The sequence below is a fragment of the Pinus tabuliformis genome, chromosome 8 (genome assembly GCF_031772625.1).
Source record: "Pinus tabuliformis cultivar Carrire ecotype Pingquan chromosome 8, CPIR1, whole genome shotgun sequence".
In the NCBI taxonomy this organism is placed as follows: domain Eukaryota; kingdom Viridiplantae; phylum Streptophyta; class Pinopsida; order Pinales; family Pinaceae; genus Pinus; species Pinus tabuliformis.
Genome location: NC_142294.1, coordinates 457,203,713 through 457,275,801, shown reverse-complemented (window position 1 = coordinate 457,275,801; position 72,089 = coordinate 457,203,713). Strand labels below are relative to the sequence as shown.

Genomic DNA, 72,089 nt, shown 5'->3' with positions numbered 1-72,089 from the left:
TCTTTTTCCTTTAAATTAAATTGATTAATTAAAAAAGACGTAGTATAACTTACAACGAAATAGCCTTTTTCACCAGAATACAATTTCAATATTTTTTGTTGTTTAAAATACATTCTTGAATGCATAAATGGATTCAACGCCCTTGAAAACCTTGTAGCACTCAAATTCTGTAGATTAAACAATTTAAACTCAAGTTTTTTAAAATATCTATCAGATTTTGATTAAAATTAATGAGAAAAATGACCGTGAAAAGTGTCATTTCATCTATAAGTTAGACTTCTACAGATTAAATAATTTAAACTCAAGTTTTTAAAAATCTCTATTAGATTTTGATTAAAATTAATGAGAAAAATGGTCATGAAAAATGTCATTTCATCTATAAATTAGACTATATCATTAAAAAATGGCTATATGAACAAGTCTCATATTAAATGAGTTATGGTTTCTTGCACATATAGTATTGATAAACTATGGTATTGGTTTATGGTATTCTGACAAAACCTATTGACAAATGATTATATAAATAAGTGTCATATCAAATGAGTTATAGTTTCTTGCACATATGGTATTGATAAGCCCTAATATTGGTCTATGGTATTTTGACAAAACCTATTTCTAAATTAATAGTGTGAATAAATATCCATAATTAATAATATTATATATATATTAAATTCATATATTATTTCTTTTATAATAATAATTATTATTATTTAAAATAAAGTTATAATTTATTTAATTTTATAATTTTTAAAATTTCCATAACATGTTTGGATGTTTGTTTTAATAACTATTATTAATTTATTCTTATTAATATTTAGATATTTAATTTATGTAATAACACTATTATAAATGAGAAGTTATTAGCCTCTTTTTCAAACAATAGTAAATTAAAAGATTTCAAATGTTTTTTTAAACCTAAATATCAATTCAAATAATTTATGTAACTCTTACCAAAACATTGTTGGTAATCTAGCCTGCCATGTACCTGGTCCTTAATTTAAGATATTTGACTCCCATGTACGAAAGAATCAAGTTATTTAATTTTTGTTTGACTCATGTGGTCGATCATGACATCGTCTCTAAAGACTATGCATTTTTATTTAGCTTTATATTTTGGATTTATAAAATATATAATTATCATATAAAGATGATAGGCCCGTTTCTTTTGGAATAGGTTATTTTTAGAGCTTTAATTTAATTTTCCGTAGATATTATAGATTTAATTATTATAGAATACTTTAAAATATTATTAATAATAGTTACAAGTCAAAAATTAAAATTTATTTTAAAAGTAATTATGTTTTTTTTCCTTTTCAATTAACTTAAAAAAGAAATGTGTTATATGAATATGTCTCATTTAAACATTAATTATGGGTTTTTTGGCATGTGGTATCAGTTAGCATATGATATTGACTCATAATATTGTAACAAAGCCTATTTACAAGTTGGATATCTTTATGGGGTAAAGAAAAAGCAAATCCTACAATTAAAAATCTTGATACATGAGAGATTAACTCATCTATTTATTCTTTTCATAATTAATAATAACAATATTCTAATTATAACCAAAATCCTTGGATTTTAAAAAACTTGATTTTAAGTTGTCTAATATGTACAATCCAAGTTCCCTAGGGGCTTTCCACGGTGCTGAATCCATTTAAGCAATCAAAAATATATTTTAAACAAAAAAATATCACATTCTTGCTTAACATTGTATCACCAAATTCTAATGAAAAAGAATATTTCATTTATAAATTAGACTAGACCTACAAATAAATTTTATATTAATATAATTCCCATTAATACTAGAATAACATCCAAAAACAATAACATTAATCCCATGTTGTTGGTTTGGTTATCTTAATTTAACTTCTGTGACTTAGTCATTTGAAGATCCATTTACCTCGTCATAATTTTCTTTAAATAATTATTAAAACGAATTTGTCAAATATGTCAAGATATGAGATATCTTGGCATTTGTGAGTTATCCTTGTTTCTTCTATGTTCTAAGGCATACATAGTTTTCCCTAGCATCGGACCATAAGACATGTAGAGACCAAACCTGTCCACCTGACTGTTGGACCACATCCTCATCCCTTCCATGCTTACAACCTGGAAAAGATGAACATCTTGATTCCTAAGCATTGTATAAAAATGTTTTGAAAGCTTTTTGGAAGAAATTTTTTGGTGAAGAAATTTCTTGGTAAAACTTATTTAGAATTCATGGAATTTGTTAAAATGGAAAATTTGATATGCCAACTTATCTAATTTTAGTGTTAAAAAACCAAATCAATTTATATATTTAAAAATAAAATTTAATAATGTAATAATGCCCTAAATTCAAATCCATACCAGCATATATCCATTTTAACCATGGATCTAACATGAGCAGAGAGGGATGACATTTCTTTAGGTGCAAACTTATTTTAGAGTGCAAACAATAATGTGTAATTTTTTATTGTTTAAATTGCATTTTTGAATGTTATAAAGATTACATTAAATTTGTATTAATCCATTTTATTAGCACACATTAAACTGATATTTTTGTTATTAATATATTTCTAAGTATACTTAAATATTAATTCATATTAAAATATTTTATTTATAACCCACATTGGATATTATATTCTATACAACATTAAAATATTTTCTTTTAACATTTTTTTTATATATAGATATATATGAAGTTGATATCACGTGTGTTAAATTCTAATTAGGGAATCTAATCTATTATTGCTTGCCCACATTCATGGTGAAGAGCTCCACATCTTTATTCTCATGCAATTTCACACCATGCATCCTACTTTCATGGTCAACAATGGATGAATGCTTTCTTCTTCACTATAGCACTGAAGGTATTTTTAAAATCATCTGGATCATAATAGTGTTAAGATCCTTGTGTAGGGAATCCTAATTCCCTCTCCATATGTTCAAATCATAGTTGTCTTTGTTGAATTCCATAATATATGGGGTGGACATGAGTAAATCAATGGAAGAAAAGTTTATATATATATATATATATATATATATATATATCTATATATATATATATATATATATATATATATATATTTTCTTGTGACAGTGATGTAGATGTAAGATGGATTTGATCATAAAGTCTTCCGAACCGTTGAGTATTCATGCAACTATTGCATGTTTATGAGATGGAGTGTATTGAAGACAAAGGGATGTGTGGTCTGCAGTAGCTCCATTTGGCTGAAGGATAGTGACATGGCAACACACCTCCATGATAGTTTGAATGGCATTATGCTAGATCATGTCATCCATTATTTATCTTAACATGTAGACAACCCTTTGTGGCACTCTAATTGCTTCAATGGTCATTCACTGGTTCGCTCGTGCCATCAAATATAGACAACATGTATCCATGGCCTCAAGGCTTGTTGTTTGGGTTATTTTTAGCTATATTATGCTAAGGAAGGATTGCAAATCGACCTAGGAAATACCCAAGACCTGTAACAATGCCGACAAACTATCTGCGCTTTCTTCTTTGATGTCTGGGATTGGGAAAAATCATCCTCCTTAGCTAGCATTTCACTATAGCCCAAAAGTATTTCGACATCAGCTTCAATTACTGCTCACTATAGATGGTATCTTTCCTCCACATAGTCTTTTACCTTTCTAAAATTATCTTTCGTATGCAGGTTGATACTATTCCAAGCTGCTCTTGTGCATGGTTTTTTCTGTCCTTTGTGGCCTCATCTAAGTCCTAGTAAGCGACATCCGAAAATTGCTTCACTTTCCACCTCTTGGCATCTTTCCCCCTTTGAAGTTTTTGTGTTCTTGTCATCCTCTAGGCTCTATTTAAACTATATCCTTGCCCTTTTCTTGCACCTCCTATCCATGTTTGGGTGCCACTACTGATTCCTTCCCAAACCCCTTGCAATTGGTCATTGGCACACCCCAAAAATTAATCTCCTTCCACTAGTGATCACAATTGGAAGTTCCCCGTGGTAGCTATTCACTTGGTTGTGCCACCATTCCCCATGTTCTCATGATATGGCATCTCTTTAGTACTACTAGAGCCTTCTTCTCCCCATCTCTAGTGTCAGACTCTATTCCCCTTTGTGCTCCTTTTCCTATGCCTCAACAAAGAGCATGGGTGTGAATAGGTGCAACTTATTATCAAGATATGGCTCATAGGAGCATCACATGTACACATCATTTATTGGAGGAAGTAGTCACTTGTTACTGTGACCTCACTTAAGGGCCCATCAAAGAAGAACTCTCCAACATTGAAGGAGAAGGTTCTTCTCATCGATTTCATCTCTTGGACATGGAGGTTTAAGCAGAGTTGCTAGATTGGGTTCTCGATATAGGTCACACTTGGGGAAAGTATAATTAGTACATGCAAAAGGTTGACCTCTATTATCATATGAAGTTCTTACTCAGTAGAGTTCTCTTGGATTATCATGAGAATCAAGTCGACATTCTCCACTCTCACAAGAACCTGCATTGGCATATGGATGACCTTGTAATGTCCCTAGTCATTCTTTGGCATGCCCACCTCTACACGATGGCATCCCATCATAATCGAGTGCTTCAAATGTTAGTGCAGACCCACTGAGATGAACCAAGGTAGAATTCGTGTACAAATGGACCAGGATGTGGCTATAGGATTGGTGCATGAGATAGGAAAGACTTAGCGAATGAATGAGACATGTTACCAAGCAAGGGCGTGTGGGTGAGGGCACACAAATAGAACAAATTGGCTCAGGCACACGGTGAAGTAAGTTGAGCCGGGTGCTCGAGTGGAATGACCTCGACCCATGTGAATGAAGTGGAACAATTGGCGAGCTGGGGTCATGTGAGGTTGGCTTGACCAAACTGACAGATCAATTGGACCAACGTGTCCCTTTGTATGACCACACGATATGTATAAAAGGATGGACAACTGTAATGATTGAGGCACAACCAAACTAGACAGAATGAATACAACTAAGAATGATTGCAGTTGATCTCAATGTAGCACTGAAGGTGCACAATATGAGGGCAAGTTGACCATTGGATGAATAAAGAGTCATACGAGGTTCCTTGGAATGAGTTTGTATGTAGTAGGGTAGAATGATCATAGGGCCATGTGAGAAAGTTAAGGAAGATTATGGCACGAATGTATGAGTTTGTTTGGTGGAAGTAAATGGTGGTTGAAGATTGGGAATAACCAAAGGATGTTAATGGTGTGAGAGTCTTCCATAGAATGGCTAACTACCATAGGATATTTGTTGAGGGCTACTCCAATATTACAACACCACTAACCAACTTGTTGAAGAATGATAAGCCATGGAGATGGATTGAGAAGTGCACTAAGGTGTTTGAAGAGTTAAAGTGCAAGATGGTGACAACTCCAATATTGAAGTTGCCAAATATTGAGCAATATTTTGAGGTACAGAAAAGTGCTTTATATTTTTCCATTGGAGGTTCCCTCATGCAATATAGACATCCGATGGCCTATGGGTGTGAGAAGATATAGGACAAGGAGAGGAGGTACCCCATCCATGAGAAAGAGATGGTAGTAATTTTCCGTTATCTTTAGGTTTGTAGGAATTATTTGATTGGGAGGCCATTTTAGGTTATAAAAGATAATGTTGTACCAACTTACTTTTCATCTCAACCTAGATTGTTAGTTAAGTAGGCTTGTTGACAGGGCTTTTTAGCAGAGATTGACATGACGATTGAGTATAGGCTGGGGAGACTCAATGTTGTAGTGGATGCCTTGTGTAGGAAGAAACAATTAGCTATGATTGAGGAGGTTGATGATCCCAGTGGATATTGGTGGCCACCTTCCTATTCCACCAAGATCCCCCAGTCAGTTTCATCTTTTTCCTTGTTCATTTCAGGATTTACTATTTTTAGCAGTTTTTCGGGTCTTGAACTTTCAGAGCAGTTGTGACCCCCTAAACAACATTTTTGGGGTCTGCAGAAGGTCCATAGCCATAGGAAAGGGCTTCTGTCCAAACCTGTAGTACTCGGTGAGACCTTTCTGACAAGGTATTGTATGCGTCAAACGGTGATAATATGACTATGTTACGACCCCGTGAAGTTGGTTTCCCAACTAACCCCAACGGGGCCCACAAACTCTCGGTGTTACATCTCCTGGGCTTAGGGTTTTCTCATGTTTTCCAATAATAAATAGGTCCTTAAGCCTCATTGTAACATAGTTCAAAGGCATGTAGCCACCACATCTCTTCTCAGAAATAAGCTACCATTGCCCAATTTTCTTATTTCCATTTTGTTTGTAAGCATAGTTCAGTATTTTTCTATTAATGAAATGAAGTTTTTTTTCTGTTGCATTTATGTGTTTATGATTATATATGTAAGTTTTTGCATTCATGTTTAAGTTCGGATCACTAGTATCAAAGTGATCTTCTCTTTCTCTCTCTTTCTTTGCATGTCCCCAACAAGGTCAGGTTATAAGGAGTTAGGTCTTGATCTAGTTGAACTACTGCAATATCAACCTCACAAAACCTGATGAACTCCCATGGTGGAAGAAAAGAAAGGCAAGGGGGTAGGAGATCCTTCCAAAATGTTACTCTAGGAATCCCTCGAGTGACTGAGGGACGTGTTGATGGATAACTTTGCCTAAATCCTTCGACAAATACCGACAGGTGATGCATCTTCATCCAGCAACCACTCTGGAGGTGCCACTCCTTCTAAGGTACAAGCTAACTTCGATATTCCCATATTCGAAGTCCTGATAGATGAAGATTCCATAGATAAATGGTTAAATATGTTGGAAGGATATTTTTCAGTTCATGAATTTTCCAATCAGGAAAAGATTACTTTTTCACTTCCTGATGCAGGAGCATGAGACTTTAGCATAGAGATAGAATCTAGGAATAAATCATGTTGTAATAAATGTTAATAGTTAGGCTATAGTGGAGGTTCTCGAGGAGAATACCTCGCTGAACTGATAGGATTAGTTAAGCATAGTGGAGGTTCTCAAGGAGGATGTCTCGTAGAACTGATAGTTGCATTAAATTAAGCCTCTGATTTAGGGATCTGGTTGTTAATACGAACCAGTATAAATGTAATTTGGATGCTATTGTAATAGGATTTGGACCGCATGCTTTTATCGCATATTTCTCAAAGGAAGAGGGATTTTCTCTATGTATTGGTTGATCTTGGAGGCGTGGTGACCTCCGAAAGCCTTTCTGTGCATCAGAACTGTGTTTGCCTGTTAACTGGTATTTGTATGTGTATTTGGTTTCGTTGCTTTTCTTCTGAGTCTTAATATCAGTGATTTGGCCTTATTTTCCAATTAACACTTCGGTTGAAGCCTTTGGACTGTGTTTCCTTCATATCGGCAAGCCCTGGCTTCTTTATTTGCATTATAGAGTTCCGCAGGAAAAACTCTGTTTTACACAGGAAAACCGTGAAAAGACTTAGCCGAAATGGAGTTCCGGACCTAAAATCTTATTGTGTCTGGCTCATACCCATATCGGGTCCAAACCAATATCACATCGCCGAACTATAGTGGAGAGGAACTAACCCTTTAAAGCGCTGAAGTCCAACTTCCAGATCTGAAACCTTATAAGGGTGGTTTTCTAATACATCGGGTCTGCACCTTATCGGATTGCAAGACCCAAGCAGAAAGAGTTTGGCAAGGAGGCTTTGGAATCGCCGATTGTGATTTCTGATAGCATTACGTGTTATTGCATCGGGGAAGGAGCATTGGAAGGGCTAAGAGTTAAAGCATTGATAGTGTTTTTAAGGACTCTGGACACCACATATCTCCACAATGGTATGATATTGTCCACTTTCGGCCTAAGCCCTCATGGATTTGTTTTTGGGCTTTACCCCAAAAGGCCTCATACCAATGGATATATTTGTCCCTCCTTATATACCCATGATCCTCCCCACTTCTAGTCAATGTAGGACTTTGGTCGTATACCCAACAATCCTGCCCTCAAACAAAGGACCATTGACCCTCCCCTCAAACGATTATCCATCCGTCCACTCTCTACCAACCAGGATTCTCTGCTCCAATGCGTTGGAAGCACACGCCTTACCAACCAAGATTCTCCGCTCCAATGCGTTGGAAGCACACGCCTTACATGGAAGCACCACCTGCCTCGAGAGCTTGCTCTATCCCAGGTCAACTCCTCTTCACCGTGTATCCCAGGTCAACTCCTCTTCACCGTGTTGGGACCAAGTGTTATAGACATTTTTGTGCCTCGCGTCAAGGAGCAGGGAATGTCGATAATTACAGGGATCCTCAGTCCCTAAACATGTTGTTCTTACCCCTAAAAGAACAAGGTCATCAATCAACAGCACTTCCAATCAGTTCTCCACCTGAAAACACTTCAGAACAGGCTTATTTTGGATCATGTCAGCTGCTTAACTAAGCTTCTGCGCTGTATTGCAACTGTCCCACTCTGTACCTGCGCTGGAAGTCAAAAACAATGAAGGCTACCTGCGCTGGGCGAGATTGGCCAAGTGGCACAGTCATCCTGCAAGGTGTCAGTTGCCCAGGAAGCTTCCAAACTGACACTTGGGTCATGAGATTCGCCCTGTGATGAGTAAGAGGTACTTGATCACCATGTGTAAGCAAGGATCTCCAAGTGGACACAGGAACTGAAGATTAACTGAAGATGGAGAGGACACTAGTCAGCTATATGCCAGCCTCCAGCTGACTCATCCTTTCCTCTTCCCTCCTATATATAGAGCTCTTCTATGAGGTCTAAGGAGGCTGGAATTTTGTATAAGCAAGGAGGTGTTGTTGGTATACTGCCAGGATTATTGAGTGATTGTTTTACTAGAGGTAAAGAAGAGAGTTCTTGCTGCCGAGGAGGTGCTGCTGGATTGGAGCCAACATCATTGGTTGTAACTTCCTCTGGAACCCTGTTACTTTCTATCAATAAATTTTGCATGTTCTCCTATATACTTGTTTTACATAGATGTTTTTGTGTTTACATGTATATTTGATGCAACCTAATCCATGCTTCAATTATGATTGCTTGTATCTCGTAGTTTGCTCTCTTTTGTTGTGCAGATTCTGTGTGTAGCTGGATCGGCTTGGAGAGCAAAGAGCTGGGAATCGGATACAAAGAGAGAAGGACAAGGATCGACTAAGCGCAAGACACCAGGTTGGTTGACCCTATTTCCATTCTCTCTGTGCTTTCATAAAGATGAACATGAAAACTTTGTCATTCAGTTGTTGCTAAAGTCTGTCACCTTTAGAAAGGGTTAGTGTCATCCGCATCGGATACTTTTCCCCACAACAAACTGGCGACTCCGCTGGGGAGATCCTAGTATCTTGTTGTTGTAGTATTCTGCTGTTCATTTCTTGAAGAAAGGAGTACCGAATCGAAAAGCTTTTGACTCTATCAAAAGCGAAGTAGAGGGTTTTGCTACTCTTGCTCCTTTGCTGAGCAAATTCAAGATTTAAAGAGCTAATCTACAGATGAATCCTTACTTTTAGTGATAGATCTTTATCCTCTTGATCATCCCTTAGCCTGTACTTAACCCATAGCATTTTATTTCAGTCAAAAAAGTACATTTTTGAGCTTTTTATGACCCGGAATTCTTAGCAGACGTAACTCTCGTAAGTCAGTGCAGGCTGTCCACAGGCAGTCTGCATTACAGCGCAGGTGCTCCCTTCGGGAACTGCGCTGAGAGTGAAACTGGCAGACCAGTGCCTGCGCTGGTCCAGTTAGCCTTAGTCTAGCTTAGCTCTTCCTTTGTGTCTTGGCCCTGTTTGCACTTGTTTTTTGGCTGATTGCTTGCTGGTTAGTGTATTTGCTGTAGACCACTTCTCCTTGACATTATTCCGCTTCAGTTGTGTGATGAAATTGTAAACGTTCTTTCAGTATTTCTTGTTTCAGTTACAATTTCCCATTGTGAAAAGCGAACCTAGTAGCTATGGCCTCTTAGATCCTGAATTGTAAAAGCATTTTTGTGGTCTTATGAGTTAGTGTTATTACTGTTCATAGCTGTTTAAGTTGGTTTGTTTTCACTTTATGGTTTGAATTCATATATTTTTGGTGTAAAACAAGTACCTGTAAAGCGTCTTTTCATTTAGACAATACTTGTTTGTTTACGCTTCAAATTGAATTCGAAAGTCATACAACAGTTTTCCTTTTGTTAGCATCAACATTAAAGGAAAAGAAAAGAAATACATGCATCTTGCATTTGCATTTTTGATAAGTTTGGGTGTCTGATCTAGGAGAAAGTGCATTAGTTTGTGCTTTGTGCTCTGTGTGGAAAGATATTGTTTTTCTCTCCCCTCAGTAGTTAGGATTTTCAAAGCTAAAAGGATTGGGAAAGCTTGCTTATCATTTTAGCTGCATTTAGGAATTTGTACCAATACATCACGTGGTGATCCTGAAAGACAAACTGATAAAAAGATCAACTTAAAATATATTGAATGAATCTAAAAACGCATTGTAACATAACGCTCACAATAGAGGTCTAGGTAGAGACGTGTTCCGGCGTCGTTAAACGTAGTGACTGTCGATCTCTACGAAGGTGGGTGATTCCTCCTGAGGGACGATAGCACTAATACGGACTTGAGCTCCCGCGTACCGTCGCGTATATTGGGAGACCCCTATAGGCAATTATCCTTTATCCTTAGGAAGCCGTGTCGACCGCCCTACTGATCGCGATGCAGTGAACACAGCATTCACGAAGATCGACCACCCGTACCGTAAAACGTATTCTGTGGTTTCGCGAAAGGTTTGGCACACCCTCTGCCTAGATCTCCAGAGCAGTTTCTTTTGGCCCTTTTCAAACTCTATAACTGACAAGGTCCAACCGAGCATTTGTCACTTCGGGCTCGTTAATACATCGAAGGCGACTAGAGTCATCTTTAGCTTTTTCTCGACTCTTAAAACATGAAAAAGCAAAGTTGTGTCTAAAAGCGTCTAATAAAATTCATTCAATACGGAAACATAATTCCCCTTTTTGTATTTTAGTTGATCAAGTAATCCGCAACCGTGGAGGAAAGTCAATTAAAACCCCGTCATTCAGGGAGACTTGCGGGTCGACCGTCTTTGTCTCCGGAACTGAAAGTAGTACGAGCAAAGCGATCTCGCTGGACCAGATCAAAATCTCCTCTTAAAGTTAGAACAGAAGTTCCAACAACATCTGAGATTCTGGTCACTCCCGATATTTCTGGAATCTTTGCCTCTATTGAAGAAGTTCAACAGCAACAGAAGGACAATTGTATTGATCCTAGTCTGAAAACAAGTACTTGTTTAACTGAACCAGTTCCATCTGAAACCGGTCCACAGAGTCTTGTTGTTCAAACAACTGTCGCTGTTGAGGCAACCCCTTCTTCGGCACCAGAAATCTATTACGGACCTGACGGTCTGCCTCTTCCTCCTGGTCTGATTGCAATAGAGGAAATCGTAGAGGACCAGCAAGCAAATACTCCAATTCATTCTGGAGTAGGTACCACTCTTTTTCCTTCTGCATCAGAAGTTTGTCTATCGCCATCAGAAGTTCCTGAAGAATCGTTAGGAAGTTTATTGGATAGACTTAAAATGTCTGAACAACCGTCAACATCTAGGACTGTGCCAAATGGCACAGCGACAGCAGAAGCTCCTGCTGCCACTCCAACGATGTTTGCCGGCATACCATCTGTCCCAACTAGTTCTCATCAACTAGAAGGAGTCCGCCCAGGGACTATTATGACAACTTGGTCTGTTCCAGTTTGTTCTACCGGTATAATACCCGGTAATTCTTATGTTGAAACTAGACAAATTGATCCCTTTGGGAATCAGTTTAGACCATCCAGTCCTCAAAGGCAATCTATACCCTTGAGTTCCGGATTGTTACCATATGGGGGGCAATATGCCCTTTCACTTCCTCTTCCGGGGGGATACCCATACGGCAGTTTTCAACCAAATTCAGGTTTGACTGAAGTAACGACGGGTAGTTGGGTACCTATGTTACCCCAACAACCAAGAGTTGTATATTCTATGCAACAAAGTGTACCTATGTCTAGTATCCCGACGACGCCAGTAATTGTAACCGTGTCGCAAGTTCAATCGATGCCTGTTGTATGTCAACCACAAGTTGTAATGCAACAGCCAATTGACCCTGCAACACATCCACAATCGCCAACTGCCGGGACGACACAGATACAAACGGGGACCATAACCCCGCATCTTGGGCCGTCGGTTAGTGTTGCACAACAAAACATGGCTTCACAACCATGGATGGTGCAATACCAACAACCTCAGTTTCAACAGGTATACCAGGGATCTGAGCAACAGATCTTTGCGAATAGTGGGCAACCCTATATTCAGAACGGGTTAAATCAACCACTTTACAGTGGCCAAGCCCACCAACCATATCAGTCATATCAACATCAGTTGCATTATACTGGTATGCAAAGACCTACTGCTCAGGCGATTCCATCGTACCCTGGGTACGCCTCGACAAACCTGAATCAGCAGTTGCCATTCGTGGCGACCTTAGAATTACCAGATTTACATCGCTTGACGAACGATCCAATCGCCTACGCCCATTGGTGGCCAGCGATTCCTCACAAACTTCCTTCGGACATTCCTAAATTCAATGGAAATCCGGGCGAAGACCCGTCGAATCATGTGATGACATTCCATCTGTGGTGTTCGTCGAATACCTTGAATGATGATTCGATAAGGCTTCACCTTTTCCAGAGGACATTGACTGGTCCGGCGGCCAAATGGTATATTGAATTACCTAGAGCCTCTTTCGACAATTTCAGTTCCCTAGCCACGACTTTCTTAACCCACTTTCAGTTACCTATAAGGTACGAAACTGGAACAGAGATCTTAACCAATTTCAAGCAGACAACGGCCACACATATATCTGATCATATACATGAGTGGCGTCGTCGTCGCAGAATGGTAAAGACTTACGTTCCAGATCAGCTATTAGCTGAGTGGTTTATAAAGTCACTTCTTCCTGCTATAACAGAAGATGTGGCCAAGGGAGGTGTCGTAACAGAGGAGCAAGTTATTGCTCGTGCTCAATATTTGGACTTAGTGTATACTCAGTCTGGCACGCTCTATGACAAGATACCTGACGCCCCTAGACCGGAATTTTCAATTCCTCCCCCTCCTGGATCAAATAGTGACTCTCATGCCGGCGATGGTGTGATTGGCACTGCAAACGCAAAGTCAACACGGGATTCGTCTAAGAAAACCCGTAAGACTTCGAATCAAAATGCAAATGAAGAACTTCTTGCCTCGGAAGTAAGTGCCGTGTCGGACGACAAGGGCAAACAACTGAAGCAACCAGGGGGCAAGAAGAAAAAGAAAGGGAAACCCCCTTCGGGGTGTCATATATGCGATGAGGATCATTGGACAGCAGATTGTCCATACAAAGCTGAGCTTAAAAGATTCTTTAAGAGTCCGAAAACATCAGCTGTGTTGAATGATCCGTTTCCTAATCCTGGTCAAAATCTGGTTGCCAATCAAAATTCTTCCCGATCCCAAGTGCTTATGTTGTCCACCTCAAAGCAGCAGAATAATGCTTTGACAAGGGATAAAGGTTACCGGAATCCACAGCGGTCGAATAACAAGGCTGATAAACAACCTAGTAGTTCGACAACAACTTTGAATGAAGTTGTGCCACCCATCGTTCCTAAGCCAATAATAAACTCGCCAAAGGGAGTAGTACACAAATCGACATTTAATCCTCGTGCAAAAGTAACACAGGATTATAATATAATAGAGGACCTGGCTCAATCATCGTCCGCTATGTCGACACCTGAGGTAGTGCAAAATTGCACCTCCCAAGAGCAAGCTTTATTATCAGCCATAGGTGAGATTGGCCCAATGGATTCCAATTTTGTGGCCTTTGATCATAAAGGATATGACCCTAAGTTACCAGCTCAACAAGCTTTCCTTGTTAAAGTGAACGCCCTCAACAAAACTGTTCATCGAACAATTATTGATGAGGGGGCATCTACATGTCTTATGTCGATGAGTTGCTGGAAAGATTTAGGCTCACCACCCTTGTCGAAATCGTCAACGACGTTAAAAGCATTTGATGGACGATCATACACTCCATACGGGATTTTAAGTAACTTGCAAGTTGAACTAGGGGGAAAAACAGTAGGAATTGATGTTGAAGTAATTGATGGAAACCTCGATTACAACATCCTACTAGGAAGGCCCTGGATATATGCCATGGCCGCAGTTGTGTCGACCTACTTCAGGAGGATTGTATTTCCTTTTCAAGGAAAAATTACAATCGTCGACCAACAAACATTTCTCCCCAACAGTTCTCAAGTTACGGGAAGCAGCACAATGATCCATGAGAGTAATCAATCGCTCCAAAATATTGGAGTAGGTCTCCTAAAAGACCCAACCTTAATGGGTACTTTTGCCCTACCACCGGCAGGTAATCTGGCAGAAGTAGCCACAGTGGAAACCTACAATATAAAATCTTCCATATCCAACGGATTCAGAAGATTCCTAAATATTTTGTCAGCATGGATCGTCGCCCTAATGGAAATACTGTAAATACAGTGGGCCCCGAGGACAGTTCTTATCTCGTGTCAACCTCGTTAAAAAATGAAACAAGGAGTTATGAGGATAGTTCTTTTACTATGTCAACCTCATTAAAAAATGAAACAAATACCCTTTTCAAAATTCAAAGGTAAACCTTCATTCCAATCACCGAGTTGATTGCAATGAAGCTTGGGGGGCACCCTCCTTTGACATGCGTCATTATGATGCTGGGGGCATGCAAAGATCCGAGCAGTTTTAGCATCATAGTTCATGCTCGTTAAAAAATAAACATAAGCTTTTGAGCAGTGTTTTGGCGCATTCAAGCTCTTTAAAAAATGAACCCAGTACCGGTAAATAACCTTTTGAGATCGTAAATTCATCAGCCATAAGAACCTTGATCGTGTTTTCATCCATCATCTCCACTGTTCATTTGGCCGATCATTCACTTCCATTTGTGTATTTACCTCTTTTGAGAAACAGCTGCGAAGAGTGATTTCACTTAGCCATCCTTGTGACACTGCCGTGATTGGAAAATTCCAACCTGTACCTGGAATCTGTAGCTATCCCTGTTTATCACTCGTTCCTCAAAAGACGAGTCTTCTTTCAGCTCTTTTCACTGACTCGTAAAATATGAAAAGTTTGCCGAGTTTTGGCCTTCCAGCTCGTTAAATGATCGGAACGCTATCCCTCCTCTAAATTTTAATCTTTTTGGACTTGAGGGATTATTGCACAAAAGGATCGAGTGCTTGCCTGTTTCAGCTCGTTAAAAGTACCGAACAGCCATCCCTTCTGTATTGTTTTATACTTTTTCGGACTTAAGGGATTAGCTGACGAAAAAGGAATTATGGAGTTGACTTTCTGTACCTTTTTAGACTCTCTAAAAATGAAAAGGACCGAGTTTTCCTTGTCGTTAGACTCGTTAAAATGATTAATAGCGACAAACTTGTCTTTAGACGAGAACGAGTTTCCCTATCGCTAGGCTCGTTAAATCTTAGCGATGGGCTTGCCCGAAGGGCAGGTTATAGAACAAGCATATGTTATCCTCCTCAAGCTTGACAAAAATAAAGAGGTACTGGTCAGAAATGACTGGGGAAAAATTGGGAGAACATCAAAGTTTAGAGGTAGCAAGTCACTCTTGAACATGACACTTTTCTTCCGTATCGCATCGGGTTGGGTTGTCTCATTCACCGGTTTCATCACCATGGTCCTCGCCACACCATCCATTTGGGGTAATGCTACCGATCCATCACATCAGTGTCGTTATATGTTCAAGAGGGGTCATTCAGAAAGTGTCAACCGTGTCCCATCCACTACCATACATTATCCTTCATCCATTTCATGATCGCCACCCTGAATCATATGTCACAGTTTGTTTCCACCTCCACTAAATCATTAGCTCCGTTCCGTGTCATTGATGTGGGATTCATTAAGGCCCTCCTTTGACGGATCGCTTCTTGTCGACTTCAGCTCATTATCCAAGAAGTCGATCTAGGAACACCCCCATCGGTACTTTGAAGCTTGCATGCCTCAATGGCAAGTTTCTCACTTCCGGCGACAGGTATACATCAATGACCTTCGACCAGAAGATTTTGCGTGGCGTTCGACGCCAAGTCCTTTATTCACGCCACGTGAATTGTACTGCCGTACCTTGAGGGTCATCATCATTATTGGTGATTCCTCTCGCGCTTGTTAACGGTTTCCATTATTGACCGGTAATCAAGCGATGTCTTTCCATGTTCGACTTCAGCGTAATTCTCACATGGATCGACTTGTACTTAGAGTGAAGATCGAACGAGTTTGAAGACCCCGGATCTAGTTTCATCCATCCGGGCTGCGATATATATTCAGGAAATATAAAAGCATTTGCCATGTACATCATTGCAGCAGATGATCATCCTCCTCAAAGGATGATAATTTTAGCGGAAGATTATCAGTCTGTCTTCAGACGATCGTCTGTCATATGTACCAAAATGTATTTATAGAAAGCTGAGCATGGGAATACCCGCCTCAGCTAGATCATGAGAATAATGATGAATGAAAGATAATGTATTGTATTGTATTGTATTACAGGGCACTCTCCTCAGCACTGGAACGAACTTCGGACCCTCTAGCTAAAGCATTTCACCCGATTAACGGCCTCATACTTTAGGGGGCAACTGTTATAGACATTTTTGTGCCTCGCGTCAAGGAGCAGGGAATGTCGATAATTACAGGGATCCTCAGTCCCTAAACATGTTGTTCTTACCCCTAAAAGAACAAGGTCATCAATCAACAGCACTTCTAATCAGTTCTCCACCTGAAAACACTTCAGAACAGGCTTATTTTGGATCATGTCAGCTGCTTAACTAAGCTTCTGCGCTGTATTGCAACTGTCCCACTCTGTACCTGCGCTGGAAGTCAAAAACAATGAAGGCTACCTGCGCTGGGCGAGATTGGCCAAGTGGCACAGTCATCCTGCAAGGTGTCAGTTGCCCAGGAAGCTTCCAAACTGACACTTGGGTCATGAGATTCGCCCTGTGATGAGTAAGAGGTACTTGATCACCATGTGTAAGCAAGGATCTCCAAGTGGACACAGGAACTGAAGATTAACTGAAGATGGAGAGGACACTAGTCAGCTATATGCCAGCCTCCAGCTGACTCATCGTTTCCTCTTCCCTCCTATATATAGAGCTCTTCTATGAGGTCTAAGGAGGCTGGAATTTTGTATAAGCAAGGAGGTGCTGTTGGTATACTGCCAGGATTATTGAGTGATTGTTTTACTAGAGGTAAAGAAGAGAGTTCTTGCTGCCGAGGAGGTGCTGCTGGATTGGAGCCAACATCATTGGTTGTAACTTCCTTTGGAACCCTGTTACTTTCTATCAATAAAGTTTGCATGTTCTCCTATATACTTGTTTTACATAGATGTTTTTGTGTTTACATGTATATTTGATGCAACCTAATCCATGCTTCAATTATGATTGCTTGTATCTCGTAGTTTGCTCTCTTTTGTTGTGCAGATTCTGTGTGTAGCTGGATCGGCTTGGAGAGCAAAGAGCTGGGAATCGGATACAAAGAGAGAAGGACAAGGATCGACTAAGCGCAAGACACCAGGTTGGTTGACCCTATTTCCATTCTCTCTGTGCTTTCATAAAGATGAACATGAAAACTTTGTCATTCAGTTGTTGCTAAAGTCTGTCACCTTTAGAAAGGGTTAGTGTCATCCGCATCGGATACTTTTCCCCACAACACCAAGACACGTCCATGAAGAATCCGGAGCACACCGCCCGTTTAACTGAGCTCATCCATGGATCCCATCATGATATTACCGGGGCCCACCACCTTCGTTCGGCACATGCCTTACATGGAAGCACCACCTACCTCGAGAGCTTGCTCTATCCTAGGTCAACTCCTCTTCACCGTGTTGGGACCAGGACACGTCCATGAAGAATCCAGAGCACACCGCCTGTTTAACCGAGCTCATCCACGGACCCCATCGTGATATTACCGGGGCCCACCACCTTCATTCGGCATTCCGAGGATTCATCCACTTGGCTAACTTTGAACCTTGACTCTGATACCGCTTGTAAGGACTCTGGACACCACATATCTCCACAATGGTATGATATTGTCCACTTTCGGCCTAAGCCCTCATGGATTTGTTTTTGGACTTTACCCCAAAAGGCCTCATACCAATGGATATATTTGTCCCTCCTTATATACCCATGATCCTCCCCACTTCTAGTCAATGTGGGACTTTGGTCGTATACCCAACAGTGTTATTTGCGTAGAGTGCATTCCTTTGAAAAATTGCACTAATAGTGTATTTTTGTATTAATGTTTCCCTTTGTAAAAACCCCCCGATAGTGTAATTTCTTGGGAAATAGCAATACGACCATTTATAACTGCCAATAGTGTATTTTATACACAATAGTGTTAATTCCATTCAAAAACCCCTCCGATAGTGTATTTTATAATTCCTAAGGAATTGTAATCTCGATAGAGGAAAAGAGGCTCTATGATATAAATTGTGCCGGATACTAAGGGTTGGAGAGATTAAGGGGGAAAGAGTGGCGATTTTGAAAAAAAAGGGAAATTTATGAATAGTCTGTCTAGAAATAGATGACTAATACTCCAGTGCAGGAAGCAAAAGGAACTCCACCAGAAATATAAGAAATTATATTAGGATTTGGGCGTTTGTCTATATCACCTACACCCAGGCCACCATTAGTGGTATCAGAGCCCCCTTTTGACACTGAATTGAATCTCAGAAGTGGAAGAAGGAAAGTTAATATGGCTTTTAGAGTTGAACAAGGACGTGGTAGAAGAAGACGACTAGTTGCAAACACTGAAGTGATGGAAGCTGTGCAGCAGATGCAAGAAAGATTAGAGGCATTAACAATAGGGAGAAATATAGATGATGGGAATGTTAGTGAGCCTAAGGTTGAAGTTGAAGGAGAGGAGGAAGCTGTAGTAGTTACTCTTGAGATGATATTCTTCTATTCAATGTTGAGATCCATAGCTAGGCCGAAGGCTGAGGTTTCAATATATGAGGGAGGACTGAATCCAGAAGAATTGGTAGACTGGATTAATGGCATGGAGAAATTATTTTATTATGAAGAAACAGAAGATAAGAAGAAAGAAAATTCTGTTGTCACCAAGCTGAAAGGCCATGCAGCGCTTTGGTGGGATAGTGTGCAGGCAGAAAGAAAGAGACTTGGCAAGCAACCTATCAAAAATTGGAGTAGGATGGTAGCAAAGCTAAGAGGTAAGTTTCTACCAAGTAATTATCCACAAAACTTGTTCAGGCAGATGCAGAATCTGAGACAGAGGCCTATGACAGTAAAAGAATACACAGAGGAATTCTATAAGGTAAGCATAAGAGCTGGACAAACTCAGGATACAGATGAGAAGGTGGCTAGATATGTGAATGGTCTTAAGATGGACATTCAAGATGAAATAAGCATACTGTCTCCTAAAACAGTAGAGGAAGCTTATCAGATGGTACTGAAATCTGAAGAAAAACTCACGAGGAAGCAGTCTTCCAGAGGGAGAGGTACTTTCTGAGGAAGGAGAAGCCAAGGTGGTAGAGAAAGACCTACAACACCTAAAGTTGGAGCTAGTAGCAACTCAACCCAGCATGGTGATGCAAGTGGCAGAGGGAGTTTTTCTAGAGGAAGAGGAGGCAGAGGAAGAGGAAACGAAGTAAGATGTCACAGATGTAACAAACTAAGACAGATATTTTGAGTGCCTAGAGAATGTAGGAACAAGCCAGAGGAATGCAATTGTTGCTCTAGTTGAGGGAGAAGCACTAGCAACAGCAGTGGCAGAAGAAGAAAATATACCAGAGAGAGGAGAATCTTTGGTAATCAATAAAGTTTTGCTCAAGCCAGCAAAGGAGATAGTTGAACCATCACAAAGAAAGACTTTGTTCAGAACAGTGTGTAAGGTTCAAGGGAAATGTTGTCAGATGATCATTGATAGTGGTAGCACTGATAATTTGGTCTCTACATAAGTGGTGGAGAAATTGAAGCTGAAGACAATGAAACATCCAACACCTTACAAGGTGTCATGGTTACAAAAGGGACATCAGCTGTTAGTGAATGAACAGTGTGAAGTGGAGTTGTAGTTGGGCAAATATAAGGACAAAATTGTATGTGATGTGATGCCAATGGATGTGTGTCACATATTGCTTGGAAGACCTTGGCAATATGACAGAAGAGCTATGCATGATGGGAAAATAAACACTTACAAGTTTGGTAAAGATGGTATCAATCATACGTTGTTGCCTATGGAAGAAGAAGACGCATCAGGAAAGAAGACTGATCCAAAAACTCTGTTATTCGGAGGAAAGGAATACTTGTAGTAGATTGGAGAGAATGAGGTAAATTTTGTTGTAATATGAAAGCTGAGGGTAATAATGACTTCCACTAAAGTTTCTGATTTACCCATTGAAATTCAAGAAATGTTGGACAACTATTGTGATATCATTGTTGATGATTTTCCTAATGAGTTGCCACCCATTAGAAGAATTAGCCATCATATAGATTTGATTCCAGAGCAAGTCTACCTAACAAAGCAACTTACAGAATGACTCCTACAGAAAATGAAGAGGTTAGGATAGGAATCAGGTGCAGGAACTGCCTGACAAAGGGCTGATCAGAGAAAACTTGAGTCCTTGTGCAGTACCAACAGTGTTGAGTCCAAAGAAAGATGGAGGCTAGAGAATGTGTACAGATTCAAAAGCCATTAATAAAATCACAATCAGGTACAGATTTCCTTTACCTAGAATTGAAGATTTAATGGATTTCTTGAGTGGAGCAAAGTATTTTACAAAACTAGATCTTAAAAGTGGGTATCATCAGATAAGGATAAGAGAAGGGGATGAGTGGAAAACCGCTTTTTAGAAAAATGAGGGATTGTATGAGTGGAGAGTAATGCCTTTTGGGTTTTCAAATGCACCAAGTACATTTATGAGACTCATGAATGAAGTTCTTAAGGAATTTATTGGTAAATTTGTAATAGTATATATGGACAATATATTAGTTTACAACAGGTCTAAAGAGGAGCACATGAGACATCTAAATTATGTCTTACAAAGGGTACAACAAGAGAAATTATTGTTGAATTTGAAGAAGTGTTCATTCATGAAAGAAGAGCTAGTGTACTTGGGTTTTGTTATTTCTGCTGAAGGGCTGAAGATGGATCCAAAAAAGATCAAGGCAATCATGGAGTGGACTTCACCTAAAAGTGTTTTTGAGGTAAGAATTTTTCATGGTCTTGCTAGTTTTTACAGAAAATTCATAAAGAATTTTAGTAAGATAAATGCACCTATTATTGAGACCATAAAGAAGGATAAACAACATTTAGATGGATTGCTGAAGTAGAAAAGAATTTTCAGCTGTTGTAGAATAAAATCACTTAAAAGCCTATTTTGGTTCTACCTGATTTTAATAAACCTTTCCAAGTGAAGTGTGATGCCAGCGGAGAAGCTATTGGAGGTGTTTTAAGTCAGGAAGATAGACCTGTAGCTTATTTTAGTGAAAAGTTGAATGAGTCCAAAAAGAAGTATTCTTCTTATGATAAAGAGTTCTATGTAGTTGTGCAGTCATTGAAGAAGTGGAGACATTATCTAATGTCAAAGGAGTTCATACTTTATTCAGATAACCATGCACTATAGTATATTATGTAGCAGCCAAAACTTAGCCATAAACATGCTAAATGGGTAGAGTATCTTCAAGGTTTTAATTTTGTCTTGAAACATATAAATGGCCAATCAAATAAAGTTGCAGATGCCTTAAGTAGGAGAAATATATTACTTCAAGAAAGTCAAATTCAAGTGTTAGGTTTTGATTTTCTTAAAGAATTATATGAGACAGATTCAGATTTTAAAGAGGCATTTGAAACTTGTAAGAATCCTATTTTGATGGATAGGAGTAAATGGTTGGATTTTTTCTTACAAGATGGACTGTTGTTTAAGAGAAATCAGTTGCGCATACCAACTTGTTCTATGAGAGAGAATTTAATCAAAGAGAAACATAGTGGATGACTTGTAGGACATTTTGGCAAAGAGAAGACATATGAACAGTTGAACAAATTTTATTTCTGGCCAGAAATGAGATCTGATGTGGAAAAGTATGTGAGAACTTGTAAAATTTGTCAATATGCAAAGTGAAGAAGCCAAAACATAGGTTTGTATGTTCCATTACCAATTCCAGATAGGCCTTGGGATATGGTAAGTATGGATTTTGTTTTGGGCTTACCAAAGACTCAAAGGGGTAATGATTCAATTTTTGTTGTAGTGGATAGATTTTAAAAAATGGCACATTTTATTCCGTGCTATAAAACTAGTGATGCTACTCACATTGCTAATTTGTTTGTCAAGGAGATAGTAAGATTGCATGGGTTGCCTAAGAGTATTGTCTCAGACAGAGATTCCAAATTTGTTGGACATTTTTGGAGAACACTATGGAAGAAATTGGTAACTAAACTGAGTTTTAGTTCTGTCTATCATCCACAAACTGATGGTCAGACTAAAGTTGTGAACAAGAGTCTAGGCAATCTTTTGAGAAGTCTTACTGCAGAACATCCAAAACAGTGGGATCAAGTGTTGGCACAAGTTGAATATGCATATAATTACTTATCTAACAGGAGTAAAGGACAAAGTCCATTCCATAGTGTTTATGGAATGCACCCAAGAGGAGTATCTGAGTTGAGAAACTTGGGAAAAGATGAGATAAGAAGTGTAGAGGGAGAATATTTTGCTTCAAAAATGCAAGAAATACATGAAGAGGTGAAACAACAGCTGTAGGATAGAGACATCAAGTACAACACCAGAGCAGACATGAGAAGAAGAGAGGTGAACTTTGAAGTTGGAGATTTGGTATTAGCACACCTCAGAAAGGAAAGATTTCCAAAAAGGGAGTATAATAAATTAAAGTTCAATAAAATTGGACCATGCAGAGTTTTAAGAAAGTTTTTTGCAAATGCATATGAGATTGAATTACCCCATGATGTTGGAATATACCCAATTTTTAATGTTGCCGACCTGTACAAGTATGAAGGTGAAACTGTAGATGATACAACACAAGATCAAGAGATACAAGAGATTGACTGGGTAAAACAGTTACCTACAGCAAAAGAGTTACAGCCAGAAAGGATTTTGGAAAAGAAGGTGTTCAAGAAGACTAGAGGATAGGAGTACTTTCAGTATTTGGTAAAATGGAAGGATCAGCCAACTGTTGAAGCTACTTGGGTAAAAGAAAGTATGCTATAGAAGCTGGACAATTCTGTAGAAGAGCTCATGGACAGGAGCCCATGAAGAATTTTGTCCTCAGGAGTCTGATGCAGGAGAATGAGATTTGGAGGGAAAAACTTCAAACTTATTCCAAAGACACAAAAAAATCTACAAGCAAAGGAGTGGGATCCTTTAGCCATCAATTTCCATGTTTTTTTAGTTTAGCATAGAGATAGAATCTAGGAATAAATCATGTTGTAATAAATGTAAATAGTTAGGCTATAGTGGAGGTTCTTGAGGAGAATACCTCGCTGAACTAATAAGATTAGCTAAGCATAGTGGAGGTTCTTGAGGTGGATGTCTCGCAGAACTGATAGTTGCATTAAATTAAGCCTCTGATTTAGGGATCTGGTTGTTAATATGAACCAGTATAAATGTAATTTGGCTGCTATTGTAATTGGATTTGGACCGCATGATTTTATCGCATATTTCTAAAAGGAAGAGGGATTTTCTCTATGTATTGGTTAATCCCATAGGCGTGGTGACCTTCGAAATCCTTTCTGTGCATCAGAACTGTGTTTTCCTATTAACTGGTATTTGTATGTGTATTTGGTTTCGTTGCTTTTCTTCTGAATCTTAATATCAATGATTTGGCTTTATTTTCCAATTAACACTTCGGTTGAACCCTTTGGACTGTGATTCCTTCATATCGGCGAGCCCTGGCTTCTTTATTTTCATTATAGAGTTCCGTAGGAAAAACTCTGTTTTACACAGGAAAACCATGAAAAGACTTAGCTGGAATGGAGTTCCAGACCTGAAATCTTATTGTATCTGGCTCATACCCATATCGGGTCCGAACCAATATCGCATCACAGAACTATAGTGGAGAGGAACTAACCCTTTAAAGCACTGAAGTCTGACTTCTGGATCCGAAACCTTATAAGGGTGGTTTTCTAATACATCGGGTCCGTACCTTATCGGATCGCAAGACCCAAGCGGAAAGAGTTTGGCAAGGAGGCTTTGGAATCGCTGATTGCGATTTCCGATAGCACTATGTGTTATCGCATCGGGGAAGGAGCATTGAAATGGCCAATAGTTAAAGCACTGATAGTGTTAATGGGTATAACACATTCCTTTGAAAAACTGCACTGATAGTGTATTTCTGTATTAATGTTTCCCTTTGTAAAAACCTGCCGACAGTGTAATTTCTTGGGAAATAGCACTACGACCATTTATAACCGCCGATAGTGTATTTTATACACAATAGTGTTAATTCCATTCAAAAACCCCTCTGATAGTGTATTTTATAATTCCTATGGAATTGTAAACCCAATAGAGGAAAAGAGGCTCTATGATATAAATTGTGCCTGATAACAAGGGTTGGAGCAATTAAGGGGGAAAGAGTGGTGATTTTGGAAAAAAAGGGAAATTTATGAATAGTCTGTCTAGAAATAGATGACTGATACTCTAGTGCAGGAAGCAGAAGGAACTCCACCAGAATTAGAGGAAATTATATCAAGATTTGGGCCTTTGTCTATATCGCCTTCACCCAGGCCACCACTTCTGAAAGCCACTGCACATGTCAAGGACTGGTGGGAAACCTACTGTGAACAAAAGGACGAGAGTGAACCTTCATTATTTTCAGCTGCATCCACTTGGAATTCTTTATGATATGCCATAAAGGAACAATATTACCCTATCAGGGGCTATGAATACAAATACATAAAGTGAACCATGCTACGATAGGGAAGGGACCAAGATCTGCCAGAGTTCACAAATATTTTCCATACCCTTCGCACACAGCTGGGTATCAAGGATACTTAACAGCATTTGGTGCTCAAGTATTGTGGCTATCTACATAAGTACATCCAAGATGAGATGGAGTTCCTGGACATTTCCTCGCTTGGCATGGCATATTAATACATTTTTAAGATTGAGAAGAAGTTTAAACAAGAAGCGGGACTTTGGATCTGCAAATCGAAAGCAAGGAAAGGGCACCCCTAAACCATAGAACAAAGGACCAATCCAAGGTGGGGCTACCCAGAATAGCCCGCTGAAGCCGCAAGAAAATAACAACACCATGAAGACAAAGAAGGACATGGGAAAATGGTGTGAGTTCCATAAGAGCTCCACTCGCAATACAAGTGAGTGTCGGGCGAAGCATTCACTAGTGACCGAGATGAAGGCTACCGAATCAAATGTAGGTTCTGACTTTGAATCATAACCCAATAAAGGAACTGACAAAGGGAAGAAGATCATTCATGTGGAGAGCAGTTCCACCATAGCCACCACCAAGATCCATAAGATTGAGCCTGAAGATCCAGAGGGGTGGAACAACTCTTCCACTAACAGATGTGACTGAAGGCTTCTCTGCTGCAATTCAGTGTCGACAGTGTGAGCCAAAAGAAACTCATTTCAACAGACATCACGAAGTGGCTAGGCGTAAATACTACAAGACATCCACAACCATACACCATTTGGTGGCTTCACCAAGGACGAGATCTTCGTGTCACCCAGGAGTGTCGCCTTCCCTACAACATCAAGCCCTTCACGGATGAGGTACTGTGTGATGTTGCTCCTCTTGAAGTTTCTAATGTCTTGCTAGGAAAACCATACTTGTGGAAGCGACATGTTGTATATGAGTCTAGACTTCACTCTATGATTATTACTTTGACTAATAAGTTGTATAGGATATCGGAGGTAGCCCCGTCTACCACCATCTCTTTGATCACTACAAAGCAATGCAGTAAGATCATTTCCTAGACAAGGAAATTTGTTTTCCTTATAATTCACCTCTAGGGCAAGAAGAGGGTTGTGGCCATGGATTCCAGGTAGGGCTCCTCTGCATAGCAACAATGTAGAAATTTCTGTTTTCCCACCCCGGTTTTCAGTTTCTCCTTATTTCTCCCATATAGTTAAATGCCCTTTCCCATAACCATACATTTAACAAGCTGAAAAAAATAAATTTGCTGAAAACACAAATTCTAGAAATTTTACAGAATGCTGGAAATTGCAGAAATAAAAATCAGCAGTAATAAACAGCCATTAAAACACATTTAAACACTGAGATTTTTGGTCAATGTGACCCTGGGAAAACCCCCTGCAACTCTTGGGGAAAACCAGTTTGAGAGCTCTTCTTTATTTCTGAAAATTGCCTTTTACAGTGAGAAATTTTCAGCAAAAAATCAGCAAGCAAATTTACAACTTATCTCTTTTCCCATGCTTCACAGCAAACTAGAAATTACAGCAAACATGACAGCAATAAATGTTGTATGGCCTCCTCGATTTTTGTGCCCAATTTCAACATTAAATTCTGTTGTACGACCAGCATTAAATGCGTTGTACGAATTGCAATAAATTTGTTGTACGACCCTTGTTTTGCGTGCAGAAAAATCAACAAACTGTTCTTAGATTTTTGTGCAAACCACTCCTCGAAAATCATGCCAAAATCTGCCTTTCACTGTGTGCTGAATCAGCTGTACAAATCTGCTCAACTGCTGCCTTGGAATGTGTGCCAAGTTGCTGTCTTCTTCTCCTCCCTGCTCAGAAATCTCTCTTGCTCTCTTGCTCTCCTTCTCCCAATCTGCTCATGAAAGAATTGAATCGAATGTGATCTTTTCCTCCTTTTCCTCCCTTAATATAACTCCAAATGACTTTTGGGTGACCCAAGTGACTTTTGGGTGATCTCTAAATCTAATGGCTGAAATAGATTTAGATCAATGGCTGAGATTAAATGCTCATTTAAATCTCACTTTTTATTTTTTAATTCATCCCACTTTAATAAAGACCCACTTAGTCATTTATTTCCAAAGTCACTTTTCCTTTCTAATTTTTCATTGACTTTATAAAAGTCACTTTAAAATTAGACTTAGTAACTTTATCACTTAAAGTCACTTTTAAATTAGATTTAACTTTATAAAATTATAAAGTCACTTTAGGAGAAAAATTAAATTCTTTTGGACACTTTTCCCTAGGCCAAAGATCAAAGCCTAAGGGAACCACCTGTCCTCCGGTACCAAATTTCAACACTCCCTCTTACCGAGGAAGGTGTTCCTCACCACACCCATATTGTCTCTGAAGTAGACATGCTTGCCCCGTGGTAAGGCTTTGGTAAGGATATCTGCAACCTGCTCATCAGTGGAAATATACTCAAGCTTCACAACTCCCTTCTGAACATAGTCTCTGATGAAATGATATCTGATCCCGATATGCTTTGACTTGTCATGAAATACTGGATTCTCCGTGAGTTTAATGCAACTCTGATTATCACAGTAAATCACTGAAGGTCTCAACGGCTGACCAAATAAGCCAAACAACATCTTGCGACGCCAGATAGCCTCACAACTAGCTAGACTGGCTGCCATATACTCTGCTTTCGCTGAACTCAGTGCTACTAACTGCTGCTTCCGGTTGAACCATGACACTACTACTGAACCCAACCCAAAACAACACCCTGAAGTGCTCTTCCTATCAGAAGCACAACCTGCCCAATCAGAATCAGTGTATCCTGCCAATCTCACTCCATCTCCCTACCTGTAGTCCAGACCATAATCCACTGTCCCTTGCAAGTACCGCAAAATTTGTTTTGCAGCCACCCAGTGAACATTCCTAGCCTCACACATAAACTGGCTCATCGTGTTGACTGCAAAACAGATATCTGGTATAGTGTTGACCAAATACATCAAGGAACCAATCAGCTACCTGTACAATGTGGGATCCACCAACTCGGAATCCGAAGCATGAAGCTTCTTCCAGTTGGTGATCATCGGTGTCGACATGGGTCTACAATCCTCCATGTGGAATCTGCTAAGGATGTCCACAGTATACTTCCCCTGCCCCAGGAAGAAATGCCCCTCCTCCTGCCACACCTCCAAACCCAAAAAGTAATGCATCAAGCCGATGTCCTTCATCTCAAACTCCGTCGCAAGATCTCTCTTGCAGTGCTCTATGAGTCTCTCTGCACCTGTAATGACCAAGTCATCCACATACAACACCAGAATGAGAGGCTCCTCACCAATCACAATAAAGTAAAGGTTCAGATCTGCCTCAGTATTTGTGAAACCCATCCCCTACAAATATGTATCTATCCTGGAGTACCAAGCTATGGGAGCTTGCTTCAGGCCATAAAGGGCCTTCTTCAGTCTGCGCACATGGGACTCCTTCCCATGCACCTCAAAACCTTGTGGCTGCTCAATGTACACCTCCTCCTGTATGAAGCCATTGAGAAATGCGGTCTTCACATCCATTTGGTGGATCTTCCAACCCATCTCTACTGCTATCGATATAATGTAGTGGATCGAACTATATCAAGCCACGGGAGCGAAGGTCTCTTCATAATCAACTCCCTCTACCTGGGAGAACCCTCTAGCCACAAACCTCACTTTGAATTTCTCAATGCTGCCATCTGCAGCATGCTTTACCTTGTAAAGCCATCTGGAAGTAACCACGGATTTGCCCTCAGGCCTCGGCACCACCTCCCAAACATCATTCTTCATGATAGAAGAATAATCCTCCTGCATGGCCTCTCTCTAGACCTGCTGGCTAGCTGCCTCCTCATAGCTAGAAGGCTCAGAGTCAAGGGTGCTAGTAACCATCGCCATATAGCTACAAAACCTCTCAAGTGGTCTACTCTCTCTGACCGGCCTCTTCGGCTCAACAACAGATGTGGCATCTCTCAAGGTGTCCTGAAGCCACTTGGGCTTTCTCTTCCCTGAGCATGCTTCTCCCATAGGAGAATGAAACTCCTCCTCCTCATCACCATCAGTAGCCTGAACTCCTGACTGTCTGTCTTCTGTCCTCCTGCCTGCACCTGAACCTGTAGAAGCTGAGGCACCGTGTGGACTGTCCATTAATGGACTCCCTAGTGAACTGCTCAGTGAACTGCTCTGCATGCTGCCCGGAGCACCACCCCTCTGGCTCGGTGAGCCACTGCTCACTGACGGACCTGACATCCTCATAGATGTACCTCCTGATCCTCTTGATCCCTGCCCACTGGATCCCTGCGACTGACTCAACTGCTGCTGAGGGTCTGGCTGATCTAGATACTCTAACTCCCGTGACCTCCTAAAGGCCCTATCCTCCTCGAATTTCACATCTCATCTGACAACAACTCTCCTCTGTGCAGGAATGTAAATCCGAAAGGCCTTTGAGGTCTCACTGTAGCCCACAAAGATACCCTTCTCTGCGGTGGGCTCTAGTTTGGTCCTCTTCTCCTTGGGTATATAGGAGTATGTAATGCATCCAAAGATATGAATATGAGCAATATCAGGCTTCTTCCCAGAGAAAGCCTCCTCCAGAGTCATGTGCCCCAAGGCATGATGCGGACTCCTGTTCTGCAAGTAAATAGCTGTGTTGCAGGCCTCTGCCCACAAGAACAATGGCAACGCTTGATCATGTAACATGGCTTTGGTAGCCCCTATGATGGATCTGTTCTTCCTCTCCTCAACCGCGTTCTGCTGGGGGTTGTAAGGAATAGTGAACTCCCTCCTAATGCCTGCCTCCGCACAATAATCAACAAACTCTCCAAGGGTGTACTCTCCTCCATTGCCCGACCTCAAGGACTTGATCTTTCGACCTGTCTGAGTCTCCACAAGAGCTCTGAACTCCAGAAACCGCTTGAAGACCTCACTCTTGGTCTTCAAAAAATAAATCCAAGTCTTCCTGGAGTGATCATCAATGAATAAAACATAGTACCCATATCCACTCAAGGAAACATGAGACATCCGACCGCTCACATCGGAATGAATCAAATCAAGTATCCCCGTCGCTCTACTGTGACTGCTGGGAAAAGGGGATTTGGAAAATTTGCCCATCGCACAACCTCTGCAAGTATCAAAGTGATCAGTACTGAAATTTGGCACACTTGTAGTGATCTCCCGCAATGTCCTCAAGGCTCCATAATACATATGTCCCATCCTGCGGTGCTAAATCTCACACAGCTCAGAATTGCTAGCTCTGCTGTCGGTACTACTGCTCAATGCCAAAAGGGGCTGGAATGCAAACTTGTACACCTTTGCATGGCGTACACCTATCACTCTAGCTGAATCAGCTGGAGTGCCCCTGGGATACATCAACACCTGTCCTCCCCTGAATAGTACCTCATATCCTCTGTCCTCCAAAGCTGAGATGGATATGAGGTTCTTCCTCATCCCTGGCACATAAAAAACCTCTGACACCTTCAAGGGAGGTTTGGACTACCTCTGAAATGTCACTGTCCCCACCCCGACTGCTCTAACAACTCTATCATCACCGAGTACTACCTCAATATCAGTGCCACTCTCTGAAAGCTCTGAGAAGTACTCACGGACTCCTGTCATATGATGTGAAGCCCCACTGTCCACATACCAGATACCTGAAGATGCTCCGCTAATCGAGGGAAAAGCATGCTCCCTCTGAACCTGTGTGGCAGGTGATCTTGCACTAGAGGACTCACACGTAGTGAACGCAAACTCTTGGTCAAAACGACCAGCAAAGTCCTCAATCTCTGCTGAAGGTGCAACGTCCTGGTTCTTCCCCTTCTTCTTCTTCTTCTCCGGACACACAACTGCATAGTGTCCCATCTTTTGACAATTCCAACAATTCACCTTGGAATAGTCCTTCTGTGTGTTCCACTATTTACCTTTACCTTTGCCTTTGCCCCCACCACTGCTTGTGGAAGCTTGCTTCTTCCCTTTGCCTTTCTTGCCTCCTGCCACCAGTGCTACATCCTCATCCTGCTCAACTGGCTTGGCTGCCCCAAGCTGACCTTTCCTGAACTCTGTCTGAATGCAATCATCCCAAAACCTCTCCCATGTGGGAAGGGTCTCACGTGCACAAACCCCATCAGCAAAGTTCAACCATGAACGGGGGAGGCCATTCACTGCAATCTGCACAACTCAGTGGGTGGAATGGCCTCTCCAATCGCTTCCAACTCATCTCTCAGATTAGTAATCTTTGTGAGATATCCAGCTGCACTATCATTACCCAACTTAATGTTCTTCAGCTTCTCCTTCAGGACCATCTTCCGGTTCTCATTCGTACTCTGGTAGAGATTGGACAATGCTGTCCACATCTCATGGGCATTGCTCTTTCCTCTCACATGAGGAATGCAATGGTCTTTGATTCCGTCTAGAATCAGCCTCTTACCCTTGTTGTTCTTTTTATTATAAGCTGTCAACTGAGTAGCATCAGTAGGCACAACAACAGGGTTCTGTGTGGTATGCACCATGATATCCCAGACTTCTGCCTCCTCAAAGATACTCTGCATTCTCTCCTTCCAAACACTGTAATTTATATGCCCATCCAGCCTGTCCTCCACCCTCAATCCCAATGATATATTGTTGTCCTAAAACTGAAAAATAGCACTGTTGTAGTAAAGATAAAACTGTTGTTTATGAAAAAATCAGCTTGCTCGAATTTTCTAAGTGAAAAATCAGCAACTGTAATTTTTCCTTTTGCTGTCTCAAACTGCCCTTCAGCACTCAAGCTCCGATACCATGTAGAAATTTCTGTTTTCCCACCCCAGTTTTCAGTTTCTCCTTATTTCTCCCATATAGTAAAATGCCCTTTCCCATAACCATACAATTAACAAGCTGAAAAAAATAAATTTGCTGAAAACACAAATTCTGGAAATTTTACAGAATGCTGGAAATTGCAGAAATAAAAATCAGCAGTAATAAATAGCCATTAAAACACATTTAAACACTGAGATTTTTTGTCAATGTGACCCTGGAAAAACCCCCTACAACTCTTGGGGAAAACCAGTTTGAGAGCTCTTCTTTATTTCTAAAAATTGCCTTTTACAGTGAGAAATTTTCAGCAAAAAATCAGCAGGCAAATTTACAACTTATCTCTTTTCCCATGCTTCACAGCAAACTAGAAATTACAGCAAACAGGACAGCAATAAATGCTGTATGGCCTCCTCGATTTTCGTGCCCAATTTCAACATTAAATGCTGCTGTACGGCCAGCATTAAATGCGTTGTACGGACTACAATAAATGTGCTGTATGACCCTCGTTTTGCGTGCAAAAAAATCAGCAAACTATTCTTAGATATTTGTGCAAACCACTCCTCGAAAATCGTGCCAAAATCTGCCCTTCACTGTGTGCTGAATCAACTGTACAAATCTGCTCAACTGCTGCCTTGGAATGTGTGCCAAGCTGCTGTCTTCTTCTCCTCCCTGCTCAGAAATCTCTCTTGCTCTCTTGCTCTCCTTCTCTCAATCTGCTCATGAAAGAATTGAATCGAATGTGATCTTTTCCTCCTTTTCCTCCCTTAATATAACTCCAAATGACTTTTGGGTGACCCAAGTGACTTTTGGGTGACCTCTAAATCCAATGGCTGAAATAGATTTAGATCAATGGCTGAGATTAAATGCTCATTTAAAGCTCACTTTTTATTTTTTAATTCACCCCTTTAATAAAGACCCACTTAGTCATTTATTTCCAAAGTCACTTTTCCTTTCTAATTTTTCATTGACTTTATAAAAGTCACTTTAAAATTAGACTTAGTAACTTTATCACTTAAAGTCACTTTTAAATTAGATTTAACTTTATAAAATTATAAAATCACTTTAGGGGAAAAATTAAATTCTTTTGGACACTTTTCCCTAGGCCAAAGATCAAAGCCTAAGGGAACCACCTGTCCTCCGGTACCAAATTTCAACAAACAACAGATGGACAAGGTCATGGAGGTGTACAGAGATATTTTTGCCTCACCCATAAGGGCACCTTTGCACTATCAGGTCAAGCACTCCATAGATCTGACCCCGGGTGCACCACTACCCAATGGACCGATCTATTGATGCTTTGTTCGAGAGAACGATGAGATCAAGAGGTAGATTCAGGAACTATTGTAGAAAGGGCACATCAAGCCAAGATCATCACCTTGTGGGAGCTAGATTGTATTGGTACAACAGAAGGATGGGAACTGGAGGCTTTGTATTGACTATCAGGTGTTAAACAAGATCACTGTCTCAAATAGGTACCTAATCCTATTTATTGATGACTTTCTAGACCAGCTCAAAGGGGCCAAATATTTCAAAAATATTGACTTGAAGTCAGGTTATCACTAGGTTCCTATTGAAACCTTTGATGTGTGGAAGATTGCCTTCAAATCCAAGGAGGGCCTTCTCAAATGGTTGGTCATGTCGTTTGGATTGAAAAATGCCCCTACAACCTTCATGAGACTGATGGACGACATCTTGTGACCCTTCACCAATGCATTCATGGTGGTATATTTAGATGACATCTTGATCTTCATCCAGAGTTGGGAAGAGCACCCCCACCATATTCTACATGTCCTTCAAACCCTGCGACAACACAAGTTGTGTTCTAACTTGGATAAATGCACCTTTGGCCTGACCTAGGTTCAATATCGGGGATACATCATTAATGAGTAGGGTGTACATGTGGACCCATCCAAGATATAAATCATTCGGGATTGGCCAACCCCAACCACTCTAACAGAACTCCGCAGCCTTTTGGGTCTTGCTAATTTCTACTATAGGTTCGTGTCAGGGTTCTCTCATATCACTTGCCCTTTAAGTCAAGTCACCAAGGGTGAAGCGAAAGACAATTTTTTCTTGTTAGAAACCCAACAAAAAGCATTCTCCGAGTTGAAGAATCACCTCTACTCTGCACCAATGCTCACATTACTAGACTTGAAACAACCATTTGAGATTGAGACAGATGCCTTTGACTATGCCATTGGTGTGGTTCTTACTCAGCATGGGCATCCAGTGGCTTACCACAGTGAAACACTTTCAGACACAGGCTGAAATTACCCCACTTGCAACAAAGAAATGTATTCCATTGTGCAGACCTGCCATCAATGGAAGCATTACATTCTGGGGAAGGAAATGCTCATCCCCACAAACCACTGACCTCTACAATTCATACAGACACAAGGGAAGTTGCAGAATGATCGCCATCATAAATGGTCTACCTATCTGCAACAATTTCATTTGAACATTAAGTATAAGAACGTAAGCACCAATAATGTCGTTGATTGCCTCAGCCAACCATTGTCATGGTGCTGATCATTATGCTTGACTCTTACGGGCATGAGACATTGGGGTGACTGCATCTTTACAAGAGTGATCCAGAATTCAGAAGCATATACCAGACACTCTTGGAAAGGAAGCAAGTTCCAAATTTTCATCTTTAGGACGCACTATTATGCCACCTGGGACACATCTGTGTTCCTTCAAGTGAGTGTGCCAAGTTGATTTGGGAGGCACACTACAGTCGGGTTGCTGAACATTTCAGAGTAGAGAAAATAGTGGTGGTATTGCAAACATATTTTTGTTGGTCGAAACTTCGTCAAGATGTTGGGAAGTACATTTCATCCTACACTGCTTGCGCCATTTCCAAACCAACCATCATGGAGCAAGAGATGTATTCTCCTCTACCTACTCCTAGCTTGCCTTGGTAATCTGTCTCCATGGATTACATGTTGGGCCTTCCTTCTACTAAGCATGACAACGATTATGTTTTCATGGTCATCGGCATATTCTCTAAGATGGCCATCATGGTGGCCTGCAAGAAGAGTATCATAGCAGACGCCACTGCTAAGCTCTTCTTTGAGCGAGTGTGGGTACACTTTGGGATCCCACAGTCCATTGTCCCAGATTAGGACAGAATATTCCTAAGTGCATTTTGGTTAAGTCTCTAGTCGATGCTGGATACAAAAATTACTAAGTCCATGTCTTTCCATCCCCAAACTGATGGCCAAGCAGAGGTTGTCAATAAGATGATTGTACACATTCTGCACATGTACAACTCGAAGCATCCATTCATGTGGGATGAAAGTCTCCCCTATGTATAATACAACTACAACAAAGCTCTCCACAACTCAGCTGGCCACAACCCCTTTCAGTTAGGGCTAGGATTTCGACCATTATGCCCCATTGATGTGGCCATACCATTTGTAGCCACTCAGGTAGATTCGGCTTACGTTCAATCTGAAGCTTAAAGGGCTAATAGCTTCATTGAGCGCATTCACACATCTCCCAACAAGTCCATGATATATTGGACAAATCCAATGCTAAGTACAAGTAACGCCATGATCAACATCGAGTGTTGCACAAGTTCCAGGTGGGCAGAAAGGTTTCACTACATTTGCAGAAGGAGCACCTTGTTGGACCCCACCGCATGGTTCGCTCGCTCCGATATGGGCCATACACCATCACCAAGGCCATCGGTGATAATGCCATCGAGCTCAGCATCCCACCGTTCCTTGGTCTGCACCTAGTGTTCAATGTAGATCACCTTTGGCCATACTTTCCACCATTGTTGGACACATCTCACATTGCAGAACAACTCACACCAACAAAGCTCAACCCAAACTGCATGGAACAAGCCACAACTGATCAGATCATGTACACCGAGATCAAGAACACTTGCTAATAGAGGATATAGTTATATCGAGTTGTTAAAGCAGACCAACTCCTTCACCAGGGCAAGTGGTTCACTAGGGACCAAGTTCAACAGAAATTTCCTCACCTCATGGAGGCTTTGCACACAATGGGGACCATTGCTTCCTAAGGGGGGATGAGTGATCTAGGTGGATATTGGTGGCCACCACCTATTCCACCTAGACCCCCTAGTCAGTTTCATTTGTTTCCTTGTTCATTTCATCATTTACTATTTTTAGCTGTTTTTTGGGTCCTGAAATTCTAGAGTAGTTTGGACCCCCTAAACGACTCTTTTGGAGTCCGCAGCAAGCCCATAGCCAAGTGCAAGGGCTTGTAGAGAAACTTGTAGTACTCGGTGAGAACTTTCAAACAAGGTATCGTACGCGCAAAATAGAGATAATATGACCAAGTTACGACCCCAGGAAGTTGGTTTCCCAACTAACCCCAACGGGGCCCACAAAGTCTCAGTGTTACATCTCCCGGGGTTAGAGTTTTTATTTCTTAGGGTTTTCTCATGTTTTCCAATAATAAATACGCCCTTGAACCTCATTTTAACATAGTTCATAGGCATGTAGCTACCACATCTCTTCTCATAGATAAGCTAGCATCACCCAAGCTATCTTATTTCCATTCTGTTTGTAAGCATAGTTCAATATTTTTCTGTTAATGAAATGGAGTGTTTTTCTGTTGCATGTCTATGTTTATGATTATATATGTAAGTTGTTGTGTTCCTATTTAAGTTCAGATCAGATGAGTACTGTGATATACTATAGGAGAGTTAAGTTCAAATGATACATGAGTTGCCGAGGAGGATTCATGTAGGTTTGGAGATAGACCCTACAACAAAGAATATTGTGAAGCAAGTGAAGGAAGGGAAGACTTAGAAATTTTTCATTTGTGATGGACTCATGTTTTATTGTTACTGCATCTATGTTACTAGCACACATGGATTTCAAAAGTAGCTTTTGAAGGAATGCGATGATTCTCCATGGGATGGCCACCTAGGGAAGCATCGAACTTTGGCATTACTAGAGAGAGGATACTTCTGGGAGATTATGAGGACAGATGCGGAAGAGTATGTATAGAATCACATCATTTTTTAGTAGGACAAAATATGATATCAAAGAATAGGGTAGAATATTGAAATTTTTATTGATTACAGAGAGGCCGTTGATGATTACCTTGATGGACTCCATATCTAAGTTATTAATGGTTTAACAATGTAACAAGGTTATGACTATTTTTTATCATTTATCCAAGTATGCCATCTTCATTACAAAGAATATACTATGTGGAGATAAGGAGATGAAAAATAAATTCTTCAAGAATGTGGTGAAGTATTAGGGTCTACCATTTAAGCATTGTTTTATATAGGGATATGAGATTCATAGAGAAGTTTCTGACCTTGTTGTTTAAACTTGTGGGGATAGAGTCGTTATTCATTTCTAGCTTTCATTCATAGATAGATGGATATAAGGAATGTATTAACTCATTGTTAGAGGACTACTCGAGACAATATATGAAGTTTATCAAGGGTATTTTCCAGATCTCTTGGATGCAACATAGTTTAGCTACAACTTGCAAAAGAGTTTTGCAACAAGTTATAGTCTATTTGAGCTAGTCAATGGGAGGATTCCTATTACCCCACATATGGGGATGCTTGGACACTATGGTAGAAGTCTAGCACCATTGAGATTCTCGGAGGATTATAAGGAAAACATAGAGTTAGCTCGAGTGAACCTGAGAGAGGCAACAAACACGATGAAGTGGGAAGATAATGATAGACATGACTTGCATTTTGATGTTGGGGATATGGTCTTTGTGAGGATGATGAAAGAGAAATTTCTACAACTGAGAGGGATTTGAAAGTCTTTGATCAAGAAGTTCAAGGGTCCATATCAAGTGAAGAAGAGGATTGGGGAAGTTACTTATAAACTGAGCTACCACCTCATATGCATCACAAACAACTAGTGTTCCACATTAGTCCATTGAAGGGAGGTCAGTCAGACATGGATGACCCTGAGAGAGTGGAGACCAACTATTATTTGTGACCATCTACATTTGGAGCTTGAGGAGATTATTACTTATAAGAGCACCAGGGTTGGAAGCTACAAAAGGCTAGAGTATCTAGTGCATTCGAATAATGCATCAAATGAAGGATGGGAGATGAGAGAGTCGTTGTGGAGATAAATGAAGGAGAATGAGCTGTTTAAGCATAGTCTTGGGGAACCATGATTGTCAAGGATGATAATAACTCAAGGTGGAGAACTATGTAATAACCCTAGGTTTTCTGGAATGTGCTCACCTCTACACGACAACATCCCATCACAATTGAGTGCTTTGGTCATTGGTATAGACCCACCGACATGAACCAAGGTGGAAGTTAGGGACAAATGGAATGAAACATGGTCATGGGAGTGGCGCACAAGATGGACGAGATGTGGTAACCAAATGAGATGGGCGACTAAGCGAGGGCATTTTCTACAAGAGATCAAATGAGGGCTTGTCAGAAAAGATGCATGAACGAAATGAGTCAACCCGAGTGCATGGCATAATGAGTTGGCATGGGTGTCTGAGTGGAATGATGTTAGTCTAGATGAAACGAAGTGGAATGGTTGGTGATACAACGTTGTGCAAGGTCATCCCAATTGAATTAATGCAACGGTTAGGACCGAAATTCCCCTCCACTCAACCAAACGACATATATAAGAAAACAAACAGTTGGAACGATTGAGGCACAAAAAAACTAGATTTAGAAAATAAAATTTATAATAATTGTGACTGATCTCGAGGGAAAACTGAAGGAAAATAAGATGAGGGTGCATTGTCTTCTAGGAAAAGGAATATTCATACATGGTTTCTTGGAATGGGTTTCACTGCGGTAGGGTGGAACAACTACAAGGCCATGAGGGAAAGTTAAGTAAGACTGTAGCACAACTCTATAAGTTGTTTGGTGGAAGTAAATGATGGTTGTAACCATGTTATTATAACACCGTGACACTATAGTTTTGATAAAATAAAAGAGATGAAATATCACGTGGTTTCCCTCCCATTTATGTTGTTGTATGACTTAATCTTGAATTTGTTATGGTTTTTGGTTGATATTCATATGTTGATTTTTATGTTGAAGTGACGTGGCAGTATACGTGTGATGTTGAATAAATGTTAATTTCGTAAATCTAATAATTCACACATGTAGTAGAAGTAGATGGGTTCTAGACATAATATAGAAGTAATTAGCCATAAGTTGGTCAAGCCATTATGATATACCTTGTTGGTTTTTCTTGGCTAAGGGACTCAATGCACCTTGACTTGAATGGATTCCCTGAGCATATGATAGACTTGGACCAATGAATGGAGCACATCAAGCAACATCTTGGGATTCCTGCCCCAACTGGGGGCACAACCAGAGATGGCAATGATCCCATCTAGGTCTTAGCCATCAAATCAGACCCATCTACTTGATTGTATGTCATGGTATCACTATGTTGGTTTATTGTTCCATCTATTTACTATTGACCAATCCATCCTCATACTCTCTTTTATATGATCTTGGACCACTCCATCACACAGTTATCTTGCATCGAGTCTCTACAAGAAGCTCATTTTTGGCTTTGGCTGAGTCTACCCTGTAGGAGATCGACCTAAGACTTTTAGTACTTTTAAGTTATTTCCAATTTTGAAAGTAATACAATTCAACACACACACACACACACACACACACACACACACACACACATACTATATATATATATATATAGAGAGAGAGAGAGAGAGAGAGAGAGAGAGAGAGAGAGAGAGAGAGAGAGAGAGAGAGAGAGAGAGAGAGATTAAGTATTACTATTTTCATAGGGTATTTTTAGATTTTAAAAATATAATTTAAAAAAAAATCAATTATTCAAATTCACCTTTTGTCGAATCTTTATAATATTCCAAAATGCGCATTTTAATCCTAGTTTGAAATCATTCTTTCCACTCTGAAGGCTCTCCCTTATTAAGGATTGTAATGTGATAATGATAGTATCTATATTTTTTTTTCATAAAGAAAAAAAACATTCATTCACTAATAATAATAAAAAGTAGTTACATTGACCTTGGAACCTTTTTTCTTTACCGAAAAACATTAACAATTTAAATATATGTCTATAGAGGCCTATCTACTATTTTCTCCAGCCGTAACTGTGGTCTTTAACAATATCCATATCATGTTTTCTGAACTCTTACAAGTCCTCAGTACTTTCATAAAAGTGAGATAACATTAGAAAACGTAAATTGTTCTAGATCATTATACATAAAATAACATTCAAAAAATCAAAAAAGAGAGAAAATACAAAGAGTCCTTCATATCTCAATGTCTCTACACTGTTGAATGAATCCATTCTTGTACTCAATGAAATTGATCTTCCATGGCTCCATACTACATATTTCCTTTGATAGACCATTTGCTATTTGATTTTGCTCTCTATAAATGTGAGAGAAAATGATCCTCTTGAAAGTTAAGATCAACAATCTAATCCCACTCATTTAGAATGAAAGAGATGGTTGTACAAAGTATGATCTACTCAAGACCGAGTCAATCATGACTTTAGAATCTACCAGGATATCAATCTCCTTTATTTCGAGCAACTTGGCACAAAAGATGACTTCCCACAAAGCCAAGGCCTCCGCTCTATTATTAGATCCAAATCTTCTTGACCAACAAAAGTGTATAAAGTGACCATTCATAAAAACTATAACCGCCCCACTACTACATACCTTGAAGGATGACACTACATCAAATAGCCCCACAGAAAAATTAGACCAAATATCCTTAAATCGGCAACTCCTCCTTGTGATATTTACCCTTGTAGTCCCATTCTACAAATAATAGGCCACCACCTTGTTACACGTTCTCCTAATGTATGGCATGACCATATAAAAAAATCCAAACGTTTTTGGCCCTCCATATGCGTTACATAATGAAAAATGGTAGCCCCCTATTCTCCTTATAATCCTTAAACCAAATAGTGAGACAACCACCTATCGAATACCTATCCCAAGTGGAAAAAAGCTATAATGTATGTAAAACCCCAAACCAAACAGAGGTCCCAAATGTGAAAGTGAGATAAATATGTCTAGAATATTCAGTGTGAACCCTAGATAGAACGCAATGCCCAAGGCCCTGGAAACCTCCTCTCAATAAATTATCCCATGTTAGCATTCTATTATGGACTTCCAAGAAAATAAAATATTTCAATTTGAGTGGGATCTCCCATTTCCAAACCTTTTGAAACCATAATGCTCTATAATTTATATTCTAAACCTTAGAAATCTGAGAATATACATCTTTCACTATGATTTTGCCTTTATATATTTTACCTTTCTAGCTCAACATATCCTCTCGTTCTGACAAGTAGATACTAGCAAGTGTCGGTTGTATCTTGTGTTGGCCCCATTCCTCTCTCAGTGGACCTAATAGTCCAATCTCTCTTGCCCCTCAGCATACATTTGAGACCAGGATAGGATTGCACTCCTCATAAATTTGATTAAGAATAAAAAGACCATTATTGTCTAAAAAAATTGACAATTGAACAGATAAAGGATTTTCGAAAGCCATTCCTTTTATGGATGCCAATCCTATCTCCATCCTTATCCTTGAGCCTACCTCCCACCTCAAACTTTCCAATAGCCAATGCTTTACCTTCGTCATACTCCTCTATTTATGTGTAGATTCCTTCTTTTCTAAAGCCCCTACATTGAGACATCTAATCACTTGATCATTTTTTAGATATTTGGCTTTAATAATCTCTTGCAAGATTCCTTTACCATTTAAAGCCCTCCATAGATTTTTCACTAGTAGAGACACATTGAAATGATCAAGGTGTTTGATATTGCAACCTCCATCTTGTATATCTCTTATCAACTCCTCAAAATAGACCAAGTGAAATTTTTTAGTACTACCATGGCCAACCCATAAAAATTTGGCTATTATTGACTTAATATTTTTGATAATATTTTCGAGCAACTTGAATAAATGCATCTAGTATATGGATATGTTTTGTGTGATTGATTTAATCAATATCAGTGTCCCATCCATTAACAACCACTTGTGAGACCAATGATATATCTTCTTCTTGAATTTCATGGTAATCCATAACCAATATTTTACCTCATAATTGTTCAGCTTCAAAGAGAAGCCCATATAACGAAATCCTTCATCGATATTGATCAATTTTACCCCGAATATTTCAGAAATCTTCAACAACATTTCATCCTCATTCTTCATGTAAATTAAAACGCATTTTTCCTTGCTTAATAATCAACTTGATACTTCCCTAAAACTACTTATAATATAATAAAAGACTCACCATTAAAATGGTTTAGCCACCCAAGCAACAAGTATGCCATCAATGAACATAATGTGAGATAAAGTGGCATTCCAAGATAATATGAATCCTGAAATGTTACCCTTGGAGCATGCCTCCAAGATCCTTTTGCTCAAACTGTCAATAACAAGCCAAACTAAAAGGGGGAAGTGCACATCCTTTTCTGAAGCCTCTAGAAGCCTTAAAAAATTCAATAGGAATCCCATTAATCATTACTATGAAGTTCACTGAAGTCATTCAAGGCATGATCCAATCCACAAGATTGACACCAAAACCTATCTTGTGTAAGATCATCCACAATAGTTCCCAATCAACACTGTTGTAGGCTTTGATCAATTAATGCTAGTGTAGGTTTTGATAAAGTTGATCTTCATGATGCATGCCTCTCATTGACAGGATTTCATGTGCATACACTCTTGAGTGATTACAACCACATCATGAATCTACCTGTTGTACAAAAAGCCAAATTGTTCTAGTGTCACATACCTTGACAAAGTTGTTTTGAGCCCACTGACAATGGTTTTAGAAATCATTTTGTACGCCATGTTACATAAAGATATGGGACGATAGTCAGCAAAGGTTGAAGGTTTCTCAGTCTTCGGGATGAGGGTTATGAATGTAGCATTGGTTGTCTCTGATATCTCACATTTTGATCGAGATTCCTCTGCCAATTCTATGAGCTCCGCTAACATAATGTTCCAAAAATGTAACAAGAGATCCACCGACCAATGATTTGGTCCTATACTCTTCTTCTTTTCCATCGATTTTAGAGTGCCCAACACCACTTGGTTTGCATAGCATTTGGTCCCATTAGGAAGTTGATAACCATGGGACCTTGGGCTTAGGAGCATAGTTTCAATCATTATTAATTATAAGCCATAATTTAACCGTTTTATCCTTTTGAGTTTTTCTATTATATTTTTTAAATTAATTTTGATTAATTTAATTAGAAATTTGATAGAGATTTAGTGAAAAATTTACATGATTCAAATAGTTGAGAAATATTTTAAAATGTTGAATTTATTAATAGTGATAAATACATTTTAAATAATCAAATATAACAATCTCACCCAGAATTATATTATTACATTCTCACCCAATAAATCAAAACTTAAAATAATTAGTAAAAATATACATGAGCAGACTCATCACCAACACTAAGTCTGTTCTACAACAAATCTCGTTGGGCATATTACTCAATGTTAAACTGTTTAAACCAATTCTATATTGAACGAATCTAGGTACGCTATCCTTCTCTTTGTCCCAACAAATCTCGCTGGGCATATTACTCAATGTTAAACTATTTAAACCAATTCTATATTGAATGAATCTAGGTACGCTATCCTTCTCTTTGTCCCTCCCCATTGATGTCACAACAAAAGCCGAATAGAAATAATGTCATAAACTCTAGATTTCCATCATTAAAGCCGAATAGAAATAATGTCATAAATTCTAGATCTCCATCATTAAGCCCATAACAACATTGAATTAAAATTCATGTCAAAGTGGAAGCTGAACGTGTTATCAGAAAATGAATTATTTACGTTTGATGCAATTAGTCCCCTCAAGCCTATGGACGAACCGTCTCCTAGCATTATGCAGGAGCTTCCCAAAACTTTGGGTGACGTGAGTACAGAAGTGAAAAAATAAGTCGGTTGTATACAATAATACAAAATCCTCTGGTCCCAATGAATTAGACTCACTGTACATAGTTACCGTATCCTTCGTAACTTCAACGTAAGACTTTCTCAAATTTCTGACCTTATAAAAAACCAGAATCATAAATTGAACATAACATACCACCTTACAATCTCTCGTCTTGCAAAAAAACAGAAGTCATAACTTGAACAAAACAAGGTACAATAAAAAGCTTATGTCGTTTGTCAATACTTCCACAAACTGCACTGCTTATGACCATTCCCTTCATTTGTATTGTGTGTTTAAAACCTCCAATTTGACATCCTAACAAATTGTTTTCTCATATTGAAGAATGTTAGTTCATTAAATCTTTTATTTATATTCTAAACCCTGCTTGACATGGATATATTAGGTCTAGTGTATAGTTATATTCTAACTTAAATATATTTACTCTTTTATAAATGAAAATTTCATTACTAAATTACATATAATTACATTGTATAGTGTTCCCTAATATAATAGATTCCTTCCTTGATGTCAGCTCAATTATATTGTAATTAGAAATCGACATTGTATGCAACCATCCAACCTACCCCAATCCAATTTGTAGACTCTGTTGGGTCTAAGATATACTAACATAGATTACGAGTTCCATTAGCGTTCACCATATCTAGAGGTCGCATCGCAAAAACCGAGACCCCTTTCGTTGGTACTTCATTAATAGCAGGGTTTCATGCATCCATAACAACTGTACCCTGTAGTTTTATACAACATTTTGTGTATAATAAAGTTTAGTTTTATGGATTATCTTTATATTAATTACAAATTTGAAAGAAGATTTTTTAACTCCACTCTTGTTTATTAAAAGTGGGTAGAACCTTTAGGTGTTGGACATTAAAGTCATTTTCAAATTTTCGTGTTTGATTTGAATATTTTAAAAGTGGGTAGAACCTTTAGGTGTTGGACATCAAAGTCATGTTTTAAGTTTTGGTGTTTGATTGGAATATTTTTTTATTATTATTATTTTTTTCCTGAGAGATTTGATAACAAAAAAATATCTTAATTGGTTTTCTTCAATCTTGATCGTTCATGAATTATGTTAATATATTAGTTGTTTTCAAGAATGAAAAAATGTAGTTAATTATTATGATGGCTTTTAGAGAGAGAAATAGTTAATTATTATGACATATACACATATATGAATTTTAATATATGCATATGAAGTATGTTACATCTTTTTCCCTTTGCTTTTGGTTAGCAAGAATTATTCATACATGAAATAAGGGGATATGTCAAAAACTAGTCTTTATTTTTTTTACCCAATAAAAAATTGGTGTGGAATTTAGGATTTGTGAGGAAATTCATTTATTTCCTTCCTTTTTTAAGAAATGATATTTATGTATAAATATATTTCACCATGATTTGAGTTATATAATGATGACATATGGTGACAATTTAATATCTCAAACACAATAATATTAAAATAACCAATCAGTATATGCATTTCATGACAACATGCACTAGTATAAGATGAGAAATTAGTGACTAGGTGACTAAAAAGGTTAGACACTATAGCTTTTCCAAGTGAAATGATACTAAAAATGAACAATCTGAACTTACCCAACTAAAAATGACTAACCTAAACGAATATTTTAATCCCACGTTAAAATATATGATTAGCTAATAAGTAATACAACTAAAAATGACTAACTTGAATGATTAATTTAGTGTAGGAACAAAAATATGGTTGCTTAACAAGTACTACAATAATATGAATCAATGATTTATGTTATTCATTTTTATTATCACTTCAACAATCTAAAATTAAATGCTTACTTAGTGATAGAAATTCGATAGTCTCTATTTTGACAATTCTTAAAGATGAATTAGGTGCCCAAATGTATTGTACCTCAAAAATACACTATTTTTTTCCATACCCTATAATAGAGAATATTACTCCACATCATGTGCACAAGATTCCTACTTGTTCTTGGTTCCAATTACATATACAATGATATTGGTTATTCATTTATGATTTTCTCAACACACCATACTTCTCCCTTTAGGAGATTTATTCTAGCTATAAAAAATAGTTAGCTTATAATGAATTTGGATATTTTACCATGAATTGTTTCTCATAACTTATATGAAACTCATAACTATCTCTAGTTTAATGTAGAACTATTTATATCTTCTTACATAAATATGTTCTATTCACACCGTAGGGAAAAGGGTTTTCATTGGCACATCATTACTCAATTCTTGTCCAAATGGTGATCTTGGTTCACATGTATATGGTTATAGCTTTGGAAATGGTAACTATGATGGTCATACTTTCATTTTAAAATGCATACAAAGCAGAGATCGAGAACATACCTCTTTTCATCATTTATTTCCTACTAAATTTGTGATCCATTTTCCATCGATTCTAGTTTTTTGCACTTACACAAAATGGTGACCATAGATCCCACCAGCAAAGATGTTGCAGATCGGAGAAGCCCCATGAAATAGAGTGTCTACGGAGAAAATTCATAGGGCTTAAAAAAATTCAGAAAACCTGCAATATAAGGGGGTGTCGAGAGAGCTCAAGAAAGGAGCATAAGCAGAGGGTCATTTGGATTGCGGACCTGGAGGTCGAAGGGTGGGAGACTACTAGTGAAGGTGGAAATGAAGAGGAAGCCCCCTCGGTCTCTGCACATATCGAAGATCGCTATGATGACGCCATAACAGACAAAAAAACATTAAAAAACAGTATTGCTACATTATCATCATTAGGGTATTGAGACCTCTTATTTCTATTTTCAGTGTTATTTTTATGTTCTCTTTATCATTCACCCACAGGATTCTAAGTTTTTAATTTCAAGCTTTAAATTTCATTACTTGATTATTGGTGATCTCTTTTTTTAGATTTACCAATCCATAATATGTATATTTGTCACTAGTGCCTCATTATTTCTTACTATAAAATTATTGCTTTATAAAAATCGATTATGTAATTATTGTTCTATGGCTTTGGAAGGAACTAATTTCATTGTCTTTGTATAGAAGAATGAAAAGATGGCTCCAGGAAGGAATAAACTTAAGTTGAGGGTTCAAGGGGTTAAATGCAGTCAATTTCTATCTAGACATGCCTGTAGAGACCAGTTTGAACTGATCGCTTATTTAGTTTTGAGAGTAGAAACCATGATGATTGAAAATTTGTAAGTGGCTGGTGGTGGACCTCTCAATCCATGACAAGAGTGTGTGTTCCTAATAATAGCACTTATGTTTGAGTCCAACTCAAAACAAATTAAAATCTATTGAATTAGGCTACAACTTTGGCTAAATATTGGCAATTTTTCAAAAGTAGTTTAACTGGCCAATAAAGTTGGAATAGTACATGGAAGATCAGCATGCCCTACTACACAAGCGATGCAATTTATAGATCAAGAACTAGGCAAAAATTTCACTTCCTCCTTGAGATGTATATTTTGGATAATTTTCTCGGTGCGATAACCTACAAATGGATATCAAAATTTGTAGATATCCCATGGCAGTGAGAACATGGGTGCCTAATAAGTGTGGAGTTATGCTTGAGCCCTAAACATTGGTAGCTCAAATTTTTAAAAATAATATTATATATGACAACACCCATTTTCCTTTTCCTCTTTTGCTGTGCGATGAACAATAAAGCGCATAACATTAATAAATTTTGTTGGTTGAGAAAGGTGACTTGATGGAACATAATACATAGGTTACCACTATTTTGTTGGGTATGTGAATGTACCACTGCAACAATGATACAAATAGTGTGTACCACTATTCCTACTTGGTATTTTAAATTGAATTAGCACTTACAAAAAATGAAAATGGGTGTTATGTAATGATATTTGATAGTCTTGACAATATTTTTTGTTAAAATCAATTAACTAAACCATTTATGATTTAGCTTCTGTGAGATATGCCACAAAACCTTGCAGCCTCACAATAGGTTGGCTACAGATGTTGCCAATTTTTTTAACCTGGAGTCAAATTGTCAGCTAATAATCCTAAAAATATATTGAGAAAATAATTGATTCAAAAATTATTTGCATAAGATATTTAATGTAGTTAAAACTTTTAAGTACAACCAATAAACACAATAGGAGGTAACTTATCATTTCACATTACCTCACTTCCAACGTGGGAATGGAATTTCAAGTTTTTGAGGAAATAATCTAGAAGAGTACATCCTTGTGGTGAAACTTTTTTCTTTATTGTAACAAAGCACTTGCAATATAACAATGGTCAATGTCAACAACTTCGATGACTAATAATACTCCATTTCTGAAAGAAAACTAGATATGATATTAGACAACAGTGCCCTCAATTGTGAAATTGAACATTATAGTATATTTTATGATGGTAAGCTATTGGCAAGACTAATAACATATATTTTCAACAGGTGAAAGTGTCTTAAATAAAATTTGTAAAATTGTAACACCAAGTGTTTCTAATAGAAACTTAACATGCTTCTAACATGTTTTTTTGTATGTCATTTGATATATTTGTAAAAAAATTTAATTTTCTTCTGATTTAGCACATGTTTCACATAGATTGACTCGTATTTTATGATTTTTTTACTGTGTAGATGCTTATAAGATATCAGTGTTGAAATATGTTACTAATTATAGAGTTGGTTTTTTTTTAAATATGGCTCCCCACATGATGTTGTTGTTTACACCTGTTTGAGAAATGGTTATGACAACAAGAAGAAGTTGGATAAGGCTTATGGGTTGTTACAGGAAATGAAAGAGAAAGGGATTCATCATGACTGTTGGAATTACAATGTTCTAATCAAAGTGATGATGGTTCTGCACAAACCAGGTGAAGCCACTAAACATTTTGAGGAAATGAGCCAATGTGGGTTTCAACCTACCATTCACACCTACAACATGGTGATGAAATTGTATTTCCATTCAAGAAAACTTGAGATGGGTTTCACTATATGGGATCAAATGGCTCGGAAAAATTGTTACCCTCATGTTAATTCTTACACTGTGTTCATTGGAGGGCTGATTAGGGAAGGAAGATCTGAGGAGGCTTGTGCCTATATAGAAAGCATGATTGACAATGGTACGGAGGCTCTTCATTTTGATTATGAAAAATTACTCACTAATTTTTCAAGAGTAGGTAGACTTGATATATTTGAAGAACTTGCAACAAAAATGAAGTGTAGCAAACCTCCCCTTTACAATTCTGGATAATTCTGGACTAATACTACTACTACTACTACTACTACTATTATGTATCAGTTCCATAAAGTACTAGCATGTAGATGAGATTTATTCCACTTGAATAACACAAGCACAAGTAAAATATAGAACATACAGGGGAATCAAGGATTGACTAATCTATGGTTCCTTCCATGAAAACTGGTTCGAGATAACTAAGAATTGTATATGTTTACAAGGTGTCTTCCAAAACTTAACGAGATCATCATGAAGATTGTTTCATGATTTCTTCTATAGTATGCCATGAATCTAACCCTAGCAAGATTGTAGCCTAGTAGTTAATAAAGCTTCACACTAATCTATCTCAACTAAGCTCTGTTACACAGCCTTGTGGTAATGTAAAATTATCAAGTTATGCACAAAAAATGGTTGAAATCCTATCATGTCAATGCAATTATTTTTGGGACTGGTGTATTCTACAGATTAACTAACATGTCAATTTTCAAATTAGTGACCAAGTGCATAAACTCTAGGCTTGTTTCAATTTATTCCTCTAATAGCTTTGTAATACTTACATTACTGTGGCCTATTGCAATCATATCAATTCATTATTATTCAGAAAACAACATTACAACAACTAATATACATGTTTCCTACACTCGTTGTCAAGGAAACACATATATTGGAACTCTCTTCCAGACTGTTTAATAATGTTCTTCTCATCATCCTTTTATAGCCTAAGAAAGTATGGATGGGTAATAGATACACCATATGAAAAATTCATGTCTATTTGAGATGGAAAGTCATCATGAAATCATGAAAAATCACTGAGATTAAATTAATCGATGAAGGCACAACCACTGTCCAAATTATCCTTCTGAAAACTTATACTATTACCCTTACTATCATTCAACCTACGACATCGGTTGGCATTCAATTTAGTGCAGGTTAACAAAATGTTACATGTGAAATTCAAATATTTTCAAGGTAAGCATCGCGTGACCAAAAATTTTAATCCATTATCAATTCTTTCCATACATCCTTTCCTATATGGAATACCCTTGGCTAATAAATGGGGAATTAATGTTATCTTCCTCAATTGATTTCCATTTCACAGTAATTCTACTGAATTCAGTAATTTTGAAGAGTTCTATTGTGGGCACCATTTGGCTAACAAATTATTGGCATAAAGGAAAAATCTATGCATTAAGAAATTGGAGAAAAATAAGGAAATAGATAACCCACACAAATACACATGATATTGTAATTTCTTTGAGACACATTCAAGGAGATCGTATGCTAATATGGTCAAAAGAGGAGACAACCTACAATGTTGTCTTACCCTTGTTTACCCAACCGTGTTGAGGTCTGAAGGGCATCAATTGAATTTATGCACATAAAAATATGAGTCACAAAGGAGTAATAAACTAAACCATTATATGAGGTGGCATGAGAAAGGACCATAGGGTTATCAAAAACTCCAAATACTTAATGTATTAAATCTACTCAAGATGTAATAGTTAAATATGAAAGCAATGCAGCCTTATGCAACAATCCCTTAAGGTACCAAATCATTCCTACAACCCCTATAACCCCAAGCTTAGGGAAACCAAGGTTTTATGAGTATTGCACAAGAATTTTATATTTCATAAGGTTATTCTTATTAACTTCTGCACTAACATGCACAATAATCTAATTTCCAAACCACACTTAATACTATAATGATAACATTTCTCCTGTACATTCTATCATGCAATATAGAAAGTTACGCACATAGAAAGTATGGATATAATGGCATATCATCTTTAGCAAGGTACTCAACTCAGTTGGAACTAGGATAGGAATTGGGGTATAATCATTTATTTCCCCCGCCCAACCATTAACATACTACCAACGTAGTTGTCACCCCCTAGCTTATGAAGACTATCCCAATTCCCAAGCTTCAAGGGATTCCAAGGTAAGCTTCCTCCACCTTGGAGTTTGTCCGAGACTTCAGAGACTTGTATCTCCACTCACCAATAGGTTTGTGTATAATAAAGTTTAGTTTTATGGATTATCTTTAGATTAATTACAAATTTGAAAGAAGATTGTTTAACTCCACTCTTGTTTATTAAAAGTGGGTAGAACCTTTAGGTGTTTGACACTAAAGTCATGTTTCAAATTTTGGTGTTTGATTTGAATATTTTATTCATTTTATTTCTTTTGAGATATTTGACAACAAAAAAATATCTTCATTGGTTTTCTCTCAATCTTGATCACTCATGAATTATGTTAATATATTAGTCGTTTTCCAGAGTGAAAAAATGTAGTTAATTATTATGATGGTTTTTAGAGAGAGAAATATTTATTATTATGACATATACACATATATGAATTTTAATATATGCATATGAAGTATGTTACATCTTTTTCTCTTTGATTTTGGTCAACAAGAGTTATTCATACATGAAATAAGCGGATATGTCAAAAACTAGTCTTCATTTTTTTTACCCAATAAAAAATTGGTGTGGAATTTAGGATTTGTGAGGAAATTCATTTATTTCCTTCTTTTTTTTAGAAATGATATTTATGTATAAAGATATTTCACCATGATTTGAGTTATATAACGATGACACATAGTGACAATTTAATATCTCAAACACAATAATATTAAAATAACCAATTAGTATATGCATTTCATGACAACATGCACTAGTATAAGATGAGAAATTAGTGACTAGGTGACTAAAAACATTAGACACTATAGCTTTTCCAAGGGAAATGATACTAAAAATGAGCGATCTAAACTTACCCAACTAAAAACGACTTACCTAAATGAATATTTTAATCCCAGGTTAAAATATATGATTAGCTAATAAGTAATACAACTAAAAATGACTAACTTGAATGATTAATTTAGTGTAGGAACAAAAATACAGCTGCTTAACAAGTACTACAATAATACGAATCAATGATTTATGTTATTCATTTTTATTGTCACTTCGACAATCTAAAATTAAACACTTACTTAGTGATAGAAATTCGATAGTCTCTATTTTGACAATTCTTAAAGATGAATTATGTGCCCAAATGTATTGTACCTCAAAAATACACTATTTTTTTTCCATACCCTATAATACAGAATATTACTCCACATCATGTGCACAAGATTCCTACATGTTCTTGGTTCCAATTACGCTTATACAATGATACCGGTTATTCATTTATGATTTTCTCAACACACCATACTTCTCCCTTTAGGAGATTTATTCTAGCTATAAAAAATAGTTAGTGTATAATGAATTTGGATTTCTTACCATGAATTGTTTCTCATAACTTATATGAAACTCATAACTACCTCTAGTTTAATGTAGAACTATTTATATCCTCTTATGGAAATATGTTCTATTCACACCCTAAGGAAAAGGGTTTTCATTGGCACATCATTACTCAATTCTTTTCCAAATGGTGATCTTGGTTCACATGTATATGGTTATAGCTTTGGAAATGGTAACTATGACGGTCATACTTTCATTTTAAAATGCATCCAAAGCAGAGATTGAGAACATACATCTTGTCATTATTTATTTCCTACTAAATTTGTGATCCATTTTCCATCGATTCTAGTTTTCTGCACTTACATGAAATGGTGACCACAGATCCCACCAGCAAATATGTCGCAGATCAAAGGAGCCCCATGAAATAGAGTGTCTGCAGAGAAAATTCATAGGGCTTAAAAAATTCAGAAAACCTGCAATATAAGGGGGTGTCGAGAGAGCTCAAGAAAGGAGCATAAGCAGAGGGTCATTTGGATTGCGGACCAGGAGGTCGAATGGTGGCAGACTACCGGTGAAGGTGGAAATGAAGAGGAACCCCCCTCAGTCTCTGGACATATCAAAGATCACTATGACGACGCCATGACAGACAAAAAACATAAAAAAAAAATATTGTTGCATTATCATCATTAGGGTATTGAGACCTCTTATTTCTATTTTTAGTGTTATTTTTATGTTCTCTTTATCATTCGCCCATGGGGTTCTAAATTTTTTATTTCAAGCTTTAAATTTCATTACTTGATTATTGGTGATCTCTTTTGTTAGATTTACCAATCCATAATATGTATATTTGTTGTGACTAGTGCCTCATTCTTTGTTACTGTAAACTGATTGCTTTATAAAAATCGATTATGTAATCATTGTTCTATGGGCTTGGAGGGAACTAATTTCATTGTCTTCGTATGGAAGAATAAAAAGATGGCTCCAAGAAGGAATAAAATTAAGTTGAGGGTTCAAGGGGTTAAATGCATTCAATTTCTATCTAGATATGCCTGTAAAGACCAGTTTGAACTGATCGTTTATTCAGTTGTGAGAGTAGAAACCATGATGATTGAAAATTTGTAAGTTGCTGGTGGTGGACCTCTCAATCCATGACAAAAGCGTGTGTTCCTAATAATAACACTTATGTTTGAATCCAACTCAAAACAAAGTTAAAATCTATTGAATTAGGCTACAACTTTGGCTAAATATTGGCAATTTTTCAAAAGTAGTTGAACTGGCCAATAAAGTTGGAATAGTACAAAGAAGATCAGCATGCCCTGCTGCACAAGCGATGCAATTCACAGATCAAGAACTAGGCAAAAATTTCACTTTCTCCTTGACATATATATTTTGGATAATTTTCTGGGTGCGATAACCTACAAATGGATATCAAAATTTGTAGATATCCCATGGTAGTGAGAGCATGGGTGCCTAGTAAGCATGGAGTTATGCTTGAGCCCTAAACATTGGTAGCTCAAATTATTTTAAATAATATTATATATGACAACACCCATTTTCCTTTTCCTCTTTTGCTTTGTGATGAACAAGAAAGCGCATAACATTAATAAGTTTTGTTGGTTGAGAAAGGTGACTTGATGGAACATAATACATAGGTTACCAATATTTTGTTGGGTCTGTGAATGTACCATTGCAACAATGATACAAATAGTGTGTACCACTATTCCTACTTGGTATTTTAAATTCAATTAGCACTTACAAAAAATGAAAATGGGTGTTATGTAATGATATTTGATAATCTTGACAATATTTTTTTGTTAAAATCAATTAACTAAACCATTTATGATTTAGTTTCAATGAGATATGCCACAAAACCTTGTAGCCTCATAGGAGGTTTTCTACAAATGTTGCCAAATTGTTTACCCTGGAGTCAAATTGTCAGCGAATAATCCTAAGAATATATTGATAAAATAGTTGATTCAAAAATTATTTACATAAGATGTTTGATGTAGTTAAAAGTTTTAAGTACAATCAATAAACACAATAGGAGGTAACTTATCATTTCACATTACATCCCTTCCAACATGGGAATGGAATTTTAAGTTTCTGAGGAAATAATCTAGAAGAGTACATCCTTGGGGCGAAACTTTTTTCTTTATTGTAACAAAGCACTTGCGATATAACCATGGTCAATGTCAACAATTTCGATGACTAATAATACTCCATTTATGAAAGAAAACTAGATATGATATCAGATAACAGTGCCCTCAATTGTGAAATTGAACATTATAGTATATTTTATGATGGTAAGCTATTGGCAAGACTAATAACATATATTTTCAACAGGTGAAAGTGTCTTAAATAAAATTTGTAAAATTGTAACACCAAGTGTTTCTAATTGAAACTTAACATACTTCTAACATGTTTTTTTGTATGTCATTTGATATATTTGTAAACAAATTTAACTGTCTTATGATTTAGCACATGTTTCACATAGATTGATTGGTATTTTATGATTTTTTTATCGTGCAGATGCTTGTAAGATATCGGTGTTGAAATATGTTACTGATTGTAGAGTTGGTTGTCTTTTAAATATGGCTTCCCACTTGATGTTGTTGTTTACACCTATTTGAGAAATGGTTATGACAACAAGAAGAAGTCGGATAAGGCTTATAGGTTGTTACAGGAAATGAAAGAGAAAGGGATTCATCACCACTGTCAGAATTACAATGTTCTAATCAAAGTGATGATGGTTCTGCGCAAACAAGGTGGAGCCACTAAATATTTTGAGGAAATGAGCCAATGTGGGTTTCAACCTACCATTCACACCTACAACACAATGATGAAATTATATTTCCATGCAAGAAAGCTTGCGATGGGTTTCACTATATGGGATCAAACGGCTAAGAAAAATTGTTGCCCTCATGTTAATTCTTACACTGTGTTCATTGGAGGGTTGATTACGGAAGGAAGATCTGAGGAGGCTTGTGCCTATATAGAAAGCATGATTGACAATGGTACGAAGGCTCTTCATTTTGATTATGAAAAATTCCTCACTAATTTTTCAGGAGTAGGTAGAATTGATATATTTGAAGAACTTGCAGCGAAGATGAAGTGTAGAAAACCACCCCTTTACAATTGTAGATAATTCTGGACAACTACTACTACTACTACTACTACTATTATTATTATTATTATTATTATGTGTCGGTTCCATAAAGAACTAGCATGTAGATGAGATTTATTCCACTTGAATAACACAAGCACAACTGAAATATAGAACATACAGGGGAATCAAGGATTGGCTAATCTATGGTTCCTTCCATGAAAACTGGTTGGTGATAACTAAGAATTGTATATGTTTATAACGTGTCTTACAAAACTTAACAAGATCATCATGAAGATGGTTTCATGATTTCTTCTATAGTATGCCATGAATCTAATCCTTGCAGGATTGTAGCCTGGTAGTTAATAAAGCTTCACACTAATCTATCTCAATTGAGCTCTGTTACGCAACCTTGTGGTAATGTAAAATCCTCAGCTTATCCACAAAACATGGTTGAAATCCTATCATGTCAACGCAATTATTTCTGGGACTGGCGTATTCTACAGATTAAGTAACATGGCATTTTTCAAATTAGTGACCAAGTGCATAGACTCTAGGCTTGTTTCAATTTATTCCTCTAATAGCTTTGTAATACTTACGTTACTCTAGCCTATTGCAATCGTATCAATTCATTATTATTCAAAAAACAACATTACAACAACTAATATACATGTTTCCTACACTCGTTGTCAAGGAAACACATATATTGGAATTCTCTTCTAGATTGTTTAATAATGTTCTCCTCCTCATCCTTTTATAGGCTAAGAAAGTATGGATGGGTAATAGATACACCATATGAAAAATTCATGTTCATTTGAGATGGAAAGTCATCATGAAATCATGCAAAATCACTGAGATTAGATTAATCAATGAACGCACAACCACTGTCCAAATTATCCTTCTGAAAACTTATACTATTACCCTTACTATCATTCAACCTACGACATCGGTCGGCATTCAATTTAGTGCAGGTTAGCAAAATGTTACATGTGAAATTCAAATATTTTCAAGGTAAGCATCATGTGACCAAAACTTTAATCCATTATCCATTCTTTCCATACATCCTTTCCTATATGGAATACCCTCAGCTAATAAATGGGGAATTAATGGTATCTTCCTTGATTGATTTCCATTTCACAGTATTTCCACTGAATTTAGTAATTTTGAAGAGTTCTATTGTGGGCACCATTTGGCTAACAAATTCTTGGCATAAAGGAAAAATTTATGCATTAAGAAATTCGAGAAAAATAAGGAAATAGATAACCCACACAAATACACATGATATTGTAATTTCTTTGAGACACATTCAAGGAGATGGTATGCTGATATGGTCAAAAGAAGAGACGACCTACAATGTTGTCTTACCCTTGTTTACCCAACCGTGATGAGGTGTGAAGGGCATCAATTGAATTTATGCACCTAAAAATATGAGTCACAAAGGAGTAATAAACTAAACCATTATATGAGGTGGCATGAGAAAGGACCATAGGGTTATCAAAAACTCCAAATACTTAATGTATTAAATATGCTCAAGATGTAATAGTTAAATATGAAAGCAATGCAGTGTTATGCAACAATCCCTTAAGGTACCAAATCATTCCTACAACCTTTATAACCCCAACCTTAGGGAAACCAAGTCTTTATGAGTATTGCACAAGAATTTTATATTTCATATGGTTATTCCTATTAACTTCTACACTAACATGCACAATAATCTAATTTCCAAACCACACTTAATACTATAATGATAGCCTTTCTCCAGTCCATTCTATCATGCAATATAGAAAGTTACACACATAGAAAGTATGGATATAATGGCATATCATATTTAGCAAGGTACTCAACTCAGTTGGAACTAGGATAGGAATTTGGGTATAATCATTTATTCTCCCCACCCAACCATTGACATACTACTAACATAGTTTTCAACCCCTAGCTTATGAAGATTATCCCAATTCCCAAGCTTCAAGGGATTCCAAAGGTAAGCTTCCTCCACCCTGGAGTTTGTGCGAGACTTCAGAGATTTGTATCTCCACCCACCAATAGGTATGGGATTCCAAAGGGATCTATCTCCACCTACTGTCTAATTTAGGGATTCCAAAGATGTCTATCTCCACTGACTAGTTAGTTTAGGGATTCCAAAGATGTCTATCTCCATCCACTAGTTAGTATAGGGACTCCAAGGATATCTATCTCCACCAATTAACTAGTAAGGGACTCCAAAGATCAATGTCTACACATTTTAATCAGAAAGGAGCTCCAGAGGTCAATGTCACCACCCTTTAAGAAAAAGGGATTCCAGAGATCAATGTCTCCATGCTTTAGGCAACAGGGATTCTAGAGATATTGTCTCCAAGCTATCTTTAATTAGGTTTTCTATTTCCATGTAGAGACTTGTACTAGTTTACGTTCAGTCCATCCCTTTAACTCATCCCATTTAATAATTTCATCTTCCTTTACAATCTATGTTACAAAGAAACCATGGGTGGGGTTGTCACAAGGTCCTCAATACAAATCCTATTGTGCAAAGACCAAGATAGAACATAACATCGATTCCATTTCACCACACACTTTATGAGGTTGGCTTAAGATAAATTAAGTGTATATGGGAGAAGAATTTTGGGTAAAGGATTGAAGAACTAGACAAGATAATTGAGCATATTCCAGGTTTCTCCACACACGAGATAACTATCTACGATATAACTATTGTAGGATTGTTTATTCCCTTTATGGAATTTTTGGAGCTTATGTATTCCTCTAGGACCTTATGATAGGTCCACTTAGAAATTTCAGTCCTAAGAGCATATTAGAGGCTAAGGCTATGATTCATTTAACCCCACACAACCTTATATACAAAACAATAAAAAACATTGTAGGCATAGGGTTAATTAACCCCCACACAATCCAATATGAAAATAGAAACAATATGCAATAGAAAGGGTTCCTATACAATATCAATGAAATTCATTATGAAACCAGCATAATTGTGTACAAGGAAATTCGATTTGGAAACGACAAAACAGAAAGGGAACGATTTATAGACTTGTTGCTAAAATACGTGCATACAACATCACTCAAAGATAATAATAACAAAGACATTTTATTGCTCTAAATTTTTGTATAGGTTTTCAAAACTGAGTCGTGGCAATATATATCTATGCTTTGTTGTATCCTTCCTGACTTTGTCTCGACAAGACCAGGCTCCCTCCCTTGTGCAATCGATCCCCCAACTTCATTCCTCAGCTTTTCATTACCTAGGCTTTCTTTCTTTCTTCTTTCCCACTATGTCCTCATCATCCTCACTTACCCCTTTTTCTACTATCATCCTCCACCTTTGGTTAGTTAGGTCAATGTCCTATCTCCTAGAACTTTCTTCCATTTGGCTCCTCTGTGTTTCCCCTTTTTTTACTATGTGCCACCTTTACAGGACCCCTTGTAGAATCCGTTGGGCATGCCCATTCTCTCCTTCTCCATGTGCTCTAAAACTTGCAAAATATATCCCCTACTCTTTGTTCTCTCTCTCTTGAAGTCTCCCCTACCATTTCCCAATGCCTCCCCTCACATACCATTCGATATCCCCCCTTTATTTACTCTATTTTTTTTTCTCACTCTCTCCATTCAGGGTGGCCACCTTTTCCTTAAGTCTTTCCATTAAAACTTGACCCTATGGTAATTATAACTAAAAAAACTTAATAACTTAAAACATGAAACACTTAACACATAATGTTCCCAATTATAAGAATGTCAATGTTTACCATCATAGAAACTTAGTCTGTCTTGGTATTTCAAGTGGTGTGGTGTCTGACATATGCACCTCTGTAACCAACCCTAAGAACTAATACTAGAATTGACTTGTGGCACTAGGCACATATATCAAACATACATATAAAATTACTAAGGTAAATATTTACATTGACCATATAGTGTAAGGTGTTATTTACATTACATACATGATTGTACTCTGACTAAGTCAACATATATATATATATATATATATATATATATATATATATATATATATATATGCATGTCAGATGACTGTAATCCCTAAAGTATCTACCTATGTGGTGAGATGGCTCGGGGTATTACATGAATCATGCAGGGAAGTTGGATATATTATATGTATTCCTTAGGTGCTCATAGAAGATGAAAAAGGTTCAAAATAAGACGGGTTTTGAGTAAATGATTCGGTCAGACCTTTGCCACCAGCTCTTTGATATTAGGAGCCTCATACATGTCTTGTATTTTGTGCTATGTTGTCCCATCCAAGCTAGATATTGTGAAAATAAGGATAGATATTAAGGGAAAACCATTTTGCTAGATGATTTGATTTTACAGGTTAGTGCTTTGTTTAGGGAGAAATTTGACAATTATTACATCTTGTCAAGTTAAGTGGGTTTGATTCCCATGGAAATGGAGTTTTAAGTTTCAAAGTACTTTTAAATGGTAGATTCATGAAATCCAATCATTTTTGGAATATCATAGAAACAAAATTTATGTAAACAGGTTAAAACATTAGCAAGAATTACTATATGTAAATAGTTCTCCTTAAAATCACAACAGAGGCAAGCTTTTGATTTAAACCCAAATGGGAAGATTCTTTCTACTACTAACCTTCAATGTAATGTTCTCATATGTAGCATGATTTTTGGATGAAATGCATCAATATCAGGGTAACTTTATTTTCTTTTGAAACTTTCTATATCTTTTTGGTGCAATATGATAAGGAGTTAGAGTGTTTTATCTTTCTATTATTGCTACCTTATTTCTTAGACTTTCCTTAGCTCTCTAGCATTGGTTGTGTAGAAAAAATGTATGTCTATTTTTTGTTAGTTGCAAGTGAAAGAGTATGAAAACTTCATCTATGGAAAGACATGAAGGAAATTTAGTTGTTGTTGAATTGGATTGGTATCATCAAAGCAATGGGTGTGACTAAGAGGGTTTGTCTTTTGTTAGAGAAGATGTCGAATATGGATCATTGGAGATAGAAGGTATATGGCTGATCAATTTTATAAAGGGTTATTCTCCATAGAGAGGAGATTAAGATCTTTATCATCTATAAGTGAGTTTTGACGCTACTTGGACTGGAGGAAATGACTCAATGAAGATTTTCCTGGAAAATATATCATATAAGGACCACCAGTGAAGTTAGAGGAATCAAAATTTGAGGGAGTTTGAGTTCATATGCATTGATAGTTGGGTTCAAGAGCTTGAGTAGTTTTGTGACATGGAGAATATAGGTACCATCCAACCTTATAGTTGGACCCCTTGTAGAAAATAAAGTGAGTTACGACAAGGAGAAAATCAAATTTCACTAAAAAAAATACTCAGGATCAAATTCAAGCACTCAAACAATGATCAGGCCATGTTCAAGAAATTTTATAATCTAGAAAAATAAGTCTTTTCACTGGAAGTATAAAGAGCAGTTCATACAACTGCAAATTAGGATGAATGTAATGTCCCCTTTTAGCCTGGGAATAATGAGTATGCGGTAAGTTGGTAAGTGATTTTCCACTTTATTATATTGGGTTTGTCATAAAATAATAATAATATAAGAATAAAATGTGCACTTATTACAACTCGTAAAAAAATCACTGGGCCAATGAACCAATGAGTGGGGAAATAGGGAGTCATAAATTAATAATATTTTATTGGTTGGAAAGAGTCATTACCGAATGCTTTCCTCTCCCTTTTGTCTTTTGTGACTCTACATTATTTTCCCAAGCTTATTATGGGTGGATGTGTAATCTTCATTGAAGGCTTAGGGAAGGAATTTGTTCCACCTTTGGGAAAATCATTCACATTTTGATGGTTGAGCTGTGGTTGGGTATGCTAGTGCTCAGAATGTATTGTGCCAAGGTTGAGTATGCTGCTATAGTTTCACTTCCATGAATGAATGTAGAACCCATGATGGAGTTTATGGGTAATGACTAAGTAATAACTAAGATTCCCTTATTTGAGAAATATAAATTCTGTGGCTAGCTTGCACTGGGAATTGGAGAGAAAGGGGATAACCTAATGGATGGTTTAGCAGAGGAGGGGATCCTTTTCCATGTGTTGTGTACGACTGAGGAGGAAGAGAGATTAGTAAATGGAACTTATATAGCAATAATAAGATAAAGGTGTCGGGAGGATAAATCATTCTTGCGGATAAGACCAATCTCCCTTGTATCTATGGATATCTAGCGACAAGAAAACCAAACAAATTCTATCTTTCTCTAAATATGCGATTTATAAATAAAAGCCAAGAAATGTTTCAGAACCTACCTCAAGTCCAATGCTAGTTTGTGGAAGCCACGCTCCATTCGTCCAAATGAGCTCCCTTTTAAAGAATCTGCAAACACAAACAGGCACACATCAAATAACACCTGCATAGCCAATATAATAAACCATATTTATCATGATGATCAAGGAATTCATGAAATAAACCATAGAAGACAATTTATTGAGAAAAATGAATCTGATTGTATTAACTTTAAACAAAGAATAACTTTACAACCTTGGTGCCTTGATGATGTACAAGCTCCTCCCAGGGTCTAGCAAGAATCTCCTCTACTTTGACAAGTTTCACTCTCTTCCCAATGAAGCCAAAAGGTATGTAATCTCTCCTCTCAAGCTCAACTAGGAAGTCTCAATTCCAACAGCATTTACCCTAAAAAATATTCAGCTTTCCACCTCCCTAGTAACCAGCCCAATGCCTCAATTTATAGTGCAGTGGAAGGAAGTTACCAGGTCCACCTTCAAAGGGATAGAGTCCTCCTTCAAAGGGATAAGCTCCTCTCAACAAGGGGTTAGCTCCTTTAGTTATGGGATGCATGAGCCACCTAGGAGCGAACCAACCACGTCAAGGTTCCTTCTAGAAGCATCTAGAATTAACCCAAAGTGAGTTTTTAAGAATAAACTTGCGCCTCTTTTACTTTTACAGGGGTCCGCACCCACTCCTTTAGAGATAGAGCGGGCAGGTCCGCAGGTAACATGACCAAGGGGTGCGGGACCGCAGGTAATGGTAAGAGAGAGTGCGGAACCAGAGTTTTATAGATTTTCAAAGACTTTCTCTCATTTTTAAGGTTTGACATGAAGAGTTGAGGTTTGAGACTTGGAAAAGAGGACAATATGAGTGATGATAGACTCACACTGACTGCAGAAAGTCATGGTGACAATATTTTGTATAACAGATTGCCCCCTAAAGTGCGAAGTCTGTAGTAGATGAGGATTTCATTTATCATCTAAGAAGAGTGAAGTACTTTATCATTTCGAGGATAATCTTGTGGAGAGCTTGGTTGGAACCTATAAAAGCATTCAATACAAAATATATCTATGAGATCATATCATCGCTGAGGTAGGCATTCCCATACTCAGATCAAAACTGACTAGAAAACTAACTAAACTGCTTTGATATAGGAATGATCTTGTAATACATCACAAGTATAGACACATGTAGACACAGTATGGGCGCAGCCATCTGTTTTATGAATAGTCCACTGTATAATGAATACAAAATTCCTCGCAGCCTGGATGGTGGAAACTAGATCCAGGGTCTTGATTTCTACTTCCCGAAATAGTACGATTATATCCATGTGAATGAATGTGTTGAAATCGAACATGGTAGAAACAACTTGATTACCAGTCAATGATGTAAATTGTTAACAAGTGTGAGAGAAACCACCATTAATGTCAATGGCTCTCAAATTACTCAGTACAATCCATGAAATGTGAATAGATGAGTTGATGTCGAACATGTCACGGAATCCTTTGATCAAAGGTCAATGATGCAACCTATCATCGAAGGCGAGAAACCTGCCATTGAGGCATGCAGATCCCAAGGTACTGACAATTCCTAGATCATCTTTCTAGATAATGAGCTGAGGCCGATAGAAAGTGATCCGTCATAGGCAAGCCCACAACACGAAATCATAGATCAAGTTTGAAGAAATATAGTTGCAAGGACTGACTTAGGGATGGTCAAGATGGATGACAGATATTTTGCAGATGAATGGTTTATTTGCACTGACCTCTTGAACACATAACGACACTGCAGATGGTTTGGTGACAATTGACCCAAAGCTAATACCCAGAAACCAGCTGAAGACTTTCAATATGGTTTGATTAACTGTTAGGCAAAGGATTTCCCAACCCAGGTGAACAAAAAGTGTCGTGTTCAAGAGTGGTTAAATGTTTTTCTGAGACACAAAGTATGACAAGCAGGTTCATTTTCCTCTCTTTTCCCCCACCATTTCTGGCAAGTACCTCTTTATTTTTGACAAGCTTGAGGAGGATAACATTTGCTTGGTTATAAGCTCATCCTTCGGATGAGTCCAACTTAGTTTAAATTCGAACCCTAAGAAGGAGTGGTCCATTCCTATTTGTAATTGAACAGGTCCTTTACTGTTAAATTTTAATGAGTCCAGTATAGGAGAAACTCGGTGTATTTCAATTTTAGGGAGTTGGAAGAAAAACTTAAGAAAACTCCATGGTTGTCTTTTTTCGTAAATTTGTGTCTCCCAAGCTCAAAAAAGTATAAAATAATACTTGAGAGAACCGCTTGACCATTACGATCAAGGAGTACTTTTCATCATTAGTGTCTCTGATCCGAAAAAGTAAAAAAGTGACCAAAGACACATCGTTTTATAACCAATATCGAATTTGAAATGACAAAAATCTGGCAATCTTTTCATGTTTATACGGTCAGAAAAGAGCTATAAGTGGACCTTCCTTTTAATTCCGTTTTAACGAGCTTAAAAAGAAAAAATAGGCGATATTTTCATATTTTAGGAGTCAGAAAAGAGCTTAAAGGTGACTCTAATGTTTTTTGTCGAAAATGATCAATTTTTCCTGAAAAATCCGCTATCCTGCACAAAAACTCAAACATTACTCATACCTTTTTAAAATAAATAAAAATGCTTCAAAATTTACCTCTTTAAAGTGAAAATTAAACAAATTAAAAATTCATTTATTCAAAAAAACTTATAAAAAGGGCTTTTGTAAATTCATTTTTACCGTTTGACTTCAAAGTGAGAAAGAGAGCTTTGAGGTAAGAAACTTCCTGTGAAGATTGCGGAAAATCCGTCTGTTGGAATCGAACACCGTCACCTCCAGGTAATCCACATCACCTTACTCTTGCATTTCAACCGTTTGAAATTTGTTTTTAGGGTTTTATTTTGATTTTTTAGGAAGAATTTTGTTTAAAAGTTCGCTCGCGGGGGTCCGCAAGCGCAGCATGCGAAACCTGCGGACCCCGACTTTTTCGCATGCAGAAAAAAGTCAGGGGCCCGCACCCGCTATTTAGGCAGAGTGTGGACCTACGCACTGTCTCTAACTTAGAGGGTGCGGTCCCCGCGACATATGTTCTAAAATTCCAAATTCTTCAAATTTTGCCCAAAAACTTCGATTTAAAATGTTCTAATCCGCCTTTTCTTTCAATGTAGGGTATACATTATGCTTAGCTGGCAGGAATGGGAGCACGAGGATGTGGACCTTGCCGCAATCAATCATCAACCTTCAATTGATGCATTAAAGGAATGTGTTTTATTTAAATTCTAGGCCATACCTAGCATGAGGGCCCAAGTGGACTCTCTGCAATGGCTGGTAGATAGGTGGAATGTGCAGGACCAGTGTTTCATTATTGGCGGCCAACAGCTCGAAATGGAGCTAGAGGACATTTACTTCTTGACTAGTTTGCCTAAGAGAGGTGAACAATTGACTCTATTCGGGACTAGGCCAAGGGGCCAGTTTGTCGATAGCCTCCGGCTAGAGTTTTGTAATGACCAAACCAAGGACACAGGGATTGATATCAAAACCATCTCCTATCCTGAACTCACAGTGATTGCATTTACTATCACCAGACTCTGTGGAAGCACAGCACTACATATGGCCAATGGATCCCAAATGCAGATGGCAGTAGACTGCTTTCGAGGCACCGTCTTCAACTGGTGCGAAGCTGTGTTGGCTAATGTAAAAGGCCAACTGACTAGAGCAAAGAACGAAAAACTAAAGAACTTTGGATATGGTTTCTTAGTTGTGAGCTTTGGTCTAGAGAGGGTTCCAATGTTGGTCCCACAACATCTTTCCGTTGAAGCTGAACTTCCCTGAGAGCCCAAGCTGATGCGTTGGGTTGCAGTTATGGCCTGTCATCCTAAGGAGGGTTCAAAGGTTGTTCAATTTCCTCCTGAGTATTTTCATTGGTTGGAGAACCAAGTTTTTGCTATTCAGGATTTTCCTTATGCTGGGATGGATTATCGTGGTGACCCAGACATGGCTCTTCCACCAGAAGAGCAATGGGATGACTCAGGTAAAATCATTTTCAACATTTTCTAATATAATTTTTTTTCTTTTTAAATCGTCCCAAAATTGATAGTAAAAAGTTTCAAATGCAGTTGTAGGTCCATAGTGACTAGCCACTCTCCGACCCTATGAGAGGAAACAACCAGCTGCAGCAGCACCAGCCCCACAGGATGAATCTACAGAGACCCTGACCGAATTGGAAAACCATCTAGAGCATTTGACAGCAGACATTCCAGAGACTAGCATAGATGACATTCCTCTTAGGCTACAAAGCTATGTGATTGGGGTCTCAGGACCTTTCAGGAGGTTCCTTTGTAGGGTGGCTCGTACAGTGGTTTATTATCGTGATCATCACCAGTGATAGGATGATCACCTGTTGTAGACTCATATGAAATTTTTTCTTTGTGTACTATCATTTTTTCCGATCATAAGGTGTTTTTCAACCTATGATCGAAGATGATTTATATTTGACACACTTCTATGCTATGCTATATCACTATTAGTGGCTATATTGTAAAACATGTTATGGAATGTTTTTAAATTTACTTGTTTGATTATTGCAAATGTCTACTTAACATTCGAGAAGCAATTGTATCTGCTAATGTATTTAAATATCTTGGAATATGCTGATATTCAATATAGTCAAATTCACGTTCCAAGAGATGAACTCTCAAAAATAATCTTAATAACACTGGATTTCTAATGGCATAAACACTATTAAGCTGCAATACAATGAGTTCAGAATCTAACCTCACAATCAAACTCCAAATACCAAATGAAATGGATTCAGATAATAACTCAATCACTTCACTATACTCTGCAATGTTGTTCGTTGTTTGACCAAGGCTTACCCCATGCATAGATACCAACTCATCAGAGGGTGAATAGATAACCCAAGCTGTGGAAGAAATGTTCCGTGTATTACGACAAGCACTATCAGCAAAACCAATGTATGTTTGAAGAGACGTCGACATCTGCAATATCAAGAGTAAAATCAAGATAAGTAGGAATAATGACAAAAACACTCTCTAAGCTAAGCAAACTTTTCTAATCTAAAACACACCAGCTAGAAAGAAAACTAACCTAACTAAAATCTCCACACCCAGATTTAAGCATAATATCTCTTCAAGTAGAAACCATTTCTGGGCTTACCTAAAGAGACTCCGTCAAAGTCTACCAATTCATAGGCCCCTTTTGCTAGATTTCGCTTAACAATATAAGGACCATGCCACATGGGTACAAATTTTCCAGCACCCAACTTATCATTTGCTTGATCGTACAGTAAGACTAGGTCCCCTTCCGAAAAATTACGAGGAGTAACATTTCGATCGTACAGAGCTTTAATACGTTTGGTATGAGTTTCGATCGCTGGTGTAGCATCACGTCGATTCTCATCTAGCTGAGCCAAGTACAACAAATGTTTCTCCTCTTCGGAAGTGGCTGGAAGTAATTCTATGGCCATTTGCAATGACGGGATTTCGCATTCAATGGATAACATAGCTTCCAAACCGTAAACTAGTTGGAAAGGACTAAAACTAGTTGATGTTTTTATTGAGGTTTGATACACCCAAAGCGCTAAAAATAACATGTATGCCAATTTGAACTATGAATCCCAATGATTTGTCGGATCATAATGACTAGAACTTTGTTGATGGCTTCAACCAGACCATTAGCCTATGGTAATATGGAGTAGAACTATCGTGATGCAGGCCAAGTTGATCTGTTAGTTCAGTCATCATGATGTTTCGAAAATGACACCCGTGATCAGTGATAATGGCTTGTGGAACACTGAACCTAGCAATTATATGATTGAAAACGTAAGCAGCAGTTTTGCCATTTGCCACAAATGTAAGCATCACCTCGGCCCACTTGGTAAAATAATCTACAGCAAGGATGATATACGCATGGCCCCCGGCCGAGTGAGGGTTACATGTAATAAAATCGATACCCCATTTCGCAAAAGGACCGACGGCAATTATAGGGTGGAGAGGAGCAGGTGGAGCGTGCGTATTTCGATAAAAAATTTGGCAGTTGTGGCATTTTCGGACCGCGTTAATACAATCTTTAAACAAAGATGGCCAAAAATAGCTAGCGCGCAATATCTTTTGGTCTGTGACAAACCCAGACATATGACCGCCACATGCTCCAGAGTGATAGTCATTTAGAACCCTTTCAGCTTCCTCATGAGTTAAAAAACGTCGGAAAACGGAGTCTGCCCCACGATGATAAAGTGTATCTCCAATAATTTTGAATTGTTGGGATTGGAATCATATTTTCCGATGTTGAGTTCTTGAAATTTCAGGCCGAAAGGTTTGGGTTTGGAGATAAACTATGATATCTCCATACCATGGATCAAGAGTGCTGATTAGAAACAAGGATTCATCCGCAATGGGCTCTTCCGCCACAGTTTCCGTATCAGCACGCGAGAAGTCACACATCAACTTCGCAAAAACTAAAGATTTCTTTGAATTTGATTTTTCAAACTCCAAGTCAAATTCCTGCAGGATAACAATCCATTTGGAATACTTGCCCCCTAGCAATTGTTTTGTCAAAATATAGATCATAGGGTTACAATCGGAAATTACAGTAGTTTTGCGTAGTAAAATGTAATGATGAAATCGTTGGACAGATTGAACAGCTGCCAAGGCCAGTTTCTCCACATGTGAATATTTTAGCTCAGTTGGATTTAAAGTTCGACTAAGGTAATAAATCACAAGTTCAGTACCGAATTCATCTTCCTGAACTAACACCATTACGATGGTGGAATGAGAGGCGACGAGATATAAGTAGTCCTGGTCGTAGTTGGGAAGATGCAATAACAGTGCATGGGTCAACGCGTGTTTTAGTGCATCAAAAGATGTGTCAGTTATCTCATACCAAAAGAATGGAGTATTCTGTTTCAACAACTTGGTAAAACCCTTTGTGATCTCGGCATAGTTAGGAATGAATCGACGTAAAAAGTTCGCTTTCCCTTGCAAACTTTGGAGTTTGCGAAGAGACGAAGGAGGAGGAAATTTGACAATAGCTTCAACCTTCGAGGGATTGACACAAATGCCGCCTTTCGAAACAACAAATCCCAGTAACCGACCCGTTTCTATACAGAAAACACACTTGTGTGGATTCAACCTAATTTGATAATGCCTACATCTCATAAAGATTGCTCGTAAATGAATGAGATGATCGGCTCCACATAATGAATGAGCAGGTAAATCATGGAGATAGGGTTGCACAATGTGCTTGATGTCATGAAACACGTAAGACATGGCTCTTTGAAAATTTTCACCGGCGTTTTTTAGCCCAAAAGGTAATTTGCAATAAGCAAACGTTCCCCATGGAAAAATGAAAGCCGTTTTTGGTTGATCAGCAGGTAGAATATTGATTTGATTATAACTGGAAAAACCATCCATAAAGGAGAATATTTCACTGCCGGCACAATCATCAATGATTTGATCGATATAGGGATTTGGATAATTGTCTTTTGGATAGGCTCGATTAATATCCCTATAATCGATACATATTCTTATTGTTCCTTGCTTTTTATTGATAGGAACAATATTCGATACCCAATCCGTTAAGGGAATTGGATAAATGAAACCTGCTTTAAGTAATTTTTCAACTTCTGCTTTAATAGCAGCAGCTTTTCGCAGGTGAATCTGATGCAAATGTTGCCAGACGGGTTTAGCATCCGAGTAAGTTTTGATTTCATGAACAACAATTGTTGGGTCATTTCCTAGCATTTCTTCATATGACCAGGCAAACACGTCTCGGAATTCTTGAAATATGACCTTATATGTTTGAAATTAATCTTCCATACAGCAGGCACCTATATGAATGTTTTCAACAATTCCAGGTTTAACCGAAATGTCAATGGAAACTGTTCGAGAAATATTTCCTAAATTCAACTCAGAATCAGGATTTTGCAATGGATTCTGAGGTTCCTTGACATAATCAGTCGTAAAAATAGATGAAAAATCATTTTCAAAATGATCAATCTCAGGTAAGAACGAAGATCTATGATGAAGATCTTCCCATGGTAAATCATCAACAGACAAGATTTCACGGATCTGCTCATCAGTATGAACAAGTTCGGAAAAAATTGTTGAGTTTGAGTTTGATGTTGAAAGTGATTCTTCATGGAGCACATTCATTAAGTCAATTTCGGTTGAATAAGGGTTAGAAAATCACTGTACGGCCTGATACGCAATTTCATAAGGACTCAAAGGCATAGCATCACCAAATGAATCCATCTCAGATTCGGAAGGTACGATCCAAGGATCATCATAAACAATAGTGTCTGACAAAATCATATGAATGGTTGCAGTAGAAGGCGATACGTTAGGAGGAGGAAAGGAAAAAGTTCCTAGTAAACTAGAATGTTTAACTAATCCTACTTCAACATCCTTTTAAGGGATAGTTGTTTTGCCGACATGCTGGATACTTTCAAAAGAGGTTGGGTCGGATGAAAAGTAAGTTAGCTAGTCTATAGTTATGATCTTTCCATTATTAGGAAACTTTATAAGCCGAAAGACTGATGAAACAACAACACTCATAGCGTAAGACCAACTACAACCCAAGAGAAGGTTGTAATCTAGAGGGGCATCAACCACCTCCACATCTAGATTAACAATTTTGCCTTCAACCCCTATAGGTAAATCCTGTAGAATGCCAAAAGGATGGAACCCACGGCTATCAAAAGCCTTTAGAATCATCGGGGATTGATTAAGTGTAGGAGAACCAAGCGATCTCCAACACTGGATCGACATAATACACGTTGAAGATCCCTCACTGTCCTATAGCAAGGTCTGTTTTTGACTAACACTGGAATCTGGAAAGCCATCTGATGAGTAAGCGAGGTGTACTATTTTCTAAATCGAAGATTATAAGGTTCGAGTCCTGAATATCAACAGCTCCTATAGCCGACAATAGCAATTTACGTGTGCTGGACAGGATTGCAGTACCTCCAAAGCCAACATTGCTGAAGGTGAGATAGCTAGATCTTCAACAATGTTATATTTCTGAGCAGCTCTTGCATGTGGATTGAAAGATGACTTTCGAAGTATACCCTTGGTGGGTGGTTTGATTACTAAGTCTGGGTTAGGTTTCTCGATCTGTAGCAGATCGGAACCGGGTGTTGAAGTTGATGTGTTCGAATTAGAAGATTCTGCTTCCTTACCACCAACAGGACTTTTATTTCCATAATCTTGCGATCGTGTCGCAATCCTAACATGGGACATCATAATTATGGGTTCTTCTAAGGCATTTGAGGAAGAATATCATCTTACTATCTTGACTAGGAAAAGGATCCTTCAAAACAGCAGGCGTTTGAGAACCTTTGACGATTTTTGCAACCTCAGTGCGATGAGGGCAGTCTCTTGTAAAATGCTCTTCGTCGCAAATGAGACAAGGATAACGAGGTTTACGTTTCTCATCAGTAGATTCCATGTTTTCTAGTTTCTCTTTCGAATTTTTATCTGTTTTATTTTTCTTCTTCCTTTTCTTTTTACCGCCAGATTTTGATTTGGCCGTAGATGACTCTACAACATGAATATCGGCAGAAATTTCATCGGAAGAGTCTCCTGTCGGGGAATCTAATAAAGTTATAATAGGAGAAGAATTCTTGGAAGATTTCTTCTTACTTTTGGTATTAACTGTACCAATCATACCATCAGCGACATGAGATCCTGAAGGAGCTGCAGTTATTTGATTTTGTTTAGGAAGGTCAGGGATTTTCTCGTGTAAAGTACCCGACTGCATATAAACGAGGTCAAGGTACTGAGCTTGAGCAATTACTTGCTCTTCAGTAACGACTCCTGCCATAGCTACATCCTCAATGATTTTTGGTAGTAATGATTTAACAAACCATTCTGCTAAGATTTGATCCGGAATAAAAACTTTCACTAAACGTCGTCAACGTCTCCATTCATGAATGTGATCTGAAATATAAGTGGATGTTAACTGTTTAAACGAAGTTAATAATTCCGTGCCATTGTCATATCTGACAGGCAACTGAAAATGAGTTAAAAACGAAGTAGCTAACTGACTAAAGTTATAAAAAGTGACTCGCGGTAACTCAATGTAGCACTTGGCCACAAGACCAATTAGAGTGAGTTGAAAAAGATGTAAACGAATTGAATAATCTGAAATGGAGTTAGATGTACACCAGAGGTGATAAGTCATCACATGGTTCGACGAATCCTCTCCTGATTTACCTTCAAACTTTGGGATGTCACTGGGCAACTTATTCGGCATTAGCGGCCAAAACGGAAGATAATTAATCGGATCGTTCGTAAGGTGCGACAAGTCAGGCAAGTCCAAAGTTGCAATGAACGGTAACTGACGATTAGGGTCTCGAAAACCCTGGGTCATGAGACCAGCCCCAGGAGGAGGATATCCAGGATAACTAGGAATTGGAATTGCATTTGGGATATTATATCCTCCCGGAAAACCAGGATTAACCAGACCGTACTAGGGTTGTTGAGGTTGCTGATAAGTATATCCAGGGTATGGTTGATACTGATAGACTGGGTTCTGCACAGCAGGACCGAATTGGTACTATCCGTGGTACGGTTGATAAGTAAATTGAGGTTGGCTTGTGACAACCGTACTTGGACCAGGTTGTCCTACAATAATTTGAACCTAAGTCTGCATTGTGGGTCCAAACAGAGGTAAAGATGCTT

At 38.0% G+C, this 72,089-nt stretch overlaps 1 protein-coding gene and 1 pseudogene across 1 annotated transcript; both read left to right on the top strand.

Annotated features, from left to right (window-relative positions):
- The first annotated feature begins 18,737 nt into the window (after positions 1-18,737).
- Positions 18,738-48,804, top strand: LOC149236015 (putative pentatricopeptide repeat-containing protein At1g26500). The gene is made up of 2 exons (XM_089368746.1): positions 18,738-18,983; positions 48,232-48,804. The coding sequence occupies exons 1-2, from the start codon at positions 18,738-18,740 to the stop codon at positions 48,802-48,804; spliced, it is 819 nt and encodes a 272-aa protein (XP_089224872.1).
- A 5,466-nt stretch (positions 48,805-54,270) lies between these two features.
- Positions 54,271-59,317, top strand: LOC149236014 (uncharacterized; annotated as a pseudogene).
- Positions 59,318-72,089: the final 12,772 nt, after the last annotated feature.

Bases quoted from the DNA above. Each gene is read 5' to 3' on its own strand.
- LOC149236015 (XM_089368746.1), top strand. From the start codon at position 18,738: ATGGCTTTTAGAGTTGAACAAGGACGTGGTAGAAGAAGACGACTAGTT. The intron at 18,984-48,231 runs GTTTCAATATAT...TACTAATTATAG, and splicing joins TAGCTAGGCCGAAGGCTGAG to AGTTGGTTTTTTTTTAAATA.